Consider the following 72,089-nt stretch of genomic DNA (forward strand, 5'->3'; position numbering starts at 1 on the left):
TAATAATGTATTTGCAATCCACATTTTACTTGTATATGTGATGTTTGACTGCAGTCAGTGAAACACTTGATGCATTAAAAACAGAGAAATACTTTCATCTCTACAGACCAGCTGCTCCTTCCTCCCTCCAGTCTTTGCAGCATGCTTTCAAGATTGAAAGGTTTGGTTGGAAAGATGACATGATATCAGTGCTATTCTTAAAATCTGACTTTCCTCCTAAAATGTCAACACATTTTACATTGTGTCATACTTTGAACCTACGCTTCAGAAAATCCAAAAGAAAGATGTGCAACAAAGTTTTAATTTATTTATTGTTTTGCTCATAAAAGTGTTTCAGTATCATCGTATGGTGCAGGTTTGAATCCTGTCGTCTAAGGGTTATGTTGGATTTTGGTTTCCATCATAGTTACATCATTTTGTTCTCAACACTTTACACAATGTACAACTGTGATTGAACTGTTTGCCTCATTTGGATCAGCACATTATGAAGTAGTACCTCTCTGTGGCACAAAGTACAGACAGGGAAATGAGACTGATGTGAAAAAGCAGCCCTTAACTCAGCGTGGGGGCAGGACGTCCGGGCATTTCTTAGTTATTCTGGAGGAGTCCTTTGGCACGGCCTTGTCTTTGTCGTTCTTCTCTCTGGTAAAATATTGTGGCTGACAGCTCGAGGCCCACATGTATGTTATATGTTATAAGTGTGTGTGTAGGTTCTCAGTCATCCAGGACATGGTAATCTAACGAGCGACTGGACTTCTTTAAGTTTCTTGAAGACGTTTCATTCAAAAAGATTTCTCAGTTCTGAGACCAACTGGTGGACAGTCCCAGGTATGTGAGCCTTAGTGGGAGTAAGAGGGTCATTGACCCACTATGTGCCTCATCACATGAGCCGAGGTGTAAAAAAAGGCATGAATCAGCAGAGGTTTGTCACATAGTGAATATATCACATATCGTGTGACTGGACTTTAGGTGGCAGACAGCTGGTGTCTCACAGTGGTGTTCAAAGAGTGACCTTTGACCTTTAGATGAAGACTCATAGCAGAGTCTTGTCCTGTGGAGGTGGCTCTTCTGTGTTGTGCCGTGTGTTTATAGAGTGGCTGTTTGGGCTCGGAGCACTCCCTGCTGCTCTGCACAGCTTACACTATGTTGTTTAGTTTGTGTTAGGATTTTTGTCCTTGGGACAAAGCAGTTTTTGTCTGAATGTGTAGCATCCAGTTCTACTGCACTTCAAAAAAACAAAAAAAGGAAGATCCGATACTGGGTCACCAACCATCGTAAGGAACACGTCCCACTAGCTGGCTTAAAATCTGGGACTTTCCACCAGCTGGTCTCAGAACTTGGATGAGAGCTGGAACATCTTCAAGAAACAGAAACAGTCCAGTCACTTTTCTTTCCAAGCTCCTTACATTAATATGTTATAAGTGATGGCTAGACTTCAGCTCATGTGTGTCATGTGAAAAGAAGGCAACAGGACGATGTGCCTGGGAGCTTCAGAACACGTGCACAGGAAGTGATTTAACTCAGATTATTTGGACACAAGCTGTTGTTACTTAGTTCAACCTGTAGTTTAGAGCAGTACATGTTTATTTAACTAGTATTACAAAATGGATTTTGTCACTAAATATACACACATCAGCTCGTTTCATGTTTTCATGAATCCAAACCACTTTGTTGTTCAGAAGGAAAGATTCTTTTTCAAACGCTCCACATCAGCAGGTACAAGTACGACACAAGAAGCTCTCAGGCCTGCACTTCCTCTCAGTCATTATATGGTCAGATAAGGAATCAGCACACACTGTGTGTGTCTGCGTGTCGTATTCAGTAAACTATTTATTTGGCTGCTTTTGTAAAGCTGCGCTCCTCAGATGTAGACACAATACTATAGTAGAAATGACTCAAAATAAGGGCAGATGATGGAGTTTGTTGCTGTTGTTTGTCGTGAGGATGCAGCTGTGCATCCCAGCGCTCCTACGTAAACATATATGTGAAGCTGTTGGAAGCTCATCCAAAGCAAAAATACTGACAGAGCACAAACACAGCTGATCAGGAGTCAGAGTCGAGGCAGGAGCACGGTGCACGACACAGTGTGACAGCTGAGCGATTTCAATCACACGTTGTGCATTACTCATTAAAAACTGACTTCAATGATGCGTATAAGAACATGACTAAACTGTCCTTTTTGGTTCATCTCCTAACGTAAACTTTGAGTGAAATTTGAATAAATGCTGAGTTAATCTGCAAATACCTGCAAAGGGCACGGTAATCAGGACTTGGAAGTGAGTGTGGTGATGTATAAAAATAGATTTTCACTTAAGCAGCGAGTCAGACTAATAAGAAAACCATCCGTTTATCATGCCACCATAAAGTGTTTTTAAAAGTCTCTCTCTAAACTAATAAAAGTGGTATGTTAGAACAAGCGTGCTGGATCATGCTCCGATCTTATTTACATCAATCAAATCCAGTATTGTGGTAATAATCTTCCATTCAATCTTCAACAAGCGCACACACACACGCACACACACGCACACACACACACACACACACACACACACGCACACACATACACACACATATATATATATGTGTGTATATATAAATTTTGTTGCCATATTCAGGACAATTACAAATAATTAGAAAATTGCCAATATCTGCTCCCTTATTTTTAAGAAAGGGGAACACAGTCAACAGAAGTGAACAGATGCAAATATGATGCTTCTGTGTATTCTGACAATTCACTGATCTCAGTGGTTCATGGTGATTATAATAATCATCGCAGCAGTGACAGCAATAAATGAAATAAGTCCAGATTAAAAGCAAGTTCTCAAACAAACACAAAATTGATTTAAGAATATCTCTTCAATAAATAAATTACATCAGACACAAACTGATTTAAATAAATAAATAAATACATGAATAAATAAATGTATTCATGTCCAATGAAGAAATGCTGAAGAACATCTAAAAGGAACCGATCTGTAACAAAAAGGCAGACCAACTAAAAACATGCATGCTCTACATTGTTCGTACAGTCGGTCCGTTTCACCGTCGTCACTTAGAAACAAGCAGCCACATTTAAGCAACATTTGTCACAAGCAAACGATGGCTGACGCTCAAACTGTCTCTTCAACCAGCGAGGCAGGATGGAGGCTCTCTGTCGGGGTGGAAAGCGACTTACTTTCAGATTCTTTGGCTTACGGGGAGCTTTTGTCTTTTATTACCTACTGTATGTACCGTAGAATCAAACACTGTGAGTAGTTATCGCTTTAGCAGTCCAAAGCCCTGGTCAGTGTTATGCTGCTCACTTTACAGTTTACAGCTGATGTCAACTGGGTCAGAGGGGTTTGGTTAGGGTCGGCATACCTACACCTGCCTGCTTCTGCTCCTTTCTTTAGGGGGGGACCGGCGGGATTCCCAGTTACTGATGTCATGGTTACCAGTGTCATTTTACAAACACAACCAGTGGCCAGCAGAAGGCAGCTTAGAGCCCAGTTTGGACTGAAAATGTGAAACCTCATTCATGCTGTTTGTTTTTACATCAAATGATTTCTCTGACTGTGGCTTAGTGGCAACATTTCTCACCAATGAGACTCTTGTTTCTACTGGACATTGTTCTAATAGTTGAAAGTAGCTTTGAATAGTTTCTCTGATTTGAACACCAACAGCAACCCACCTGCATTCACTGCTGGAAGTAACCTGGCTTTAGCAAACTGCACACAATAAATAAGTAGCTTGAGTGAGCTCAATTTCAAATTCAGACACTAAACGTTACACTCAAAGTTCAGGGAGTCAAATGTGAACCCCTTTACTGAACTTGAGAGCACATGTCCCGTCACATTTGTAATTCACTTCTATTCACCATTTCAGACACGAGCATCATATCGTTAGCAGACTCTCTCACCGTGTCTCCTCCAGGCCTGTAAACTACATCTGTGTGCAAAAAGTGTAGAAAGGAGCACAAAACCAAATGGAACACACCAGAGTGCAAACCCCCAAATCAAACCAAACGTAAACAGATGTGATTGTTTGTTTGTGGTTTCTTATTACTTTAGGAGTGGTGGTTTTATGATGGGTCGCTCCAAGTCCACAACGAACACTTGACACACACAAAGGAGAAAAAGAGAGATGTTCCCATCCCTGTCGTCACTGATTGAACTGTTCTTGTTTTTTTCCAGCTGGCATGTGGTGTATGGTGGGATGACATATGGCTTTCCCGAAACAAAGAAAACTGAAGCGCCAAATACTTCTGAGAAAAAGAATGAATAAAGCGTTTATATTACACCAACTGATGGGTTCAGTCTGAGATGTCAGTCCTTGTGGTGTTGAGGACTTACACTGACTGCTTTCACCATATACAGGATGTTTACGGTGTGTGACCGCGTATGTAAGTTCCAACAGCTAAAACACATCAATCTTTATTTCCATTTCTCTTATTTCCCGTGTTGCATCTGCCCGTCACTCGCTTCAGTATCCATTAAGTCAACACTATCAGAGTCTTTGAAGATGCCGTCTTCTCTGTAGACAACAGCCAGAAAAAAAACTTGCTCTGAGACGAGATGTTACATCAAACTCTTTACTCCAGCATCTCCTCAGATACCATCCCATTATCGTCCCGGTCTGGCACGTACCATCGTCTGAGTTCCTTCCTCTCTGTCCAGCTGTGGGTCAGTCTACTCAATGGAGTGGTGTGGAGGAAGACGGGCTGGGTGTAGGGTCAGGTAATGAGCAACAGTGTTACAAGAGGAGCAGTTAGCATTTAGTATAAGAGTGAGAAAAACAGGAAGTATGGTGGTCTGTCGGTCATGGGCCTTATTCGATGACCATGCAGTGAGGCAGGTGCTGCGAGTAGTATTTGAAGAGCTCAGCAGTTGCTCCGGGGCAGTTAGTCAACTCCAGCTCTTCCAGCTCATGTAGCTGGATGAGGCCTGACAGACCAGTGGTGGTCAGCAGGGGGCAGCCTAGGAGAACAAAGCAGAAGAACACTTCAGCTCTGGGCTTGCTAAAGAAAAGCACTGATCACTTCTCTCCGGTGATTAATATTTATTCCATAAAAAGTCTGTCAGTAGTGAAAATGATGATATTTTCTAATGGCTTGTTATGTCACAGCGACAGCACACAGCCTACATTTATGATCACATAATCACACAGATGCTCAAAATGTGGAATCAGAACAACACACAGACAAAAGAGCAGAGGAGCACACTGCACGTGTGCACTGACTGCACACTCCTATTCTGTTAAAGGATATTTCCTCATTTAGTCCTTTGGTTATTCTGGTGGAATAATAAATGACAGATGCTTAACACATCAAGGTTGGTTGAGTTGTTATAATATTGAAGCTAGTCCTTTACATCTCAGTTTTTTTTAAGTGGTAACAGGACTCCCACATGCCCTCCCAGGGACTGTAACTCCCAGAGAGGGACAAGGAAACACAACATTTGGATTCTTAGTCTAGAAGAGTGGAACAGCTGTACACCAGTTACTCCTGCAAGCGTGCCGCTAACATACAGATGCTTTCATGATTGTGTGCTGCAGATGACAAACTTCACAAATTCTTTGCAACTACGTTCTTGAAATATGTGACCATGCAGTCCTGTATTGTAAACCTAACATATGTATTAAACATATATTTAATTTCAGAAGACTCTGTAGCAAACAAAACCGAGTAATGCACTTAACTTAACTACCTGTGTGATTCTGCACCTTTTTTAATATTACAGTGTCAGTCAAAACACTTGACACATTCAGACACTTGGACTGGCACAGGCCTCATCCAATCGTATTGGCTGCCCCTGGCCAGCCTGTGTGAGGTCAGCAGGAAATTAGCATAATAATGATACATCATGCAATTTGACCCATTTCAGTGTCTAAATACTCTTTGATAAACTCTCCATCAGAGAATAGCTGTTGTTCTGGGAGAGCAGAAAAGTGCTGTATAAGCACCTGTGCATTTTCCATCCACTGCTCACACATGATTTCAGCTGCTCGATGTTTCTTATCTGATGAAGAGCAGGTGTGTTTGAAATGTCACCAGATGAAACCATAAAGGAATCTGGAGGCCTGCAGCGTGCCATGGTTAATCCTTTTTTATTTGGAAATCAGTGCCTTCTGTTTTTATTTCCATATATTATATTACAAACAGGGTTGTACGCTGAAAGCATGTCACTAACTCGCATACAACAGACCCATATTATAAAGGACTTTATTTGGGGAAAGCTGGATCAAGATGATCATACCTGCAAGAGACAGTAGGCGAAGACTTCTCATGCCAAATAAATGCTGCAGTCCAAAATCTTGCACCTGCAAAAACAAAAAATGACATTTAAAATTGCAGAACTGCTCAGCCTGGATATGTTAGAAGTAAGATCCTATTACTGTTAAAGCAACAGAAGCTGTAAGGTTTATATTAAAAATAAGAGAGAGCCGTATGGTGTCAGCTACAGTCTGTTCCTGTAGCTGCACTGCAGCATATACAGATGCTGTATCTTTAATGCCAACTCTTTTTTTTTTAAATTACAATTCCAATAAATGTCATGTTTTTGTTACCTGACAGCACCAGCGCAGATACAGACTTCTTAATGATGACATGGTAGACAGGTATCCCAGGCCTGTGTCTGTGATCCGTACACACCTAAAATCACACACAATCAGCAACATTACACCTTCATCTAATGACGCCACGTTTGAGTGGAGGACTGTGTGTAGACATGGTTACACAGTACTTTCTTATTAGAGCATGCTCTCAGAAAGAAGACCATGACATTTATTTTTGATGTTCACGAGGCTGTAAAAGAGATCAGAAAGGCCAAAGAAGTGTTTGTATTCATGCTATTTACCAAACAAAGGAAACCTGGCAGAATTTAAAGAAGCAAAACTCTATCTGTCAAATCCATCGAGTTTAGAAACAAAACACTGAATTCTGACTTTGACTCTATTGAAACTCTGAACTGTGGATCAAATTCTTCTGTCACTCGTTCAAATGCTGATGCTCTCACTCTGACTGGAACAGACAAAGTTTAAAGATAAATTGGACAAAGTGGGCGTGTTTGATGAAGTTAGTGTCTCTCATGTAATCTAGTTAATAAAATCATATCTCACAGATGGAAACAGTGTGTTTGAGTGAAGAGTCAAACTTCATACATAGTTTAGAATAATATTGGAACACACACAGTTTCAACTTTCAGTCCTCGCAACCAAACAGCAGCCAACTGCTGTGGGCAACAAAGTCAGGTGTGTGTGTGTGTGTGTGTGTGTGTGTGTGTGTGTGTGTGTGTGTGTGTGTGTGTGTGTGTGGACGGGTATTAACATCTTCATGGGGACCAAAAATTGGTAGTTTACTATACTTGTGGGGACAAACAGCCCTTGTGGGGACCAAAATCCCGGTCTTTGAGCCTCAAAATGTGGTTTTAGTGTCAGGGTTACAATTAGGTTATGGTTAGGTTTAGGGTAAGGGTCAGGGTTAGGCATTCATTTTTGATGGTTAGGGTTAGGGTAAGGGGCTAGGGAAAGCATTGTGTCAATGAAATGTCCCCACAAGGATATAAATACACACGTGTGTGTGTGTGTGTGTGTGTGTGTGTGTGTGTGTGTGTGTGTGTGTGTGTGTGTGTGTGTGTGTGTGTGTGTGTGTGTGTGTGTGTGTGTGTGTGTGTGTCTCTGCAAACACAGATGTTTCCTCCAATGATGATCCAGATGTTCCAGCAGCAGGGAGGATATCAGTGTATAGTCACTTACATTTAAATTACATTTAAAACAGGTCAAAAGTTATTGCAGTTTTTACACATTAAGAACTTTAAAAACTACCTGTTTATTAGAAGGTTTCAAAATTTCTGTACTTTTAGGTGACAGAAGGAGACATGTGGCCTGGTCAAAACACAAAGAGCTGCACTCTAAAAGATCTTTAAATGTAGTAAACATACCTTGTGTGCCACAGACTGCTCCCAAACACGAGGGGGCAAATAATACCTCTAAAACACTTAAGTTGGCTTTATTAAACGTTAGATCTTTAGCTGGGAAAACATTTTTAATTAATGATTTAATCACTGAGCACAGCCTTGATTTTATGTTTTTAACTGAAACTTGGTTGGACCAAAGTAACAGTGGAGCTGTTCTCATCGAGACGACCCCTCCTAACTACAGTTTTATCAGTGAGGCCAGGGTGAGCAGGAGAGGAGGAGGGGTTGCCGTCTTATTTAATGAATCATTTCAATGTAAGCAGCTATCTCCTGGAAGTTTTCAGTCTTTTGAATATGTGGCGTTACAGCTGAAGGCCCCATCCAAAGTTGTGTTTCTTAATGTTTACAGGCCTCCCAAATACTGCACAGACTTTTTTAATGACCTCAGTGAACTGCTGTCTGTGATCTGTGTTGATTTCGACTGTGTAATTATTGTTGGGGATTTTAACATCCATGTGGACAACCCTCAGGACAAAGGGACTAAAGACCTGAGTAACACTCTGGGCAACTTTGGGCTGACTCAGCATGTAACAGAGGCCACACATAATAGAGGACACACTCTTGACCTACTGATCTCCAAGGGCCTGAGCATTTCAAAGGTTACTGTATCTGATGTGGGCCTGTCTGATCATTACTGTGTTTTCTTTGAAAGTAAAATCTCAGCCCACACAACTATATCAACAGCAGTGATCACAAAACGGTGTATAACTGAACACAGTAGTGAGATCTTTAACCAGGTCTTCCCATTAACACCTGACCTGTCCAGAGGTTCAGTCAATGAGCTCGTCACTAGCTTCAATGCTAAAATGTTAAATGTAATGGACACTATTGCTCCCATTAAGGTGAAGGTTATCTCTGGAAGGAAGAAGTCTCCATGGAGAAACTCCACACTGGTGAAATATGAAAAAAGAGAGTGTAGGAAAGCTGAGCGCAGATGGAGAAAAACAAACCTCCAGGTTCATTATGACATCTATAAAGAGAAACTTCACAATTATAATTTACAACTGAGGAGTGCAAGGAGGTCCTACTTCTCTGACATCATCACCAAAAACAGTCATAACGCTCGGGTCCTATTTTCTACAGTTGACAGGCTAACAAACCCTCCTGTGTCAGTGGCAGCTGAACTTCATTCGACCATGGCCTGCAATGACTTTGCCAAATTCTTCACAGAAAAAATCCAAAAGATTAGACAAGCAATTGGTACATCAACAGCAGATTCAGGATATGTACTGTGTCCACCAAAAAACAGTTTAAACACCATCAAACAGTTTCACCCTATTAACAGCAAAGACCTGGAGGACGTCTTAGGTCAACTGAACTCCTCCTCTTGCTGTTTAGATGTCCTGCCAACGAGTTTTTTCAAAAAGGTCTCAAAGACTTTGGAGTCAGACCTGTTACAGATCATAAACTTTTCTTTAACGTCAGGTGTGTTTCCAGAATCACTAAAAACTGCTGTAATTAAACCTATACTGAAAAAGGACAATCTTGACAAGACACAAATGAATAACTACAGGCCGATCTCAAACCTCCCATTTTTAAGTAAGATCATTGAAAAAGCAGTTTCTCAACAGCTCAATTACTTCTTAACACAGAATAACTGCTATGATGCCTTCCAGTCAGGTTTTAGACAGAACCACAGCACTGAAACCGCTCTGACCAAAGTGTTTAATGACATATGTCTGAATACAGACAGTGGAAAAATGTCAGTCTTAGTTTTACTGGATCTCAGTGCAGCATTTGATACAGTTGACCACAACATATTACTCAAACGACTGGAGAACTGGGCAGGTCTTTCAGGAACTGTACTAAACTGGTTCAAAACATACTTAGAAAACAGGAAATACTTTGTATCAATAGGTAACTTCACATCTGAGCAGACAAGTATCACATGTGGAGTTCCCCAAGGTTCCATCTTGGGACCCCTTCTGTTTAACATCTACATGCTCCCACTGGCACAGATTATAAAGAACAACAAAATAAACTATCACAGCGATGCAGATGACACACAAATATATATCACAATGTCACCAGGAGACCAAGGCCCTGTACAGGCTCTTGGTAAATGCATTGAGGAAATTAATGACTGGTTGTGCCACAATTTTCTCCAGCTAAACAAAAACAAAACTGAAGTAATAGTCTTTGGTGCCAAAGAAAAACGATTACAGGTCACCAGAGAACTTCAATCTATACACCTAAAAACCACCAACCAGGCGAGAAATTTGGGTGTAGTGATGGATGCAGACCTAAACTTAGAAAAACACATTAAGACAATAACAAAATCGGCTTACTATCACCTCAAGAATATTTCAAGGATAAAAGATCTGATGTCTCAACACGACCTGGAAAAACTAGTCCATGCATTCATCTTTAGTAGGCTTGATTACTGTAACAGCATCTTTACAGGTCTACCTAAAAAATCAGTCAGACAACTACAGCTCATTCAGAACTCTGCTGCTCGAGTCCTCACTAAGACCAAAAAAGTGGACCACATCAGTCCAGCTCTGAGGTCTTTACACTGGCTGCCTGTCCGTCAGAGGATAGACTTTAAAGTTCTGATGCTGGTTTATAAAGCTCTGAATGGTTTAGGACCAAAATACATCAGTGACCTCCTGACCCAGTATGAACCTTCCAGATCCCTCAGGTCATCTGGATCCGGTTTTTTATCAGTTCCCAGAGTCAGAACCAGACACGGAGAAGCTGCATTCAGCTTTTATGCTCCATATATCTGGAACAAACTCCCAGAAAGCCTCAGATCAGCTGAAACACTCAGTTTATTTAAATCCAGGTTGAAGACTCACCTGTTCTCAGCTGCTTTTGAATAAAACACCAAATCCACACTTTTAAGCTTAAATTTCAAAACTTACATTTTAACTACTGACTTTATCTACTGTTCTGATTTTATCTACTGTTCTGATTTTATCTACTGTTTTGATTTTTGATTTTAAATACTGTTTTGTTTGTTTGTTTGTTTGTTTGTTTGTTTGCTTGTCTTAATCAATTTTAAATCGTGCTTTTTATTTGTTTTTGTTTTTAATGTCTCTGTAAAGCACTTTGAATCACCTTGTTGTTGAATTGTGCTATATAAATAAACTTGCCTTGCCTTGCCTTGCCTTACTGAGGTCTCAAACATGTACATCAGTGCCATGACTCTACTGTCCTATCATGGTGAGGAGGGCCTCAAAACATTAGAGTCAAATTCACATTGTCACCGTAAAATTATAACTGAATGTAGGTTTTAAACTGGGAAAACATGATTACATCTGCAGATATATGACTTCTTACTTTAGTGGAATTCCACCAAGTGTGTTGGGATCTGGAATCACTGCAGGATCTTTCAAAGTATTTTCATTGTAATTACTTTGCTGACAAGGATTTGAGGTATTTTATTTACCATGAGGATCCTTTTTTAAACCAGCGTCATGTCTCTCAGACTGGCTACAGGAATGTATTTAATGGCTCTCATGAGTGTGACAGGAAACTTAGTAAGAAAATAAAGATTTTGGGAAGAGGAGTTGAGCACATTATTGCAGTTACAAGACTGGAAGGATCATCAGACAGTGGTAAGGGAAGGCAGGCAGTGAGAGCTGATGGCTGATTGGATGTTTGCTTGTCTTTTTGTCTTTGAGCCCCTGCCTACCAGTATGGAAGGAGACAGTCTCAGAGGTCAGAGGTGAGACTGAAGTTGGAAGACTGATGTCATGGTTTTCAAAAATCTAGTCAGCTAGGGATCGGGATGGAGATACATCTGCTTTCTCAAAACAGCAGTAAACACACTTCCTAACCCTGGCTGACTGTTTCACTGACGGGATGTAAACAGAAGCACTTATCAGTTACAACCGGAGGCATTCGTTGCTGAGATGAGAAATAATTTTCCAGTTTGAGATGATGTGGCTCAGTAATTCACTATGAGAACTGGGAAAGTCACTAGGGATGGATTTACATCCTTTTTGTTGTCATGCTGTTTCGAGGAGGTTGGAGGTGCAACAGGATGTTATGGAAGAGATGCAATTGTAGGACATCAAACTGAAAATCAATATCTGCAAAAGTCTGCAAAGTATTTTATCTTTGGTACGGTACATGGATATGTTAGAAAACACAGCCAAAGAGTGGAATGATGGACCAGCTGGAGAACACACAGGACAGTCTGAGACTGTGACAAAGAGCTGAGTGTGTGGTCCAGAATGGTTACATTTAAATAAATAAAATACATTTTATTACAGAGATTAGAGCATGCTGTAGGCATTAAAAGTACTTGTGGCAGGGCACGGTCTGCGGTGCCGTTGCAGGGAAGGTGGATGCACCTGCACGGCATCCGCAATCATGACCCCGCCGGCTTCAAAATGGGAACTAGGGTCTGTGTTGTGTTTGTTGTTGTCAGTGTGTGTGGCTAGTGGCGGGAAAGCTGCACCCAACTGTGTGTAAACAGCAACCGAAGTAAAAGGAGAATGTTAAAGAATGCTGAACCATGGTCGTGCCACTCAGTGGTTTGTATCATATCTATCTAATAGACTCCAGTTTGTGCATGTAAATGGAGAGTCCTCTTCACACACTGAGGTTAATTATGGTGTTCCACAGGGTTCAGTGCTAGGACCAATTCTATTTACATTATACATGCTTCCCTTAGGCAGCATCATTAGAAGACAGAGCATACATTTACACTGCTATGCAGATGACACCCAGCTCTATCTGTCCATGAAGCCAGGTAACACACACCAATTAGTTAAACTGCAGGAATGTCTTAAAGACATAAAGACCTGGATGGCCGCTAACTTTCTGCTTCTTAATTCAGATCAAACTGAGGTTATTGTACTCGGCCCTGAAAATCTTAGAAATATGGTATCTAACCAGCTTGCATTCTGGAAACAGACACCCTGTCTTCTTGACAAAGCATATAGTTAGAGCCTGAATCTTCCCTTAGATTGGCTTCTTGTGATTCACTGAGCATTTCTCCTTCTCTTGCTATCTTTTCACTCACTGTCTGTTTGTACACCTCTCTGCATTTAATTATACATTATAGTTCATCTCTGGCTCTCTTCCACAGTGTGTTATTTATCTCATCTTCCTCCAGTCACACCCAACTGGCCCCGCCCCTCCCTGAGCCTGGTTCTGTTGGAGGTTTCTTCCTGGTAAAAGGGAGTTTTTTCTTCCCACTGTCGCCAAAGTGCTTGCTCATAGAGGGTTGTCTGACTGTTGGTGTCTTTTGTATTATTGTAGGGTCTTACCTAACAATAGTGAGGAGAACGTTGGTGTGATTTGATTCTATACAAATAAGATTGAATTGAATTTAAATTAGAAAATAACAAGTGAGCTTACATGAAGTGTCAAGCCCCACAGCACAAACACATTAGTACCCCAATGACATAATCAAGCTCACACTAGTGACCTATCCAGGTTATACAGCTGGGATGGGCTCTAGCCCCCTGCCATCCTGAATCACAAAATTGATGCAATCCAAATGTACTTCCTGTGTTGAAGTTTAGTTTTTCACTGAAATTGTGTTATATTTAATATTATTTATCTAACTACAGCAAGCTATGATACAACAGCAACAACATGTTGTCATTGTTACATGAATAATGAATGAGTAAAGGTGTTTACACACTGAGCATGTTGGGGAAAAGTGAGAAGAAGTTCTGATTTTTCAGAGGCAAACTTGCAGTGCATTGTATACACACACACTGAACGCCTTGTGTTTTTGCAAATCGTCATCCTCAAAAACACACTGTGAAAAAAACAAAATTGACATTAGGCGATGATGAGCTGTGTTTCTGAATAAGAAAAGGAAGAAAGTGAGATTCTCGGTTCATCCATTTCCCAGGAAAGGCAGCAGCAGGGAGGATTTCACGGTTTGATCCAGGAGTGGAAGTTGTTTCACGACTGCGTTTGTACATATTTCAGGATGTGAGTGGGGTAGTTTGAGCTCTTGTTGGGAGAGTTGGGACCACATCTGAGGAGGCAGAGAAATCATTTCAGAGAGCCGACTGAGCCGGAGCAGCATCTACCTGCGTGTCTGAGGTAAAATAGGATTACCATATAGTATCAATGTGTGTTTTAAATTACAAGTGCACTTGTTGCCCAATCAGAGGTCTGATTGTTCAGATATGCTTATAGTTATAGAAAAATGAATGCTGCAGATTCAGTGTGAGTGGCTTTATTATAAATAGATGAGTCTGAAAATATTTTTAAAAGATTTTATGCGTCTAGTGTGTAAAGGCCTTAAATGAAAATGTTTTTTCCTGTCCCAGTACATTACTGCACTCGACAAATGCTCCTCACACTGACAGCAGAGGAGCTCAGTGCTTTGCCATGGACACTAACATGTGGCGCACAGGTGCTGCCTTCAAATGTGAGGACTGAAATAGACACTTAAATATTAGAAAATCACTTGATGCATACTAAATCATCACTGTGTTAAAGATAAATTGGCCAAGTCTACAAGTTCTTGCACCAATAAAACACCAGCTGCATCTCAGGCTGTAGAGCAGGTTGTCCAGCTCTCACAGACAGCAGGCCCTCCATGTATTAAAGTGACCTTAAGCAAAATAAGTTCATTCTGGCTGCAGATTAGCACTGCTAGATGGATGAGAAACACAGCACACACCTCCACATCTGTAACCTTTGCACAGTAAACATTTTATCCCTAACCTTAATACCTGCATGAGCATGAGTTGTATCTTTATTGCCACTGAAGCGGATTAATTATCGTAACTTCCTTTTGTATAAATATGACCTGATTACAGACTCCGTCTACGTGCGCAGGACGGCAAAGAACACTCACCTGTCCAGCACCAGTTCTTCCAGCTTGTGCAGGTCGCAGGCAATGTACTCTAGAGCCATGTCCGTGATCCGAGGGCACCAAGACAAGTCCAGGCTGCGGAGCTTGCGCAGGTTCTCAGCGACCAGCTCAACACCGTCATCTGTGATCTTGGAGCAGCCAGAGAGACTGAGAGAAGTCAGGTTTGGCAGGCTATGGACCATGTTTACCACACCATGGTTGGTGATCTCCCAGCACGAGTGAAGCCGCAGAGTGTGGGTGGTGTAGCCCTGTGGAGGAATTTTACTTTTTTAATTATGTCAGTAACTAGTAAGGAATTACTGCCATTAAGAAAGATGAAGCCAAAAAAGTTGTTTGGATTCTAAGAAGTCCAACATAGAAAAAGCTTGAGGACAGCTAAACTAAGAAGCACTTTATATTATTATTTTATCTTCCTACCTGCTTGGCTGTAAAGTAGGCCATGGCTGTGTCAGTGACATGGTAAGCCTGCAGGGTCAACTCTGACAAGTTGGGCAGGAGCTGTGAGATAGCAGCAATGGCATCATCCGCCACATTGATGCAGTCACTGACGCTGAGGGAAGTGAGGCGAGCGTTGAGGCTCGACCAGAGGCCAGCCTCTGTGAAATCATTGCAGCCTGACAGTTCGAGATGCATCAGGCCCTGCATTTGCTCCAACATAACCTGAAACACAAGAAATAACATGTGAAATGTGATTATACCCACAGACACTGTAAAGTCTCCTGAGCCAGCGCTGGACAGCAAACATTTGACAACAAATTATCTAAAAGAAATGAATGAATGAAATCACTGTATGAGGCTACAGAGCAAGGAGAGAAAGTCCTGAGGTCATCACTATCAGACGTAGTGTCTGACATGCAATAAACCTTTGGCAGCCCCACAGGTTTAATGGTGAGCTCATTGACACCAGCAGTCGTGCAAATCTTTCAGTTCAGTTAATTTCAATTTTATATATTTATCCAGCGCCAAATGGCAATAACAGATGCCTTATGGCTCTTATTATTATAAGGTAAAGACCCTGCAATGATACAATCTACATCTGTGCTCAGATTAATGAGATGGATGAAAAAAACTCAAGCCCACAATCTTTCATTCTCAATATACCATGTGTTAGAAAGCTGTGATTGCTATTACTGGCACACTGCCACTATGGGGACTGGCTAATCAATAAGAGTGATCAGGAGAACCATAAATTCTTATCTAAAAGCCAGTTTTTAAATATCTAGTAATCATCCAATCACTGTGGGATCCTCAGTTCAGAGTTTCAATAGAGTCAAGGTGTGAATGTGAGTGTGTATGGTTGCCCTGTGTTAGCCCTGTGTTAGCTGGTACAGGCTCCAGCATAAACCTAAGCTGACCATGAAGTGATCAGCTGTCTACTTTCTGTGTTCAGGAAACCTCAAACTGGCACTCTGTCAGCAGGACAAAGACCATCAATCAATCAAGCTTCAATGATCAAGGTGAGAAATCAGCTGTCTGAGCTAACACATGTACGCAAACACAACTGAAACATTTTTTATGCAAAATCCATCATTGCTCTCATTACTGACACATCAATCCCATGTTTCATGCAACAGCTGTATTTTCAGCAGAAAGAGTCTAATTCACAGACTTTTATAATATTGTTACTGCATTAGTGTCATCAGCAGTGATGCCTTAAATATCAGGGCTGAAACTGATTTAAAGACAGACACAGTTTGGGTAAAAGTACAACAGCTGCCAGTTATTTAAAATCTCTGTTTTGCTGGTTACATGTCACCAGTTTGTCTCAGCAAAATACACGTTCTACTGTTCACTGTGATAAAAACACACGAGGTTTGTGTCAGGGAAAGTGAGCCAAAGGTGGATTCTCTGTGCTCATTTCACACTGTGCTTCAGTCTGAACTTAGTAACACGAGAAATGAGAATAATGAATGAATGAAAGTAATGTGTGTGCTAACAGGTGAAACCAAGTGTCTGGAAACAAAAACTGTATTCATCTTCAAATAAGGGTTTAGCATGAACGAAAAGAGGAGAAGAAAAAAGCAGTTCATAAAGATCAAACGCAATTTAAGACACGGAGGAGTAAAATCTACATTCTTAATGGCTCGATCCACAAATAGTGATAATAAATTGGTACATCAATGGTGGTGTTTTCATTGCTGAAGAAACTGCGAGGAAGAGCTGGAATGGCTCCACTTTTGCAGGTATGGCTTGGACTACTGAACGTACACTGAACGTTTTATTCCAAACACACTGCGACTTACCTCCAAACCAGCATCTGTGATCGTGGACCTCTTGAGGCTGACTGACCGAACACCCTTCTTGGACAGCGGGTAGTTGTCAATGAACTCACAAATGTCAAGGTCTGAAACACCGACTAAACAGAACGACTGAAATCCACGCAGAGCAAAGGCCTGGAGGCTGACAAACTCCTTCTCCCCATTGGGCAGTAAGGTGTACAGCTCTTTAGCATGCAAGATGGGTGTCACTCCTTCCCAGAACTTAGGCTGGTACAGCACCTTGCGCCACGTCTTGCACACCTGCGCCAGTACACATTTCTCCGCTGTGGTGAAGTACCAAAGCAGCCGGTTGAGCAGCTTCTCATCCAGAACGAGCTGGCGCTCCAGCAGTACAGGTTTGGGCAGGGTGAGAGGAGGAAGCTGGCAAAGAGATGGTTTCAGACCCACCAGAGGTTTCCCAGGCTCAGAGGGCAGGAGAGGAGCTGCAGCGTGGGGCATACCTGGACCATCCAGGTGGTGATGGTGGTAGGATAGAGAAGATGGTGGAGGAGGAAGGATGGAGGGTACAGAGGAGGACTGACACAGGCGGTTCTTGGCGGCAGGCGTCCCCTTGGTGATGCTTGCACTGCCCAGGCCGTTGGGCTGGCTGGGAGGCAGCTTCACCATCCCGTTACGAGTCACACAGGAGGACTTCAGTTCACTCGGTGTGGACATGTTCAACATTGGGAATCTGGTGAAAGAAAGCAAATGCAAAGAGCGCCATTAAACACTGAAAGACAAAACTGGAGACAAATTTACAAAGGAATGAAAAATTACTATTCTAACACATTTCTGTGGAAAAGATTATGAATTTAGATTTAAACAATATACTGATTTACAAGACTAACACAGCTGAGGTCATTTTAAACGATTTAAACTGATATTGCAGATTTATAATGTGGCATTTCTTTTCTTTAATATCTCTGCTTTCATGGGCGCTGGAATGAGCAGACGACCACACGCTGCACAGCTGAGAGCGGCCGGCCCGCGGCCTGCAGGTCTTCCCCTCTTTCTTTCCTGTCAGTCTTCACTATCCCTATCAAAAATATGGCTACTTTCATTAGACCACTGTGAGCAGATCTGATGCTGTGCTGTTTGTCTAAATATATTGTTTCATTTATTGTGCTTCCAGCTGGGCCTTCCAGGAAGAGCACGGGTGCTGAGGCGTGCGAGGGACAGGTGTGTTTCCTTTGGCATCGTGCTCTTGATCTAAGCCAGTAACTACAGCTATACTCCTAAACATTAGTTTCATAGTAGCTACCATAAAAGTTAACCAAACTGCACACACTGTGAAAACTCTGACATCTTATTTGAAAGCCCATTCTACCCACATGATGTCGTAGATTTTCATAAACGGAAGCTTGTCGTGTCCAATATTTTGAATTTGCTGTGTGTTTAAAATGGCACACATTCGTATGAAGTAGGAGTCATGTGTAATTCTTTACAAGTCCTGTTTGCTGGAAACAGAGATGCTTCACCTTCAAAGTAAAGGCTGTGCATTTAAGCAGCAGCTGAATAACAAAGTCCTTCTGTTGGTCCAGGCAGCAGCCCCCTACGTCTCCCCAGCCACCTCCTCTGGCTCCTCTGGCAGGACATCATAACATAATCTCAGCATCTACCCTGGGCTTCCCGTCTGTTGGACGTGTCCATCTAGGGCATTGTAGTTAGACACCTTTACTTCACTGGCTCCTTTCAGTGTGTCTCTGTCTCTGGGAGAGCTCAGAAACCAGAGGCTTATATCTGTCATCTCATTCTTTCAGTCAGTACCCACAACATTTGAGGAGCTGAACATAGATCAGATGCTAAATCCACAGCTTTGCTCTCTGTTCACCACGACAGACTGCTACAGCATCCACAGCGCTCCTCACTCCTTCCCTCACTGCTTAAGAAGACCCAGAGATACTCCCACAAGACCACCAAGGCCTCTGATCGCTGCCCAGTCCATACTGCACTAGAAGCTCATGGCCTTTCTGTGGGTGGAGGGTCCACAGGAGGATTGACACATGTAGCTGTCCCCAAGACCGGGCTCCAGGGTGGGGCCTGGATAACCTGGATCCAAGTGAGTTAACATGTTTCAGTGTGAATCACACTTTGCTGGCCAGGACCAGTCTGCCATCAGAGAACCTACCAGGGCTGGTATTACTGTAACATCTGCTATTGAGGAGGTAAGTCAATTGTAGCTCAGGAGGTTAGGCTGGTCATCTACTAATCAGAAGGTTGCCGTTTCAATCCCCATCTGCTGCCAGTCTGTAGTCTTGTGTGAGATAGTAACCCTCATGTTGCATCGTTTGGAATGTATTAGGTAGCCCTAACCCCGTTATTTGAACACTCGGTCTTCTTACTAACGTTTAAAAGAACCTGACATGATATCGAAGTAAAAGACAGCACAGTGTAAATGAGCGTGGCCTGTTCTGTGTGCCCTCCCTGTATCAGTAGCATGGAAGCTCAAACCACTCAGTTATATAACATGGTGACTATGGTGCTTCAGACGCACAGCACTGTCTCCCTGTCCAACTCTATTAACACAGTTAGATGTGATGCTATATGCTATATGTGCATGTATGCACAACAAAGGCACTTTTCAGTAAGAACACATTGTGCATTTTCTCACTTTCATGTCTTGTCAGCTCCTCAGCAGACTGGCACTGCCTCTGCAGTAGCATAAACAAGGTTCATCCATTACATAATACACCAGTGTTGTCAGCAACTGTGGCTACAGCGAGCACAATGAAATGTTTCAGAAAGCAAACACTTCAGAGTAACGTCAGGAGAAGCCATCAGAGCAAAGACAGCTGAAACAGTCCCTCTGATATCACAGATGCAAAGTTTACCATAAAGACGACACAGATAACACAAAAATGATGCTACACACAGTCTGCTGTGCCACGTAGCAGCAGTGCTAAACAGAGTTTAACTGATTCACATGAAATAGCCAGGTCTGTGTTGAAAATGAGATTTGTGGCCCCGAGGGTTCACAGAGGGTTCTTTAATTATCGGGGTCTTCTCTGTATTATTGGAGTCTTTACAATATTAAATGTTTTTAAGGTGACTGTTGTCGCAGTTTTGTGCTATTTAAATGAAACTGAACTGAATTAAATTATCTTGATTTTTGTCCCATATTACAGGCTTCTCTTTCTTTAAGCACTAAATCTGAATCAGAACAGGAAATGATGCGGGTTACAGTTGCTCCAAGACAGTAACTGTAACAGACTAGACTATTTAAACAACACATTGTTACAGAGTTTACAAGTTTAAGAAAAAGAACTAATATATAGAAATCATTCAATGAAATCCAACATTCCTGAGTAGAGGAAACACATGTACACATACAATATTGTCATTAGCAAGAAATATCAGTAATCTGATCCCTCACGTGTGATTCTTACTCAGCATTATGAACTGTGGGTGCAGCTGTGGAGTGTCAGAGTCTGTTTCCCACAGTGCTAGCTGATTAAAGAAAGACTACAGAAAATAAAAAAATAAAAGTTTATGAAATATTGTACATTTGAAACAACTGCAAAGAGTTTGTGTGAAATAATTCAGGCAATATATAAAGCACTTTTAAGCAACTGTTTGATTTTGTGATATATAAATAAAATTGACCTGAACAGTGGTTAGCCTGTTATCCATCAGTTAGCCGGGGCCTTTCTGTGTGGGTTCTCCTGTTAGCCTTATACACACTGATCTGTCCGGGGTCTACCCGACCCTCCACCCTGTGACCACTGATACAGGCCCATCAGTTAAGAAAGTGATGGATGGCATTCATGCAAAAACACAGAATAAAATAAATGTCTTTAACCCAAATTGTGGAGTAGTATTAAAAGCAGGGGTGATACAAAGGCATCCAATCAGCAAGCCAGACAGAGCACATAAAGACTGGGCAAGAAGGAAACCAGAAAGCCGAACTAAACTGTAAATAAAAATATTAATACATGACAAAATGAAAGGGAATAAGGCACAAATATCAGTTTCAGGCTTTAAAGAGTAAAAAACTTGAGGAAAGGCCGAACGCTCGACACAGACCGGCTGTTGCTGCATTTCTTAGAGGGTCCTGCTGCTATCTCTGTTTTTCCTCTAAAGAATAAATCTTTGTGCCAAGCATACACTCCATGAGGTACGCCCGCTCATCTGCTTACTAACACATATATATAATCAGTCAGTCACCTAGCAACAACTCAGTGCACTTAGACAAGGTCGAGCTGACCTGGTGAAGTTCAAGCTAAGGACCAGAATGGTGATGATTTGAGTGAATGTGGTTGGCTGGTGTTTGAGAAACTGCTGATCTGGTAGGATTTTGCCACACAGACATACATGACGTCACAGAGATGGTCTGAAAAAGAGAAAATATCCAGTGCAGTGGCTCTCTGGGAGAAAAGGTCTTGTTGATGTCAAAGGTCAGAGTACAACTGCTAGCATGCCACTCCTATCAGCTAAGACCAGGATGCTACAGGTCAGTAATCTGAGACTGTCCGTAACACCCACATGACCACAGCAGGAGCTGAGACGTGCTGCTTAACTCTGAACACTATAAGGACTCCTCTGAGAAACACAGTGCCACAGGAGAGGCTAAATGCATGTGCGCTTGTGTGAAATATTTGAGCTTTTTAGGCACAAACATGTATGAATGCACAGTGAATGACACCCGGTGACTTTAACTAGAAAGGCTCTAAGAAATTCAAAGAGCTGAAGGAAAGGAGTGCAAGATTTAGATTCAAATAAGGCTTTGGTTGTATGACAGTGTGTACTGTCTTAGTGTGTTTTTGTTATGTTTGTTTGTTGTTAGACATTAAAATAAATCTAAATATTTCAGTCCCTGGTTGTTGTGTTGACACACCTCTACAACATCGCGTGGCGATGGGGGGCAAGACTCGAATGGACCAGACCCCCGAGTACATGGGGGGTCACACTCCTCAGCCTCTCTGGGAAGGACTATGCCAGACTACTGGAAAGGAGAATTTGTCCATAAGTCGAACCTCAGATACGTCCGTGTTGTGGGACACTGGACCAGCTGTCTGTCCTCTCAAGGAGATTTGAGGGTGCGTGGGATTTTGCCCAACCAGTCTGCATGTGTTTGTTGGACCCGGTCACAGCAGATGGCCCCGCCCCTCCCTGAGCCTGGTTCTGCCGGAGGTTTCTTCCTGTTAAAAGGGAGTTTTTCCTTCCCACTGTCGCCAAAGTGCTTGCTCATAGGGGGTCGTATGATTGTTGGGTTTTTCTCTGTATTTATTATTGTGCTATCTACTGTACAATATAAAGCGCCTTGAGGCGACTTTTGTTGTGATTTGGCGCTATATAAATAAAATTGAATTGAATTGAATTGAATTGGACTTGGAGAAGGCATTTGACCACAGTGCTTCGTGAGTATGGGGTCTGTGGCCCATTGCTACAAGCTGTACGTTCCCTGTACAACAATTTGAGAAGCTTGGTCCACGTTGTTGAAATCAGTCAGACTCATGGTGGCAGCTGGACTCTGCCATGGCTGCTCTTTGTCACTGATCCTATTCATAATTTTTATAGGAATTAGAAGGTGGAGGAAGGCTTTACTTTGGTGGCCAGGATTTCTTTGCAAGTGATGTGGTTCTGTTGGCTACATGGGGTGGTGGCCGAGCTCACTCTGGATTGAGGCCACGGCTGCAGTGATGCGGATGCTGCATGTCCTTTATGGTAAAGAGAGAGCTGAGCATGGCAGCAAAGCTCTGCCCTCACCAATGGTCACAAGCTCTGGGTAGTGACTGAGAGAACGAGATCCCAGATATAAGTGGCAGAAAAAAGGGTGGCCAGCCTCCCCCTTAGAGATAGGAGAAGTTCCTTCATTCGAGACGGGCTCAGAGTAGAGTCGCTACTCTCCAAGGATGCCTCCTGGGTGAGGCGCTCTGGGCATGTCCCCCTGGGAGGAGGCCCGGAAGAAGTAGAAGGAAATGGATGGATAATAATAATAAGCAACAAATATAAAACTTTACAGCAGTTTTACAAATGAGACATTTTTTATCCACCGAGGGACTGATAATAATTTTAATGAGACTTTACAAAAAGTAAAATGACTTCAAATAAATGTTACTGTTATTAATTTAATTGACTACCTCTGCAGCTCCACCAAGCTGTTGTAGAAAGAAGTTCATCTTGCTTGCTTATTTTCAGTTAAAATATCCTGTAGCAGCAAAAAGGAAGTGCTGAAATTAACTAAGTGAATATAATATTGTTAAATATTCTTCTTCAAACAAAGGCCCTGCATTAACATTAGTTATATCTGTTATATCCCAGTAATTTTGGTAACTTCAGTATATTTATTACTGCCATACAACAACTTTTTACATTTTGTTCACAAATGTAAAAAGTCCATCACAATGTTGGACTTTTTTCCTTTATGTTACTTGTTTGAGGTACAGAGCTGTTTGTTTGTTGGAAATATCTGTTATAAATCATTTTGACACCCACTGTAAACTTCACTGTCAGTCAAAATATTGTTTATACCTATCTTTGAGTATCACTATAAGGGATATATAATCATTTCAATGGCAGAATGGCAGCAGTTTAATATTCATGGCAGAGTAACAGAGCACTGGACGTCCATCTTCTTACAAACTGTCAGGTCCAAACACATCCGAGCTTACGAAGTCTCATTTACTTTTCACTAACAGGGTTTGATGATTCCTTCTGAGTCAGCAGCCTGAAACACCCAAATCTGACCAGAAGCCCTTTTTATATTCATCTGCATTACCACAGTGGAAATAATCACAACATCACAAATAAATAAATGGATAATATTGTCCTGAGCGAGGCACAGGGGACAATCATTTTTAATGTTAGTTTTTCATTTTTTAATAAAAACAAACCGACTGTGTGCTTTCAAATGAAGGCACAGGTCCACACCATATCAGCTTTATTTATACAGCACGTTAACATGAAACCAGGCTTCACAAAGTGCTGTACATATACAAACAGGATAAAGAAAAGTAAAATCAAACATGTTGAAACAGATTGAGTCGACTCCTTAAAGACTGCCAAAGGCTTCAGCAAATAAATCTGTTTTAAGAAGAGAAGAGGCCTGCCTAACATGCACGGTCACCTCTAAAGTTATACTTAGTTTCTGGTACCTTAAGGAGCTGCTGATTGGCCGACCTAAGTTAGCGGGCAGGTGTATATATGTTCAAACACTTCCTGACAGAGACCCTAACCCGCTCACAGGGCTAATCTATTTTAAAAGGGATTAATAATAAATATTACCTAATGTCATGAATATCTCTGCTGAAGATGTTATAAAATATAAGATATTATTCAAAAATGGTTGTTATATTTCTGTACATGTCATTTTAGTTGTGAATCTTTTGCATTTTTCATACTTTGATTTTCTGTGCTGTAGTGAAAACAATCCATAGAGGTCAGTGTTCTCTAATTCTGTTATAAGGAACCAACAGGGAGTGAAGGGGAGAGGACAGACGGGTCTGACTTGGAGAGCATGCCTGACTTACAAACTACTTTATGATATATTCAAAAAGTTCAAACCATGTTTCAACATGTCTGTCAGAGCTGTCCATACAACACTGTTAAACTTTGTTATTGAAGTTTTACTTCAATATTAAATATGATCAGTTTCTCTTTATTAGTCGACTATGTAGAAGTCTTTTAAGGGTGTTGTCATTACAATATTCCTTTAAAGCCTTTACTTGTCCCAGCTATCTACCAATTAATCAAAGATGCATTTCGGCTGCTGTCAATCAGCTACAGAAGTCTACACGAGTACAGGTGACGAACGATCGTCTTCTGGCCTCTAACTGTGAACGTGTCTCTGCTGCGGTGAGGTCCTGTTAGACCTTGATGCAGGACTCAATACCGTTAATGACTAAAACAAACTGCTGTTATTAAAGGAAATTCATTGAACTGATAAATTCCAGTTTGTTCATGTAAATGAGTTGCTTGAGTCCATGAGGTTCTGTACTTGGACCGATATGCTTGACATGATATATTCCTCTCTCAGGACGTATTTTTCAAAAACACTGCTGATTATCAGAGGCTCAAAACCAACTAGAGAAAAGGTTGATTCTGTTCATCTGGACGTGACGTTTTCAGTGAGCTTTGATCAATGGTCATGAGAGTTATATTAATGATGAAGGAACTGACCTCCCAGCCCATTGTTCCTTCAGTGGGCTGGTTTCAGTCACTGTGCAAATGTACTGTTTATAAGATTGAAACCTGCAGTCAGCTGAGACTGAAGACGTCACCTGGATGATGATGAAACATTTCTCCCACTGGAAACGTCCAGATGAACTGAATCAACTTTTTTTGCTTACCTGCATGATTGAGCATGCATCAAGAGAAACTATCAAAACTTCTAAATATTTTTGTTTTCATTTCTTATTCTTACACTTTATATTTTTTTTAATTTATACACCTGAATCCTTTGAGATGCTCTGCTAAACCTTTACTGCAGCCACTTGTTTGTGGTCTCTCTCCTTCAGTTTGCCAAAATATCCTTGGGTAAGATACTGAACCTCAAATTTGATCTCTGAGCAAACTGCATCCCTGGAGTATGAATGACTGTGAATGTTAGATAGAAAGCACTTAGGTGTAGAAAAAAGTGCTTGTGCAAATGAGGGAATGGCGCGTGTTGTATAAAGAGTGCTCAAATAGAGTAGAAAAGCACTATATAAGAACCAATACATTTACCATGGATTGGTTCTTATATACAGAGTCATCAGTATGGGTAGAGCCAACAGAGTCATCAATGAACTGAATTATCTGAGATTAACCACATTTTTTGGAAAGCTGAGTTCATATGCCACACCCAGGCCTGACCTTCTGTCAGACCTGCTGAATTAAGAAATCACTTAAATAGAACCTGCCTGAAAAGTAAAGTAGGTCACTGACATCTGTAAGTCTGGAAAGAGTTATAAAACCATTGTAAGGCTTTAGTAAACCACATGGAGAAAACCTGGAACAGTGATGAACCTTTCCACAAGTGGCCAGACTAACAAAATCAGTCCAAGGCCGCATCGACAAATCACACAAGAAGTCCTAAAAAAGCCCCGATCAACATCTAAAGAGCTGCAGGCCTCACTTATCTTAGTTAAGGTCAGAGGATAATATTTTTGCCCAAAGGACAAAGATGACCAAAAAAGGTTACAAAGGTTCATCTTAGATTTGCCAAAGAAAAAAAGACTTTAGGGAAAATATTCTGTGAAACTGAACTTTTTGGAAGGTTTGAGTCTTATTACATCAGGTATAAAATTCACACAGTGTTTCATAAAAAGAACATCATGCCAACAGTGGTAGTGTGATGGTGTGGGGCTGCTTTGCTGTCTCGGGACCTGGAGAGCTAGCTGTAAGTGATGGAGTGGTCTCGTCAAAGACATGAGCATCTCAGGCTGTTCATGCTAGAAAACCCTCCAGTGTGGCTGATCAAAGTCGCATGTTTTATTTAATCATCTTATCTCTGTCTAATATTGAAATTTGTTTGATGACATGAAACATGAATGTGACAAACATGCAAAAAGAAAAATTCAGGAAGGGGGCAAAGACGTTTTCACAGAACTGTAGCCATGTACACCTCAGAATCCATCGTGCTATCTCTATCAGTACTCACATCAATAAACACTGGTGACACAGGTCCACTGGAAGTGTTAGATGCTTTTTTGGCATTTCTATCCTGGCATTCCTGTACTGACAGTGGTTTGCATCGTGTTGTAAGCCTTTCATTCATGTAGACATGTCTTGATTGTAGACTTTGATAGTGATATGGATCAGTGCTACTGACTTAGATTTTGTAAAGACAGTAGCACTGATCCAAGGAAAGAAGTGTGAGATCACTCACTTTAATTATCTTCTGTGCTCTTTGTGTGCATTTCTTTTTCTTAAGAATGGATCAGATTGGTGACCTGGCATGAATTTCTCTCACAGTTTTGGTTGGTATTTCTTGTGATGGCCTTCTTAGCACTGACATCTCTTTTGATCACATATTGAGAGCTTTGGTGAACAGCTATAAAATATGAGTTCGGCATCTTCTCTCTCCACTCTACATTGTGTCCTCATCTCTCTATCTCTCTCTTTCCTCTGAGCTGCCAACTGGTCAGAGTAGATAGCTGTTCACCTTTTAATATGAAGAGAGGGAAACAGATGTGCTAATTCTGCTTTGGATCAAAAAGCCTACAATATAAAAGAATACACATGATCATATTCAGAGGCAGATGGTCTATGAATGGCTTAAGACCTTTCATCACCATGTAAATATGTATGTTTGCATTCCTCTCATGTTCATATATATAGACTAATGCAATACTTTTGTTATAAAGTCAGGATGTTATTATCAAAAACTCTGGTAAAAGCACTACAATCTGAAAATTGTGACAACATGGGCAGTCAGAAGACCAATGCAGGCAAAAGACGTGCAGCACAGAAACAGCGGAGCACCAAAGGGTCGGATGTTTTTTAGGCAGAATGGGGCTCAAGAAGAGCCAGCCATTTGCTGCATGCACTTGGAAAAGAGACGCCAGAAATAGAGATCAAACTGGAAAAAACACCAAAAAATGATGGCAGACAGTAATCAATCACATTCAACAGTTGCATGTAAAAGCCTGGGAGATATAAAGAGAAGTCATGGTGGGAAGTTCCCGATGCAGCATGAGCCAATAGCAGCATTTTTAGATCAACTAAGAGATGGTGTGTTGGAGCAGGACAGCTGAAAACTTTGCTGCCCATTGCACGTTTGTGAACTCTAGAAACTATAAGTACAAGCTTCTAAGAGCTCTGTTTGGGTAATATAGTAATAACATATATATTCTGGTGGGGCGCACCCACTCAGGAGAGTTTATGTGAGGAGAATGATTTGACATTCAATTCTAGAAGCAGGGGTTGACTTTTCCTCAAGCTACATGATGATAAACCTGCCATCAGCATTTGGGAGTTTTTGTCTGCTTGCTTTTAAATGAATACAGGGTAAAAATGATACATGCAGGGTCAAAACTATGCATAAAGTACACAATCTGCACTTTTCTAATTATTCTAAATATTCTTAACTAAACATCTTTCAGTATCCTGCTCTGTCTGCACACTACAACCTGAGTTTGCCACTTATTTGTTCTTTAATTTTAATAACGGTACAATACTCTGTTTTGGTAACTATTGTCCATGATGTAAATATGTAAAGATTGTGTGTGTTTCTGTTCTGTGTCCTGTTCTGTTTGTTTATGTGGTTTTTTTGCTGCTGTTACAACCAAATTTCCCCCTGTGGGACAGTTAGAGGATTCTTCTATTCTAAAGCACAACTTAGATCTGGTGAAATGTCCCTTTGGTAAGTTTGCCTTTAAATACATTTTTAGTAGCCGAGTTTTTGGATATGTTAGTTCAATTTAAATGATTGTAATCCCTGCACAGACTTGATTTTTTTAAGTACTGTTGGGTTTAGTTTTTTTTTAACCTTTATTACGACAGAATAGTTGAGAGTGGACAGGAAAGCGAAACTCAGGTCTCTGCTGTACCTTTGTGGGATATAGCTCGCTTGCTCAACCTTGTGAGCTACACAACCAGTTTCATTTTGGAAAGGTTATTCCACAACTTTAGTATGCCTTGCTCCACAGCAGGTGTTTCTGCCTTGCTGATACACTTATTTAACTGAAGTTTTGATGCTGAAGAATTCTGTCTGCCTGCTTCAATGTATCAGTTCCAAGAACATGTATCAGCCCCATGCCTAGCAGCCATACAGTTTTCTTCAGGTTGAACGACTCACCGCGACTCCTTCAAACATTCTCACCATAAAGCTTCCCTTCAAAAATGACGTTTCTTTGTTCACATGATCAACTATAAACTTTATAAAGTGTCAGTTTTAGATGGTAGCCTCTCATTCCACAGTGATGTAAAACTTGATGGACAGTGGAAAGTGACACATGTTTCCAGTTCATGCCTGGCATGTACAGATTGGTTTCTGGGCTGGATCTGAACCAGCATCTTCTTCACTGAGGCTGACAGTATCACTAAATTCTTATTACATGTTGATTTTTGTATATCTTTGGCCCTGTGTTCCTTTATGGGAAAAGAAAACCAAATAATTACCATTTAATTTTAAGCGCTGTCTAAAGTGTGTGTTGAGCATTCACTGTAGAAAAAGAACAACTCAAAGACCAATATAGCCAAAACATTTCTATCAATGATGAGTGTAACTTAACAAAACTACTGTTTTGTGTTGCTACGTGTGAATGAAGTCATGTGACACATCAGGAGTGACCCATGCCTGAACAGCAGAATCCCTCCCAGTGAAGCCTGCAATGGTTTAGTTGTTGTCAGATTAAAGGAAATGAGCGCCAGCCTGAAACGGGCTGTATATCACTACGTGTAATATATCACTATTTGCCATCTTGAAACAACCAGTTTTCTGGTGAACCCTCATGATACCACGGAGATGGTTTTATTCGATAACATACACAAGTGAAAAACTTGCATGGGTGTGGATTTGAAAGGATGTGGCCCTTTACCAAGAATGACCTAACAACCATCCTGAACTGCATTATTAAAAGATGTCCCACACATTTAAATTCGAAGCGAGCTCTTGGTAGCAGGCTTTCCTAACATACTGCTTTTTCTAAATTTGACCTACTTAAGGAGCCTTTAAAATATGAAGCGCAGAAACGCGTAGCCGGCCCACAGAGAATGAAGAAGAGCTGACAGAGCATCATGGGTGGAACCGGGGAACAACAGCAACACAAAGGAAACATTGCAGTCCAAATGGATTCCTAAAGCCTGTTCCATTGTTAAACAAACAAGAACGAAAGAGCGTGCGTCATTGACAGACGTTGACGTCATTGTGTTTGTTAACAATACGCAGCTCGATGCGGTTGATCAGCTCCGGCTCCTGAAGGCCTCACCGTGCACACAAAGAACTAAAACATCCACCGCCATTCACCCACATCACCCTCTTCCTGCAGTCTCCTCTTTCTCGCTGTGCGCGGAGGAGCTGCGGCGTGGATGCTGCTGCCATAAAGTAACGCCATCCATCCATCCCCGCCACACACACCTACACCCTGCGATCACGGACACATTTCCCTCGGCCGGCCCTTTCCGCAGTTTACCTTGTAGATGAAAAATCACTCGGGCATTAATCCATGATCAGCACGTCGCTGTCGCTGCCTCGATCACGGTTCTTCCACCGGTGCGGCGCAGAATGGGCGAAATAAATAATTATTACGAGCTGGTCCTGCGTCCAATCGCCGAGCTAAAGATGCGCCATAGACAGAAAACCACATTCGGCTCCTCTGCAAAGTCGTTCGCATCCAAGCACAAGAGCTTGTCTATTGTGTTTTCGATCGCCGAGTCCTACAGTGGCCCTTTCTGTCTCGTAATTTCTCCTCCACACACACATGCACACACGCAGAGCGGAGAGGCTCAGTCTCATTTAAAGAGATAGGCGAGGGCAGCTGGAACAGCAGCGTGCACAGAGCCACCGTGTCTGCTTCTTATGTAACCCGAGGAGCAGCAGCTTCTGCATGCTGCACACTCCGAAAACTAAACACCAACAGCTGCTTTACCTGTGCCCGTGTGTGTATGTGACTGCTACCTGAAGCAACAGCGCACGTCATTCTCCACTCGTGACAGACAGCAAACTTCACTGAACCCCCATTACTGTGGAGGACACACAAAACTGTGTGTAGGCCGCTCATATGATACAGAAGTTGGAGCAACATTAAACAATTTGCTCATGAATAAAGAAGCGAGTTATTTAACTCTCCACCAACCTGGTGACTCCACACGCTCCGACTATTACAGCATTTGTAGGAACATGCTCTGTGAAAAACTGGTGTTTGACCTTAAGAAACAGTTCAGGCTGCCACAGTTATCCAGGTGTAAGGTCAGCAGCATGCGCAGATTCTCGTTTTGCAGTCTTCTGGTCACCGATTTTGGGAAATGCACTGATCCTTGGAAGTTTTTACTTTATGTACTGAGGGATGTACTAAAATGATTATCTTCAAAGATAGCATGGACAGGGGGTGAAGACGCTAAGAAGTGGCAGACATATGCAGTCCTACTTTTAAACTTGATTCTTTTAAAACTCTTTGTTACCACAGCAACACAGTCTTAGTTCAAAGGAAAACTACTTGAATCGTATGCAAGCCAGCAGAGCAGCGACAATACACCTTCATTAGAAGTTATAATAAAATGTAGCAAGAAAAGTGCACAGCTTATCTGACCAATGGGCAAACTTGGAATCCTGCCCATTGCATCGATAGTTTTGTCATTTCTATGATATTATGATTTATTCCTTAATATTCCAGCCCAGCACACTTGCTGCACAAATTAGCAGGCGGCAAAACTGACTTCTTTCCAGTTCACAGAACCCTTACATTTGATATCTTAATTTCAGTGATATTTATCTAGCTGTGCTAGAAAGTATCATCACGTCTGACTCTTAATATATGGTGCAAATACATTTGCTGATTATAAAACCTGAGGTTTGTCACAAACAGCGGGTAAAAATTCAAGAGCACTTCAATACTGACTCCAGTTTTGGACCAAGAAGCCAGGTCCTATAGAGTTTATTGGAATAACTACTTCCTACTGGGAATGTATCTCTTTATAAGCCACGCTTTGATAAGGAAGTGACGCCACGGTAGACTCTCCTCCTATGTTTGATCTGTCCAGCCACTCTCCATTTTCTCCCTTTTTCTTTATTGCTGTGCCACTCTCTCAGTCCAAAGAGGCAGGGAGCTGGAGAGCATTCTATTTTTAGTCCTACAAGCCTGTTCAGCCTCCCACCCACTTTGGCACAAAGAGATACACCCACATAGATGCACACAAAGCGTCAGTAGACAGTGCGCATTCAGGCACAAAACACAAAAGGTTCCATTTTACTGTACAAAACATGTACCGACACAAATACACACACACACACACAAAAAGTCAATTAAGGCATTTGTACAGGATTAAATGCAAAGTCTTATAAAAACCTAGAATCAGACATGCACCATAGCATTAATAATGCAGGGATTGTTAGCGGAAAAAGACAAACACTCATTGTATTCTATAGAGGGGGAAGGGCTCCCAGTGCCAGCAGCCTCTGTAAGGAATCCATCCATTTTTGTGCATGTGTATATAGTAGCAGCAGTAGTGCACAAGGTGCTTTATATTGTAAGGTAAAAACCCTAAAATAATACAAAGAAGACAGAGAAAAACCCAACAATCATATGACCCCCTATGAGCAAGCACTTTGGTGACAGTGGGAAGGAAAAACTCCCTTTAACAGGAAGAAACCTCCAACAGAACCAGGCTCAGGGAGGGGCGGGGCCATCTGCTGTGATTGGTTGGGGTGAGAGAAGGAAGACAAAGTTTCACAACATGTTGTTGTTATAAACTGTCTTATTAATTATATTCCACACTCCTACTACACGAGTGCTGAACAGGATGGGCAAAATTCATGAAATGTTCCAGAGTCTACAGAGCTTTTCGATTCTTATTGTGAGTGGGAAAACACTAGTGTCATTTTTAACATGAATTTGTGTAATTGTGCTTAGTTTTTAAAGACATCTGCCTCTGTATAGCTAATCACAGCCCCATTTCAAGGAAAGGCATCACCTTACACACACACACACACACACACACACACACACACACACACACACACACACACACACACACACACACTGTCTGTCTCTCTCTGAAGGTTGTGACTCCATCACTGTCATGTTCATGTTGTCATGTTTTAATACAGCGGCTTTACAACAAAGCACAGACCACTGATTACACTCAGGAACAGAAAGACCAGGTTAGAGTGGCAAAAAACATTTAAAGAGCCTCCGTGGTGCTGGTAAAATAAAAGGTGCCAGGATATCAATCCAGTCAAGACTGCTTTTTCTGTTACAGAAGACAAACTAGAAGAACACCTGAAAGCTGTAGTAAGGGCAAAGCCTCTGAAGGAGAAAACAGCATCTGGTGACATCCAGGGGCTCTGGACTTCCAGCAGTGATTGATTACAAAGCACATTATTAAAACCAATCTTATGTAAAAGTATTTTAGTTTGCCCTCTTACTTGAACCTCTGAATAGGAGTACTTTTGCACCTCAATCATCAACATCTTGATTGTTTCATTTCAAATCCACTGTGTTGGAGCACACAGGCAAATTATGTTCCAAGCTCTCGTGTATTCATGAATTACCTGAAGAATCAGCATAAAATTAAATCTAAAACACGATTAAATTAAATAACATTGCTTTGTACTGCCTAACTCTGCTCCATCTGAAAGGACGGGCTACAACTCTATCAGAAACACTTGGAAGGTCACCTTTAGTGTCCATTCACAGGTTTACTCAAGCTGTTCTTCTGCTTTACAAATAGGCAGTAGAAACTGAAAGTCACTATTCAAATGCACATGCCTAATACGAAATGCTTACTCACCCAATAAAAAGGAAAGTTGCCTCTTTTTTCACCAGCAATGTATTAATATAATAACAAAAAATATGTATTTAAAAAGTGTGTGTGTGTGGGGGGGGGGGGGGGGGGGGGATGGTGGCAATTAGTTTGGTGTTTTAATCCCTGGGTCATCCTACACTTTATTTCAAATTCATTTTAAAAAGCCTGCTGTGGGTCCAGTACAGCCCACAGCCCTGTGCTGTGGGACATTATGAAAACAAGTCAAAATCTGGGTTTGAAAATTCTGCATATTGTATTCAGAACTGTATGAGTGTCCACTGAATCACAGTCAAATATATGTGAACTCATATACAAGCATGTACTGCAGTGGAGATGACTCAGCCACAAGCATTGCCATGGAAACACTGCCTCTTTGCATTCAGTCTCTTAGTAACTGTGCAGTTGCTGAGGAACAGACCACTGTGTAGTTGTGTGTTTGTGTGTGTGAGTGTGTGCACTGAGAAATGATGTAAGTCTCTGGCTCAGTATTTGGGTGGATTCTAAAATGAGTGAAAGTGCAAAAAGAGTATATAATATATATACTTTATTTCTTTATATATTTATTTCCCATGATATCAGGTTGTCTTGTTTCTCTTGGTTGTGGAGTCTGCTTTGCCATTCTCAAAGTTGAACCATGACAAGGAAGGGCCAGAAAGATTTCAGGTCTGTATCAGACAGCTGCTAAATGTCCGTGCTCATATTTTCACTGTCCACAATATCCATGTCCTCTTGTTTCACAGCTATCCACAATTATGTGTTTTGTAAGAATGGCAGCAGCAGAGCAAAGCACTCACATTAAAAGCACACACGCTAACAGAACTGATCGGCTGGTTACTTCAAAAAATGATAGCAACAAGGTAAATAATAGAAGTAACCAATAGTTACATTAGATTCAGTAGATTCAAAGAGATTTAAGTTTAATTAAAACGGGCTGAATACATTAAAATAAAGAAACCAAATGTCTTGTCTCGCCAATGTGCTGATCACTCTGGCATGAACAGCACACCCAAGCTGATCCCACAAGTGTTGATGGAATTGAGGTCAGGACTGCAGGCAGCCCATTCCACCCTCTCCACTCACTCATTCTGGAGGTAGTCCCTGATAAACCCTGCTTTGTGGAGCCGAGCATTGTCATCTTCAATGACAGAATTCGGTCAGACTGTGGAGATATTTGATTTGATATACCTTTATTAGTCCCACAAGGGGAAATTTCATGGGATTGCCACTGGCTGCAGAATCTCATCTCGATAGCCTCATGACAAGGCTTGTTTTTCCAGTGATGGAGTCAAAATCTGTTACCACTGAAGCCATCAAAACTATGAATGAACACGTGGAATTATGTAGTAAACAAAAAAGTGTGAAATGACTCCAAACATGTTTTATATTTCAGATTCTTCCAAACAGCCCCCTTTGCTTTGATTCCTGCTTTGCACAGTCTTGGCATTGTCTCCATGAGCTTCATGAGGTTGTCTCCTGAAATGGTTTCCAACAGTCTTGAAGGAGTTCCCAGAGATGCTGAGTGTTTGAGTATTTCACTTTGCAGTCCATCTCATCCCAAACCATCTCGACGGATTTAAGTCAGGTGACTGTGGAGGCCAGGCCATCTGGTCAGCACTCCATCACTCTCCTTGTTGGTCAGATAGCCCTGACACAGCCTGGAGGTGTTTGGGGTCATTGTCCTGTTGGAAAAATAGCAAACCGGATGCGATGGCATATCACTGCACGATGCTGTAGTCGCCATGCTGGTTCAGTGTACCTTCAGTTTTGAATAAATCCCAAACAGTGTCACCAGGAAAGAAATTCCACACCATCACGCCTCCTCCTCCATGCTTCACAGTGGGAACCATGCATGTAGAGACCATTGTTCACCTTTTCTGCATCACATAAAGACACATCAGGTGGAACCAAAGATCTCAGATTTGCACTCATCAGACCAAAGCACAGGTTTCCACTGGTCTAATGTCCACTCCTTGTGTTTCTTGGCCCAAACAAATCTCTTCTTCTTGTTGCTTTTCCTTAGTCGTGGTTTCTCAGCAGCTGTTTGGCAATAAAGGCCTGATTCACACAGTCTCCTCTGAACATGTAGAGATGTGTCTGCGACTGGAGCTCTGTGTGACATTTATCTGGGCTCTAATCTGAGCTGCTGTTAACTGGTGATTTCTGAGGCTGGTGACTCGGATGAATGTATCCTCAGCAGCAGAGGGGACTCTTGGTCTTGCTTTCTTGGGGTGTCCTCATGTCAGACAGTTTCATCGTAGTCTTGATGGTTTTTGTGACTGCACTTGGGGACACGTTTGAAGTTTTAGCAATTTTCTGACTGACTGACCTTTAGTTCTTAAAGTCATGATGGACTGCCTCACATGGCAGAGGTCTCACAATGGTTTTACCCAAGACCTCTGCTGATAATGACCCAAGCCTTAATTCCACACCTTGGTTCATGTGGTGAAACACACATGATTTGTTTTGTTTTGTCTTTTTAAAGGAGGTGGATTTAACCGTTCTTAAAATAAGCAGGGACTTGACCAGCTACCAGTGAAGTGCTGATTATAGTGAGCACACAGGGACTGATAGACTGCAAGATATTTTTGAACAATGGTAAAATGTCAAGAGAGCAGAAGGATGCTTTCACTTAGTCAATTATTTTGACCATCTCTTTCTAAAATACCAGACTAGTTAGAGTAAGAATACACTGCAAAGACGCCACAGAAGAGAAACATTCCTCATATTACAGATTTTTACTAAAAGCACAAAGAAAGTAAGAATGTTCCCACAGCCTTCATTTGAAAAAACTGGAACAGGTGGAACAGGATGATGAGACATGGGCAGTAACGCTTTACTGTAATCCGATTACTTTTTTCAAGTAACGACTAAAGTAAGGGATTACTATAGCAAGAAAGTAATTAGACTACTGTTACTTTCCTGTAAGCACGCTACGTTACTGCATTACTAAACTGTGATTTAGTTTGTGACAGTGTCTCATTACAGTGACGTACGAGCGTGCTGCGCCCGTGGTTACAGACGTGTGCAGGTCAACAACATGTGGAGTGATGGAGAGAGTACGAACATGCAGCGCTTAAAGCTTGGACGTACTCACATTACTTTGAGTTTGATTCTGTAAAAAGTGACAACACATTAGCGTCTCCTGTTCACTCTGTGTGGGAAGAAAACTTCTTTCTGAGCGAGCAGCGAGCACGCTGCCACGGGAATGTGACATTCACAGAGAACCCCCGGATCCCCCCAATGACATGACTGCTGTGGGCAAACCTCCACCCGCCCCACTCCTGCTAAACAGCTGACAGTAGATTTAAGAGATGCTGAGTCTTTGATTTTATTTATTTATTTGCTGTGTTTTACTTGCATCTATTTGAAAGAGTGTAAACACAAAACATTATTTTATTTTATATGCTGGAATATGCAGAACATAGGTTTAAATGGTAAAGAATTTCTTCAAGTCAAAGACTGTTGCATATAATTACATTTTTGTTTGATGCAATGTGCATAAAGTTAAAAGATTAAAACTCATAAAACAATTTTTAAAAAGAGACTTTTTCATTTGATTCAATTTGATATGATGGATTATGCAGAAGAAACAGAATTGGGCTGAAAGGTCTGTTGCTTTATTACGTATTCAGGTTGTGTATCATGTTTTTGTAATAAGTAATAATAAGTAATAAGTATCTAACTACTTTTGAAAATAAGTAATCAGTAGAGCAATGGGATTACTTTATTGGAGAAGTAATCAGTAATTAGTAACTAATTACTATTTGATGAGCTTATCTCCATAAGTACTCAACTATTCAACAAATACCCAGTGAATACTGTGATTTATCCAAACAGAAGAGTTTGAAACAGGCGGCTGACGACAGTGTCGGAGGCCCTCGGGTGGCTTGGACGGAGGCTGACTTTGCTGGCAGAGACCCTTTGGAGTCAAGTCCAGATGTTCACAGTGGCGAAAAAGGTGATGTAATAAGTTGCTGGAGCACCAAGTTGCCGGACAGGGTGCCAGAAGTGGCAGAGACCCTCTGCTGAAGGTAGAGGTGACGGACCACCTCTGGAGGCTTGGTGGGGGGCCGCCTTTGGCAAAGGTGATATCAAACCACCAAAGGTGTGCTGATAGGTGGCTGGCAATGGCAAAGGAGAATAACCACCCAGCTAACACTGGAGGCTGGGGCTGTATTGGCTTAAAATTCTCCAGAGGTCCAGAGTAAACCGAGGCCTCTGGCTTGGTCCCTGGGCAGATGCTGGGCAAAGAAACAGACTCTGGGAGAACCAGTTTTGTAGCACAAACAAGTCTCTGTAGACCTCAGGAATACGAACTGTCTTAGAGAATGTGACCTCAGGAATACAATAAACAGTCTTTGCAGGGGCCCCATGCTAGGCAACAGTACAGCTTACAGCTCAGGTGCACTGTCAACATTTGCAGAGGAGGCCAAAACAGGAGCAGAGCAACCAGGGCAATCAGGAATCTCACTAATAGTTTCTACACTGAGGAACAAAAGAGAAATATTTTTTGTGAGCCTGCTTAACAATTGAAACACATAAAACACTGAATAACACTGTCCCTGAATAAGCTGCCTGGGCTCCTCCACAGAAAACGAAATCCCTTTAACTGTCGGCTCTGAAGCTGAAAATATTGTTTCTTTTCTAGCTGCCTCAGAAACAGCACATACACCACCGCATACGTCACTAATTGAGGCTTCGGAGACACCAGGTATCACTGCTTGCCTAAGAACCACCTGAATAAGCATTAATGTCTGTCCATGAAATACCAAACTCCTTTTAATTATCGGACAGCTTGGAAATACAAAACTTATTACACAATTTAGAGATATGAACTTCAGCATGGGAAAGACTCACAAAAAACAGGTAGTAGGCTCAGCAACATTTAACTCAGTTTTCTGCTGTTTGCAGGGTCAGAAACAAAACACATATCTGCTCAGAAAACCCTTCCTCATAATAGTCAGGCTTAATTTCTTCAGACTCGTAAAGAGCACAGGAGAAACGTTCACCCTTGAAGTTTGCACCAGAGACCTGGTGTCAGCATAAACCAGTGGAGCTGTGGATTCCACCACCTGAATCCACAGCTCCACCTGAATCCACTGTGGATTAGGGGTAGGGTGGGAGCTCCGCTTCCTTCTTCTTTCAGAGCTTGTAGCAATAACAGGCAAAGAGGGACCAGTCCGACCATGAGGTGATGACTTCCAGGAGGGAGGAGGAGAAACTCTTTAACCAGGCTGCCCATCCCAAACAGCTCATAAGGCGGATTTGCTCTTACCTGGGTTACAGTTTAAGCTAACAAACCAGTGTCGGGAAACACCAGGGAGTAGGTCGTAGACATCAGAAAGTTGTTAAAGAAAATACCCTGGGTTTAAATTGATTCGTGTGGATAACACTGATGCTGGGAAGACATATCCTGCAAACTCAAGTCTGCTGGGTCCATATGTAACTGACATCCATCCTTGACGTCAGAGTTCCTTTTTGCCAAATTGCAGGCACAGGATCAGAATCAGTGGTATATCATTACTCATAGGGAAATGTAGCCACATTTATAAAAGTATGAAAATATCTTTCTCATACACATTTTCTCTCTGTGCAGAAATGCATCAATGAACTCACGAGACACTAGGACAGCTGACTGTGACCACACAATATGCTTCACACATTTCCATTTATTTAGCAATTTTATAGCTTTAAGATTTTTAGCTGTTTTTAGTTTCAGAGACACAAGGGGGTATTTCCCAAAGTCTGACCCAGTGTCATCCTCAGTCCTGCTGCAGAAGCACTAAAACACTGTGAACTAAATAATCAAGCTGCAATAACTTTTCAGCAATATGAATGTTTGAGTTTTTAGTTACCAAAGTATATAAATTAGTTCAACTTAAGTGTATCAGTAGAATTCAGCTGTGAGGGCACACAGACTTGGGGCAGACCTGCAGACACACACTGTGTTTAACATCATATCCCTGTCAATCATCCAGAACAGTATAGGCTGGATATAAAGTAAAGGTTCAGAGGTTGCTTCAGACATGTTTGCTCAGATTTAAAAAGTGTGAAAATGTGCTGTGATTGGTCAGAATGAGCCCATGAAAACTTAAAACATATTTAGTCTTTTTTTAAATGTATTTATAACATTTATTTTGAATTAATTAAAAATAAAACCTAACGCTTCATCAGCTGCATGCTATGTTTAACAGTGTGTACAACAAACCTGATGACACTAACTCCCAGAAACCTCAAGCCAACCAAACTTCATGCTGGGACAACGATGGCAAAGACTGAATTTTACTCAGCCCTGAGCTAAACCTGTGTGGTTATAATAATAAACACAGAAGTCTTTCCTCTGTATATTCTGTTTTATAAATTGGTTTGAATAACTAAACTTAAAGAGCCTCACATGTTGACTGAGGGAGAAAGTCGTATTTGAAGCACACTGTTTATTACTTCTTTACAAAAACAGATCATCTTCAAATCTTTGTTGCAATTGACCAGTTATGACTGACTCAGCTAAGAGCCTTATGAAAACAAGTGAGTGGCAAAGTTGAAACGCTTTTGTTTTATTTGTGGTTTTCTTCTTCCCTCTGGTGGTTAATCTAGTTATGATAAGGTGAATGATCCAGATTGGTTCAGCAAGTATATTTAATGAACTGAAAATTGAAAGCCTACCTGTGATATAAGTGTTACTGAAGTCAATAATTTCATGGTGAGAAATGTGTGACAAATTAAATGATAATACTTTCACTTGCTAGCATCAATCTGCTGCTCCCGTCTCCTCTCGCTCATGAACAAAAGCACAAGATAGACTCGTGCACTTGGGGCAGTAACTCGAGCCTGACCCGGGGCATGCGTTCCACGCTTTTCTGGCTGAGGACCAAGGTCTTAGACTTGGAGGTGCTGACTGTCATTCCCGCCACTTCACATTTGGCTGAAACTGCTCCAGCATGAGCTGCAGGCCACCACCTGATGAAGCCAACAGAACCATATCCTCTGCAACAAACAGAGATGAGACTCTGAGGCTACACCTAGAAATTCTGTCCATAAAAACTATAATGTGGAGGTAAGCATGGACGACACGGAGCTATTAGTTCTCACTCCTTCATTATTCCTCTCCACACTTCAACTGAACACATTGCGCCACAAAACACAGCAACACACTTCCTCAACACTGGGTGTGAGTGGAGCCCTCTGGTGGTCCACCACACATGCCCCCCCCCAAACACCCAGCAGAACTAGTCCAGGACCCAGGATTTAAGCAAATGGCCGGAACAGCTGAACCAGCGGGGTGGGGAACTGACTGAAGGAAACCCAGCCCGGGAGCAAGGCTGGCACTGGCGGTCAGAAAAAGCTGCAGACAACTTGGGCTCCGTTGGTTGTGGGGCGCTCCTAGGGGAAAAAGCAGAATCCATCAGCCCGGTGGTAGGTGGGCGGCAACGGCAAGGGGCCTGAGCCGGGACCACCTGATCATCTTGCAGAACATGTGCAGGCTAAAGTCCGCCAAAGTCCAAAATGAAATGTTTTTTGCCCGGTTTAAGAACCCTGTATGGCCCGTCATATGGTGGACGCAACGGAGTCCTATGGACATTGTGCCTGACGAAAACGAAACGAGCAGAGTCCAACGACCTCGGAACAAAAGTGTCAGGCAGGCAGTGGAGCACAGGGCCAGGTACAGAAAATGAGTCCCTTGGGGGGCGAAAAGGCAGCACAGAGGTATCGAAACACGGGGGGGGGGGGGCTCTCAGGTAAGAATTCCCCGGGGACCCGGAGGGACTGGCCGAGGACCAGTTCAGCCGGGGAAACCCCGAGGTCTTCTTTAACCGCGCTACGCAATCCCAGCAAAACCCACGGAAGACGGTCGACCCAGTCGTCACCTGTTAAGGAAGCCCGGAGCGCGGCCTTGAGTGACCGGTAAAACCGCTCGCACATCCCGTTATCTTGCGGGTGGTATGCTGTGGTGCGGTGGACCTTGACCCCCAGGCCGTCAGCCATGGCAGACCAAAGCTCAGAAACAAAGTGGGGGCCCCTGTTCGAGGTAATGTCAGCAGGGGGACCGAAACGCGAAACCCACATTGACAAAAATGCTCTGGCCACCGTCACCACTGTCGTGGATGCCAGGGGTACCACCTCCGGCCACCTGGTCGTGCGGTCCACCACAGTCAAAAGGTGCGTGAAACCCTGTGACTGTGACAAGGGACCAACCAGGCCCACATGAACGTGATCGAAACGCCTACCGGGGACGCAGAAAGGTTTGAGGGGTGCCTGCGTGTGCCGGTGGATTTTCGAGCGTTGGCATGGGATACAAGCTGCTGCCCAGTCTTTCACCATTTTGCGAAGGCCCGGCCAAACGAACCTGGCACTGACCAGCTTGACCGAGGCCCGGACACCTGGATGAGAGAGGGCATGCACCGAGTCAAAAATAAGACGATGCCATAAAAGGGGAACCACCAGGTGGGGGCAGCCGGTGGAAACGTCGCAAAGCAGGCGTGGACCGCCATCCCACACGGGGGTGTCCTCCAGCATGAGGCCCATTTTCGTTGACTGAAGGGCAAGGACGTCCGGGTCAGTATGTTGCTCAGCAGCCATGGCAGCGTAGTCGACGCTGACATACACTGGAGAAACCAACACACGTGAGAGACAGTCAGCGACGTGTTTAGACTTACCAGCCACATGCTGAATGTCTGTGGTAAACTCCAAAATGGCCGCCAACTGGCGCTGCTGGCGTGCGCTCCATGGGTCAGAGACCTTGGACATGGCAAATGTCAAAGGTTTGTGGTCAACGTACGCAGTAAAGTTGCGACCCTCGAGGAAAAAACGAAAATGTTGTGTCGCAAGGTGCAGGGCCAGCAACTCCCTGTCGAAGACACTGTACTTGAGTTCGGCATCCCAGAGCGTACGACTAAAAAAGGCGAGCGGTTGCCAGACACCTGAAACCCGCTGTTCCAACACGGCACCCACTACCACGTCGGATGCGTCGGTGGTCAACGCGATCTCCGCCGACGGAAACGGGTGGGCCAGCAGGGCAGCGTCAGCCAGCACAGACTTGGCTGTGGAAAACGCCTGGATGCATTCCGGAAGCCAGTCAACAGGATCTTTGGCTGTTTTACCTTTTAAGGCAGCATTGAGCGGCTGTAGCAGGTGGGCATCTCTCGGAATAAAGCGGTTGTAAAAATTAATCATCCCCAAGAACTCCTGCAACGCTTTAACCGACGTGGGACGCAGAAAAACTGAAACGGCCTGGACTCTGTCGGGCAACGGAACCACACCCTCAGCGAAAATGCGGTGCCCGAGGAAATCCAGAACAGGCAACCCAAACTGGCACTTAGAAGGGTTGATGATCAGGTCGTGCGCTGCCAAACGCTGGAAAACCTGGCGCAGATGGGACTTGTGGTGGCTCGCTGAGCAGCTGGCCACCAATATATCGTCCAGGTAAACAAAATGAACGGCAGCCCGCGCAAAACAGAGCCCATCAGCCGCTGAAAGGTCTGGGCGGCACCTTTTCAGGTGCAAAAACTCGAACAAGCCGAAGGGGGTAATGACAGCGGTTTTAGGAACGTCTTCGGCGCACATGGGAACCTAGTGATACCCCCGCACCAAGTCAATTTTAGAAAAAAATCGAGGTCCTGGAGAGATTGGCGGAAAAATCCTGAATATAGGGGATGGGGTAACGGTCATTCTCCGTGGCATTATTTAAACGGCGGAAATCTCCACATGGCCGCCACCGACTGTCCGATTTGGGCACCATGTGAAGCGGAGAGGCCCACGCACTGTTCGAGCGCCGTGCAATGCCAAGGAGCTCCATGGCTGCAAACTCGTCACCCGAGTGACGGACAGTTTTGTGGGGTCAAGGTGGCGCGCACACGCGAACACCGGGGGCCCAACCGTGGGAATATAATCCTCAACCCTGTGCTTCGTTACCGTGCTAGAGAAATTAGCGACAGACAGCGATGGAAACTCTAAAAGCAAACGCTGAAAAGCATCCCCGGAGGTCACTACATTAGCCCGAATCAGGGGCTCCGCGGCCCGAGTAAAACAGGGTAGCGAAGAAAACGAGAGAGCATCAATTAACATCGACAAGCAGTCCGTGGGCACACAGAAAATCAGCACCTAAGATAGGTACAGAGCTAGCGGCAACAACAAAGTTCCACTGGAAATCCCGGCCATGAAAAGAAACCGTCACCAACCTTTCCCCAAATGTTGTGATGGGAGAGCCATTAGCTGCAATGAGCTGCAGCCCGCAGTTCGCTGCTAGCCTGTCGGCAGCGGTTGGGGGAAGGAGGCTCTTCTGGAAGCCGGAGTCCACGAGAAAACGTCTCCCGGAGCGTGAGTCCTCTATGAAGAGCAGCCTTTCTGTATTGCCAGTGGTGGGCGAAGAGGAATCCCCCGTCATCCGGCCCGAGCAGCGACAACATGTTCTCCATGAGCTCGAGAGCCATACCGCCACCCAGCCCTGACAGGGTGAGGAGCTTTTCGGCTCGTTCTGCGTCGGAGAGGGCATAGCCCCGAAGAAGCAGCTCTTTAGGGGCGGCATATTTCCCTTGGGCGGGTGGGTCCCGGAGGAGGGTCATCACACAACGGGTGGCCAGCGGGTTGAGCGAGGCCACCACATGGTGATACTTCGTGTCGTCAGCCGAGATACCGCGAAGGGCAAACTGAGCCTCCACGTGCACGTACCACGACGGGGGATCGTGAAGCCAAAAGTCCGGCAGTTTTAGCGCCACAGCAAACGTAGCTGCAGCAGGGGGCGGAGGACCGGCGGCTGCTGATGCATCCATAGCGGAGTCTGCGTTATCCTCGGCCCGTAGCATGCTCGAGTCAGGGGTCACCAATGTGGAGGTAAGCATGGACAACATGGAGCTCTTAGTTCTCACTCCTTCTTTATTCCTCTCCACACTTTAACTGAACACATCGCGCCACAAAACATAGCAACACACTCAACACTGGGTGTGAGTGGGGCCCTCTAGTGGTCCACCACAATATTGCCTGAGCAAACATACATAAATAAATGTATGTTTGGGGGCGTTGCACCCCGGAACCTTCAGAGGTTTTTCAGGGTTCTCCCTGCCGGAATGTTATGTGTGGAACAGTTTCCTGTATGTGTTGCGACTAGCTGTGGTTGTTTAAAAAAGTGGTCAGTAAACGTCCTGAAATTGGCACTTGAGTTTCCGAGCCTTTTTATCCTGAGGTTATAACACCTTTTTGGCGACGAGGATAAAAGCCGAACGCGGACAGTTTTGAGTTTTTGCTACGGATTTTGCAGTCGGACTACCACTTCGCATCTATGGCTACGATCGGATCACTCACGGAGTTCGCCGAGGGAGACGGCGAACTCGAGAGGCTGTCGAGAGGCTGGAACACTTTTTCTTGGCAAACGACATTTCGGATGAAGGGAAAAAAAAGGTCAGTTCTTCTCAGTGCGTGTGGAGCGAGGACCTACAAGTTGATACGTAACCTGACGACGCCTCGGAAACCCAGGGACTTCAGTTTCAAAGAACTGGTGACGTTGGTGCAAAATCATCACTGCCCGAAACCCTCCGTGATTGTTCAGCGGTTCAAATTCCACACTCATTCACACAAGCCGGGAGTTTCGGTGGCTGTGTATGTGACGGAGCTGAGACAGCTGTCGGAGCACTGTGAGTTTGGAGGCGTGCTGGATGACATGCTCCGCGACAGGTTGGTGTGTGGTATAAATGATGATGGCATGCAGCGTCGGTTGTTAGGGGAGCCCACACTGGACTTTAAGAAAGCTTTGGAAATTGCTCAGGCAATAGAAACGGCAGCTAATAACACTAAAGACATTCAGAAAGCTAACAACAATATGCACTCAACCGAGGTGCATCATGTATCTCAGAGTGCGAGGGGCAAACCGAGGGAGCTTTTGGAGTGTTACCGGTGCGGGAGAGCACACTTTGCAAAGGACTGGGTTTTCAAAGACAGTACCTGCCATAACTGCAAGAAAAAGGGGCACTTAGCCAAGAAATGCAGGGGCACTAAGGAGAAATCAAAGAAGGAATGGAAAACAAAACACAAACTAAACACACATCACCTGCAGAGCATGGCGCCTGAGGAGGATGAGTGTGTTTTCAACATGTTTAATCTGGTTGGCTTTGATAAGTGCCGTGCGGAGCCCATCTATGCCACTATCCAGGTAAATGGGAAGGAGCTACAAATGGAGGTGGATACAGGGGCCTCAGCTTCCGTGATCAGCCAAGCCACCTACCACAGCTTGTGGCACTCGGGCGGGGCACCAGCTCTCCAAGCAACTGAGATAAGCCTGAGACAGTACACGGGTGAATGCATTCCCCTGCTTGGTGCCATAGAGGTGCATGCAGCATATCAGGGTCAAGAAGCTGCAGCAACACTATTGGTGGTGAAAGGGGAGGGGCCTAGTCTGCTGGGTCGTGACCTTCTGCAGAAAATCCGCCTGAACTGGAGGGAAATCAGGTATGTAACTGTAATAGCAGAATTACTGGGAAAGTATGCAGATGTGTTCAAGAATGAATTGGGCACTCTCCGGGGCACCACTGTGAAGCTGTGTGTGGACCCTTTTGCCCAGCCACGCTTTTTCAAACCACGCACTGTACCATACGCCATGAAGCCCAAGGTGGAAGCAGAGTTGGAGAGACTACAACAGATAGGGGTCATTGAGCCAATAGAGTTCTCGGACTGGGCAGCCCCGATTGTACCAGTGTTGAAGGAGGACGGAGGGGTGCGTATATGCGGTGATTACAAACTGACAGTAAACCAAGCCTCTCAGCTCGATGCCTACCCTCTGCCTCGAGTGGATGACCTGTTTGCCACACTGGCAGGTGGTCAGACATTCACAAAGTTGGATATGAGTCATGCTTACCAGCAGTTGCTGCTGGATGAGGAATCAAAAAAATATGTGACAATAAACACACACAAGGGGCTGTTCAAGTACAACCGCCTGGTGTTTGGCGTTGCATCCAGTCCGGCTATCTTTCAGCGCACCATGGACAATCTTCTGCAAAACATTCCTGGTGTTGCTGTTTACTTGGATGACATTTTAGTTACAGGTAAAACAGAAGAGGAGCATCTGCGTAACCTTGAGCAGGTGTTGAAGAAGCTCTCAGAAGCAGGGTTGCGTTTGAAGCGCAGTAAGTGTGTTTCCCAAGCCCCTAGCGTGACATACCTGGGTCATCGCATCTCTGCTCAGGGCCTGTCCCCGCTGGAAGAGAAAGTGAGGGCAGTAAAGGAAGCCCCGAGTCCAAAGAATGTAACTGAACTAAGATCATTCTTGGGCTTAGTGAACTATTATGGGAAGTTTTTGCCTGACCTCTCCAGCATGCTTGCTCCCCTGTATGGGCTACTGCACAAAGACAGTCAGTGGAGGTGGTCCCAAGCACAGGAGAAGGCCTTCAGACAGTTAAAAGAACTGTTACAATCGGCACCGCTCCTGGTGCATTTTGATCCGGAGAAGGAGGTGGTCCTGTCCTGTGATGCCTCGCCGTATGGCATAGGAGCTGTTCTTTCACATCGCATGGAAGAGGGGGAAGAGAAACCGGTCGGATATGCGTCACGCACGCTCACAGCAGCAGAAAAGGGCTATTCACAGCTTGAGAAGGAAGACTTAGCAATAGTTTTTGCTGTGAAACGATTTCATCAGTACCTGTATGGCCGCCCATTTACTGTTGTTACAGACCATAAGCCCCTCCTGAGTCTCTTTAGTGAAACAAAAGGCATCCCACCCATGGCTTCAGCCCGGGTTCAGCGCTGGGCATTAACACTGTCGGCATACCAGTATCACATTGTTTATAAGACCTGAGAATGCGAATGCAGATGCTTTCAGCCGCCTCCCCCTCCCGGAGGTCCCCGACCAGTCGAACATGCCCCCAGAAACTGTGTTTTTGCTGAACAGGCTGGCGAACACTCCGGTCTGTGCTAAAAACATCAAAGCATGGACTGAACGGGATCCAGAGTTATCTCAGGTTAAACAGTGGCTGTTGCAGGGCTGGCCAGCAACAGTGGAGTAGGATCAGCTCAAACCGTATGCCAAGCGTCAACAGGAGCTCAGTGTTCAAGATGGCTGCATCCTGTGGGGTTCCCGAGTCATTGTTCCACCTCCAGGTCGGTCACAGATCATTGAAGTGCTGCATGAGGCTCATCCAGGGATTTCTCGAATGAAAAGTCGGGCAAGGTCATTCATGTGGTGGCCGGGAATGGACAGTGCCTTGGAAGACAAGGTAAAAGCCTGTTCTCAATGTCAGTCAAACCAAAAAATGCCACCACCTGCCCCACTCCACCCATGGGAGTGGCCTGGCCGTCCATGGTCCAGGCTTCATCTAGATTTTGCCGGCCCCTTTTTGGGCCACATGTTCCTGGTGTTGGTGGATGCGCATTCGAAATGGCTGGATGCCCACATAACGCCAACCATCACAGCCCCAGTCATCGCAGACACACTCCGGAGAATCTTTGCAACACATGGATTACCTGAGGCAGTGGTCACGGACAATGGGCCCACGTTCACAAGTGGGGTTTTCCAAGAATTTATGGAGAGAAATGGGATCCGACATATCCGCACCGCCCCCTACCACCCTGCCTCCAATGGCTTAGCGGAGCGCGCCGTGGAGACACTGAAAGACGGTCTGAAAAAAATGCCAGGTCTTTCAATAGAAAAGAGGCTCTGCCGTTTCCTGTTTCAGTATCGCATCACGCCTCATACCACCACAGGCTTGTCCCCAGCAGAGTTGCTGATGGGGAGGAAGCCCAGATCTCATCTGGATCTTCTTCGCCCAGATGTGGGAGCCAGAGTCACCCAGTCACAAAGTGGGCAGAAGGTGAGACATGATCTACATGCCAGAGGCTGTGTTTTCAAGCAGGGAGACTGTGTGTATATCAAAAACTTTTCGGGTGGCTCACAGTGGCTGCCTGGCGTCATTCACCACAGTTCGGGACCAGTATCTTTTGTGGTGGAGTTGTTGGATGGCAGACGAGTTCGCAGGCACAAGGATCATGTGAGAGCCCGCACGGACGGAGCTGGGATGGGGTCTCAGAGTGGTTCACCTGAAGGGGAAGTCGTGTCAGCAGCCCCTGAGAAAGGGATTGGTTCTTCAGTATCACCAGAAGGGCTGGTGGAGCAATCTAAGTCACCTGAGCCGAACCCGGCCACAGGAGCTCAGCAGGCTCCTAGCCTGGAGAACCCAGCAGCAGGACTGAGAAGGTCAAAGAGGCAGCACAAGCCCCCTGATAGACTGAATTGTTAAAATAATGTGGTGTTGAATTCTCCCTCTCTTTTCGTACTTATGCATAATTGCTGTGTTGTGGGTTTTTGCTTAAGGGGAGGGAAGTGTTATAGACAGTGTTGTTGTTAATGTATGTTTGGGGGCGTTGCACCCCAGAACCTTCAGAGGTTTTTCAGGGTTCTCCCTGCCGGAATGTTATGTGTGGAAAAGTTTCCTGTATGTGTTGCGACTAGCTGTGGTTGTTTAAAAAAGTGGTCAGTAAACGTCCTGAAATTGGCACTTGAGTTTCCGAGCCTTTTTATCCTGAGGTTATAACAGGATCGAATGGCTTGTAACAACGGGCAGACACCCCATATTCCCAAAGCACCCCCCACTGGATACTCAGAGGGTCACGGTCAAATCCATCTCCAGGTTCACAAAACACACGTGGACTGGTTGGGAAAACTCCTATGCATCTTTAAATATCCTTGAGAGGATAAAGAGCTGGTCCAGTGTTCCACAACCAGGACCAAAGCCACATGATTTCTACTTAATCTGAGGTTCGACTTACAGACGAACTCTCCACTCCAGTACCCTGGCATAGACTTTCCCAGGGAGCTCTAGGATTCTGATCCCCCTGTAGCTGGAGCACACCCCAGTCTGCCAGTGGAGAGGCGCTACCATAGATCTCCATGTGATGCTGTAGAGGCGTGTCAACCAGGACAGCCTACAACATCCAGATCCTTTATGAACTCAGGATGAACCTCATCCACCCCAAGGAGTTGTTTAACTGCTGCAGTGACCTCACCCCTATTGATAGGCAAGTCATTCCCCTCGTTCCCAGACTCAGATCAAATATACTCTACATCAGTCAGAAGGCATGTCACTGGGATTGTTGAAGTTGAAGCTTCTTCAACCTATAAAGCTTCTCAGCTGAGAGGTGAAACATCTTCAAGAAATCAAAAGCAGTCCAGTCACTTTTCTTTTCAAGCTTCTTGAAAATCCCTTGCTCTGAAAAAAAAAAAAAAGCAGAAAAATTTTATTGGGTGGCAAAAACTTTGTCTTCCACAAAAACATAAATAACAAAATAAAAGAATGTCAACAAAAGGTCTGATCGAAGTTTGTAACGGTTTTTTTGTAACTGTTTATTAAAAGAATCCACAAAGTCAGCTAAACGGAGCTGACATGGTAAACTGTTCCAGAGCCTTGGACCCACAGACTAAAAGGTTCTGCACCCCCTAATCATCAGCCTTGTACGAAGGACAACTAACAGACTTTGAGCTTGTGAGCAAAGACAGCAATAAGCAGTGTATTTAACAAGAAGTTGAGATATATAGTGTGGAGCTTGTCCATTTAGTACTGTGTGTGCAAGTAAGCACATTCTAAAATCAAGTAGGAGCCGATTTAAAGAGAATAAAATATAGGTACTGTGAACTCTCCTGCTAGTTGGGAGTCTGGTTGAAGCATTTTGTAGTGCTTGGATGTCATCATTCCTGGGTCATTCCTGGGTCAACTAATTTTTGAGTTTTGCCTTTATTCCATTTTTTTTTCATTATGCTTCTATAATGTCTAGTTTCTTTTTTTGTTTTTTTAAACCTGTCCTGTCCAGCAGTTGTAGCAAGCATTCATGCTCTGAATGTGCAAAACGCATTTGCTTGCCTAAAAGGACCACTACGGACTCTCTATTAGCTCCTCCTGTCAATCTTTTCATTTATTTATGAATTTTATTTTATTATTTGGATTATCATCTGTGTGGATATTATGCTGGAGCTGACAGGGAGTGAAGGCCAAGTTGGTAAAAGATGAGGAAAAAAGAGAAGAAAGTGGAAGAATGTAAAAAGAAAAGGGACATAAAGAAAGAAGGGGGTAGGAGAAAACATGGATGCACAGCACCTTAAAGACAAAACAAAGGGATGTACGCAAACAAACATACAGTTTTGCTGTGTGTGCATCCACCCCAAAGGGGAAAGAGGAAGGCCCCGAACAGAGCTTAAGTCCCTTTAGTCCCTGTATTCTTGCCTCCCTTATCTTCCTGTGTCTGGTCCTGTCTAATCTGTGTTTTCTCCTTTAGTCTCATACATGAACTCAGTCTTGTGTTTTTTTACCTTTCTGTCTCAGAGTGTCACAGTTGGCTTTATTAAATCTTATTCCGAAGGGCTTGCCAACAGTGGCTAAACTGTTGTGGGGTTTAAAAGACATATACGGCTGAATAGTATAGGCATAGAAATGATAAATACCAGAATAAGACTCAACGATGCTGGCTAAGGGAATGATAATGGAAAATAACGGAACCAGGATTAGACTTTGTGGAACACTACAAGTTAGTGTAAGAGTGTAGGAGAACTTTCTCACCCTAATAGAGAAAGACCTTCAGGAGAAATAGAAGGAAAACCAGTTTAATCCAATAAAACTACAAACCTCTTGGTACCTGAAAAAAGTGGGTGTGCGGCTCCTGTATTTAGCTATAAGTTGTTCAAAGGAAGAGAAACCGCCCTTGGTATATAGGTCATTAAATGATTAGGGCAAAGTCTTGAAACATGGTTCCTAAAATGGTACCTAAATTGATTCCAGATTTTAACTATTTTATGCAATATTTAGCCAGAGATGACGCTACACAGGAGGAGCTCTCCATTCTCAGCCACTCAAGGATGTCAGAGGCAATATTTTTTATTCCAAACACTTACTTAGCACTTAGTTCATCCTACACCGTGTGGTGCATTGGGCAGCTAATGCTTTCCTTCATCGACGATCAGCGGCAATTGCTTCTGCTTCATCCCAGTTAACACCAACATGCTCCAGATCATCTATTAGGGTTCAGCGCCAGGTGGTCTCAGGTCGTCCTCTTTTGCATTACGCTCTGCGTAGAAACCATGTCATGGCGACTTTGGCCAGCCAGTGAAGGGGCAGGCCAAAGATCTGTCCCACGAACCGAAATCGACGCTGAGCAACGATATGGCTCTATGCTTTAATCGAGACCTCAGCTGTAGCGAGAGCATCTGGCTAGGCAATCTCAGTGCTCTTTGGGAATTATATATGTTGAGGAGTTTGCCTAAATAACTGGGCGCCATACCATTTAAAACTTTGAAAGTAAGTAAAAGAATCTTAAAATTAATGCGATAATGGACAGGGAGTCAGTGTAAATTTGCTAAAACTGGAGTGACGTGTTCATACCTTCTAACATCTGTTAAAAAACATGCAGCAGCATTTTGGGCTAACTGCAAGCAATGGAGAGATTGAGTGCTCAGGACCCAAATAGAGGGAATGTCAATAGTCCAACGTAGAGGTGATGAAAGCATGAATACGTATTTCTAGGGCTTTAGGAGGAAGATAATGCTGAAAACCAGCAGAGCATTTAGAAGATGTCTCTAGATCTAACACTGTCTGTGAATGTGGAGACCTGAAAGCTGAGATTTTTTCAATAAAGTATTTCAAAAAGGGAGAGGAAGCCTCCGCAGTGTAACGTTGGGTTGTGTTCAGTGGTTGAGAGGAGGCGGTAGAAACCTTAGCAGGATAGTAGGAAGAATACACAATCACACTGGTACTGGGAATTCCACGGCGTATCCTTTAATGCAGCTGTCCCCAACCCCCGGGCCTCCGACCGGTACCGGTCCGTGAGTCGTTTGGTACCGGGCCGCGAGAGTTGAGGCTCAGGTGTGAAATGTATGTTTTTCAGGGTTTTTATCGGTTTTCAGCGTTATTTTGTTATCGTTTTTATCGTCAACTCGGTTTTCCTGGGTCTTTTCACGTGTGTTATGAATAAATCTTCTTTTTTTCGGTACCGGTACTAGTTTTATTTTGTTGTATTTATCCGCGACACCTTAAAGGCCGGTCCGTGAAAATATTGTCGGGCATAAACCGGTTCGTGGCGCAAAAAAGGTTGGGGACCGCTGCTTTAATGCACATTATCATCATACATACAACCATACAAGGCCAGGTTGAACAGCTGCTGCTTATCAAACATGACACATAACCTAGGTCACACATGTTCATACAACCCGTAAGGTTGCAAAGGGTTTCTGGAGGGGTAAAACATATAAAGCACGTTGCTCCCATAAATCACAGAGAGGGCAGTGGCGCACACTAACTGACCAGTGATGGGAGCAACGGCGTTACAAGTAACGGCGTTACAAGTAACGGCGTTACTTTTTTCAGTAACGAGTAATCTAACTAATTACTATTCCTATCGTTACAACACCGTTACAGTTACTAACAAGAAAATGCGGTGCGGCCGCGTTACTATTTTTCAACAAACAGACGGTTGAAGCTGTGTTCAGCTTACCGCATCTTATATCAGTTGCACGGAAGTAGCTGTAAGTAATCTGGGCGCTACAGCTTTAAGCAGCTGCGCGCTCCCGTGGACGGTAATCACTTTCTGGTAGACGATCACTTTTTGGCACAACACCTGGAGCTCAGGGGCAAAACAATCGCATGAGTGCTGCTGTTTGACTGAGGAAGAATAAAGTTGTCGTGGTAACCCAATCACATGACCACTTTAAGATGACAAAGCAACAAGGTGATATATACCAGTTTTTAAATTGTGTTGATAGACCACGTAAAACCAGAGTCATGATAAACAATATATACGCGTGTTTTTCCTCAATAGTTTCGTCACGTTTACTGTCTAAGGACAGCGCAGCAAGCACTCTCTGCTTATGAGCAAAACAAAACAAAACAAACAAACAAACAAACAAAAAACAGCTTTCGTGTTGGTGGAAAAATGCAGCACGCCAACCAATCAAAAATGATATGGCAACATGACATTTGGTTGTTTAGGAAGAGGGGGAAGTTTTAGGAGTGACAGCGAGAGAGAGAGATAGAGAGAGAGAGAGAGAGAGAGAGAGAGAGAGAGAGAGAGAGAGAGAGAGAGAGAGAGCACACAAAGAGAGACAGCAAGTTTTGAGATGTGAGAGATTTGTGACGTTTAGCGTGTCTGGAGTGTGTAGTTAATGTGTTGTGTTGTGTAGTTAGTGTGTTGTGTTGTGGATAGTTTTGTGTTGTGTGTAAGAACAATGAGGCGACTGCTGGAAAACAGGAGTGATGCTGTCAGACCTGCAGGTATCAGGCTGTGATGTTCTCCTTTATAGTGGACAGAAATTTCTGTTTTTTTGGAGTGGAACAAATAATTTGTGTGGCATCTTATTGAATGCAGAACACCTGAAGGTTATGTAAATAGTTTAAAAGGTAAATGTCTGCAAATAACTTTGTTTGCATAACTTGTGCATATGATTTTAAAATTGACAATTTATATTTGCATTTAAAGTTATGAAATATGATTCATTAAACATGTTTGTGGTTGTTACAGTAAAAAATGTAAAATTAATGTTTTCTGTCTGATTTTAGATCAATTGTGTTAACACAGTATGTCAAAATGAAAACATAACTGTAAATTCAGACACGTGAGGTTGTGCTGAAAAGGATGACACCAAACAAGGCAAAGTAAATAGTTTTTAAAGGTGAAATGTAAAAGTAGTTAAAAATGGCCACACATAAAAATTAGTCATTGGATGAACTCAATTTGATTGATGGCAGGTTTTCCACGTAATACATTTATTTTGGTTCAACCAAATCTGCATACATCATGACAATTTAATTAAATTGAGTCAGTAGAACACAATTTTTAAAATACATTTAAAAGGAAATAAATTACATTAAAAAAAATTACATTAATAAGATGTGAAAGATTTTGGTTGGTTCAACTCAATACAATGTCATTCATTTGAGCTAGATTTTCTTCGCATTGAAATGATTATTTTAAGTTCAACTAACTCAGAATTTTAATTACCAGAAAACTAATTTAATATTTGAAATAATGACAAAATGAATTTGTTTTTTCAACTCAGTTTTCTTCACTTGAATTAAAAGCAGAAACAGAATATTTTGTGAATAAATATACATATCACATGGTCAGATTAACCTTAACAAAATCAAAGTGCTCACAAAAAAGTGCTGTCTTACATTTGAAATGAATATCAAATCTGAAGAGCACACACCTTTGTATTACTAGGCAAGACTGAAAACAAACTGGAATTTGTAAAATCAGATTTCACTTAAGAATCATTGTAGATACAGTGGCTTGCAAAAGTATTCGGCCCCCTTGAACTTTCCCACATTTTGTCACATTACAGCCACAAACATGAATCAATTTTATTGGAATTCCACGTGAAAGACCAACACAAAGTGGTGTACACGTGAGAAGTGGAACGAAAATCAGACATGATTCCAAACATTTTTTACAAATAAATAACTGCAAAGTGGGGTGTGCGTAATTATTCAGCCCCCTGAGTCAATACTTTGTAGAACCACCTTTTGCTGCAATTCCAGCTGCCAGTCTTTTAGGGTATGTCTCTACCAGCTTTGCACATCTACAGACTGAAATCTTTGCCCATTCTTCTTTGCAAAACAGCTCCAGCTCAGTCAGATTAGATGGACAGCCTTTGTGAACAGCAGTTTTCAGATCTTGCCACAGATTCTCGATTGGATTTAGATCTGGACTTTGACTGGGCCATTCTAACACATGGATATGTTTTGTTGTAAACCATTCCATTGTTGCCCTGGCTTTATGTTTAGGGTCGTTGTCCTGCTGGAAGGTGAAGCTCCGCCCCAGTCTCAAGTCTTTTGCAGACTCCAAGAGGTTTTCTTCCAAGATTGCCCTGTATTTGGCTCCATCCATCTTCCCATCAACTCTGACCAGCTTCCCTGTCCCTGCTGAAGAGAAGCACCCCCAGAGCATGATGCTGCCACCACCATATTTGACAGTGGGGATGGTGTGTTCAGAGTGATGTGCAGTGTTAGTTTTCCGCCACACATAGCGTTTTGCATTTTGGTCTCATCTGACCAGAGCACCTTCTTCCACATGTTTGCTGTGTCCCCCACATGGCTTGTGGCAAACTGCAAACGGGACTTCTTATGGTTTCCTGTTAACAATGGCTTTCTTCTTGCCACTCTTCCATAAAGGCCAACTTTGTGCAGTGCACGACTAATAGTTGTCCTATGGACAGATTCCCCCACCTGAGCTGTAGATCTCTGCAGCTCGTCCAGAGTCACCATGGGCCTCTTGGCTGCATTTCTGATCAGCGCTCTCCTTGTTCGGCCTGTGAGTTTAGGTGGACGGCCTTGTCTTGGTAGGTTTACAGTTGTGCCATACTCCTTCCATTTCTGAATGATGGCTTGAACAGTGCTCCGTGGGATGTTCAAGGCTTGGGAAATCTTTTTGTAGCCTAAGCCTGCTTTAAATTTCTCAATAACTTTATCCCTGACCTGTCTGGTGTGTTCTTTGGACTTCATGGTGTTGTTGCTCCCAATATTCTCTTAGACAACCTCTGAGGCCGTCACAGAGCAGCTGTATTTGTACTGACATTAGATTACACACAGGTGCACTCTGTTTAGTCATTAGCACTCATCAGGCAATGTCTATGGGCAACTGACTGCACTCAGACCAAAGGGGGCTGAATAATTACGCACACCCCACTTTGCAGTTATTTATTTGTAAAAAATGTTTGGAATCATGTATGATTTTCGTTCCACTTCTCACGTGTACACCACTTTGTATTGGTCTTTCACGTGGAATTCCAATAACATTGATTCATGTTTGTGGCTGTAATGTGACAAAATGTGGGAAAGTTCAAGGGGGCCGAATACTTTTGCAAGCCACTGTATTATAGTGACACTTGCAGGTAGGTTTTCAGCAAATTCTCAATGATAACCTACTAAACATTGCAATTCACACCATAGTATGCCAGTCACTGAACATTTTAAACAACCCAACAATACTTAAATACAAATATATAATTTATATATATATAAAAGGTTTTCATTAAGAACATTTTTGTGTTTCCAAAGGGGAGGTATTTTAATAAAAAAAACAACTTTCAACTTTACTTCTCTAAAACCAATGACATTCAAACTTTTACAAGCTTATAAGAGCGGGAACACCAACTTTAAAATACTGGAAGACACCAAAGATGTCAACATTTGTTTTGTCTCTTTGAAAATCCCAAAAGCATTTAAAAAGAAAATGCTGGTTACAACCATTAAAAAATTTTTGAGCTAAATTCCCACAGTCCTTTTATCCATCTATAGTAGTATAGATTAAAGGTTACATCACTCACAACAGAACAGCAGACAAAAGTAGAAAACTTCAATTTTTCAAAAAAAAGAAGAAAAAAAAAGGTCACAGTTTGAACAAAAGAGATAAAAAGGCCAAAATCAACTTTTGTGCTGGGGTCTTGTTTGCCTAAGCAAACATCTTCATTTTCATTTGCTGCATCTTTGCACTGAGCCTTTGTCCATCCAGATTCATTAAAATCTTCTGACAAAACTCGAAAGTATACTTGTGGTCATTTGGATAGCTCAGATCAAGTGCATAAATCAGTCCAAAGAGGACGATGAATGCCATGATGACACTACCGATAGGGATGGGTACCGGTTCTGACATAAACGGTAGTAACCAGACCGAAAAGCAGCGCACATTTCGGTGCTTTATTTCGGTGCTTTATTTCGGTGCTTTTTTTTTCCTGAGATGTCATACACTTTGGATTCTAGCCAATCATTTTACCTTTGCAAGCGTAGTAGGCGGGCCCAGGTACGTACGTTCTTTTAGAGCAGAGCTACAGATTAAAAATGCCCAAGGCGAAGCGCTCAAAAGTCTGGCTGTACTTCACAGCAAAAGATGCAAACTCAGCAGCCTGCAACAAGTGCTTTAAGCCCCACGCCCCCGGTACCGCGAGCAAAAAGGAGGAGATCACGTTTAATCGGTTATAACACGGGGTGAGAAATATAAGTCCAGACATGTGTGGTATCCACAGAAACCTCTGAATCTCAACTAAAATGTCATATAAACCATTTCTACAACCACCAAACTCAACGAAAACAAGCCATGATTAAACGAGCAGTTATGTAAATGCGCACAAGTCCGCTAAACAAACAAGGCGAACCAGAAATTCTCCAGACTTCATGTAACCGGCTAAAGAAAAGCTGGTTATCTTCCAGAGCTATCACCAATTCCAAACACCAAGTTTCACCACACTCTGACCAAAATTCACTAAATGAGCCGCAAAAGAAGACCACAAAAACACACAGCGGCGCAAATGCGCTAAGACAGAAATTGGCTTACCGTCCAGATTTCCTCCGTTATTTTCGCCGGTAGCCGGTAGTCATGTGATTATCAGCAGTTACCACGCCTACCTAGCCGCATCAGAGCCGTTTTCCGTCAACAACCTCCATTTTAGACCCACCTATAGACACGTGACTGGACAGACGTCACATGCAGTAAATTTGGGCCCACGTGGGTTTTGGCCTTGGAACGTCTGATTGGTTGAAGTAACGTGAACGTGGCATCGTTACTGTGACTCTATTGGCTCAAACAATTAAAAAGAGGTGTCGATCATGCAAATTGACCAAAAGAAACCAAAGTTACAGCCCCTCAGAGTTTAAAGGGCCAGAGGCCAATTAAGCGCTCCATGGCAGAAAAGGCCCATTACCATGTAAATGTGGTAATTTTTCACTGTTTTACTTTAAAAACATAAATCTTTGCACAGATGATGTTTATATGTTGTTACGGTCATTATCATTTTGCAGAAAAAAAGAGACTGCTAAAAATAAAAACATGAGAGGTTTTTGGACGAAGTTTGTGTTCTCCATTCTTTAAGCACCGCTTCGAGCACCGTTTAAGCACCGGCACCGTTTCAAAAGTACCGATTTGGCACCGATATCGGATAAAACCTAAACGATACCCATCCCTAACTACCGAGGTTGTTCATAACTGTAGTACCTTCAATGACAACTCCCACATCCTCTGGCTCCTGAACGCCTTCTCTTCTGATGGTGTAAATACCCATGACAGTTGCTGCAGTGGATCTTGTTACGAAATCAGTTTTGCCCCGGTTCTTTTTATTCGTCGAGGGATCCAGAAATGGCACCGGAACTCAGTAGTCATTTTTACAAAATCTTTATTCATCTTTATTTAAGCATGCACTTCTAGAAGGGAAGACGAGGCCGGTGTCCCTCTGCAACAATCTTCACCCCTTTGTTAGTCACAGCCAGCTTTATAGAAGCAGCCCTATCATAAATCCCCCCATGGTATGCTACAAACTCTGTGTCTGTGTCTATGTGCATGAGCACGTGAGTGCCTGTGTGTGCGCGTACCCGTATGCCTATGTGAGTGTACGTGAATGACTGTGCATGTAGGTGTGGGTGTATCAGTTAAAACACTGTGGGTGTGTGTCTCTTCCTAGGGGCCATAAAAGTAATCTCCTCACCCAAGTTAAACCAAATTCATCTACACAACATAGAAAACAGAGTTAACATATTACAAACACTGAGACTCCCACTCTGCATCCACTGGGCCATTGTCTTACATTTACAGATAAGGTGGAGAGTCTCCTGCAAGCCTGCTTCTAAGTTATGGCAATTATGAGTTTTTATTAAAGGTACAAGCATCAGCATCAGCAACCCCCAACTGTAGCTTCCTGTCTCCTTTTATGACAGCAGACCCCCAGTGTCAATAAATTCCTTTCTCCCTAAACAATTACACACTCTCTGGCCTACAGCTAAGCCAAACTGAAACACAGAGACAAATCCTTTCCTATTCATCTAATCTAAACAAATTACATTCTAATAATTTTCTTGTACTCACAAATCCCTCTTTTGATCTGCCCCATGGCAGATCAACAATACTCTAAATCTGTTACTAAAATGTGTTCATCTAAGCTCTCCCCATGTCCCAAAAGTGTCATCATGTCGTCTGCGTTTGATTTGCTCCACCGTGACCTGTGATGTCAGAGTTGCTGGAGTGATTTGATGTCTGTCCTTCTATCTTCTGAGTCGGGTGATTATCTGCTTCTCTTCTTTCTTCAACTTCCGGGGTGGACTACCCGTCAGTCGTTGCATGGATCAGGGATTTATTCTGTCCCTGTACTGGGATCCATGTAGGGGGTCTCAATCGAGTCCCCCTTTCTTGCCAAGAGCCTTTCTGACCTCCTAGGCTCTTCCGCCACCACACACTGGTTCCCGTGGTGCCAGGTCTCGCCGTTCCTTTCAGCTGGACTGGGTGTGAGATCCTCTCCACCACCTCGAATTCTCTGGTCCAGCTTGGGCCCAACCTCTTCTTCTTGAGCCCCTTCCAATAGACCCAATTCGTCTCTGGCACCGCATGCTCCTGGTGTCTGTCCTGCTTACAGAACCATAACTCCATCGCTCCACCTGCAGCTGAAAAATGAATCTCCCCAGAAAACCCTCTTTTGGCACATGGACCTTGTCATGCATCAACCCCACACAATTAGAGATGCACAAGAAAGTTGCACAATCTCTCAAAAATTCCTAGGGCTTCTCCCTTGGACTAACTCTACTTCCAGCCTGTAACCAATTCATAGGAAAACATTAGACAGTGGTTAAATGTTAAGCTTGTCCAACTCCCAGCTCCACCTGGAGCCTGTATCCTGGAAGACAAATCTGTTAAACACACTTCACATTTGCAACCAACTATAGATCATAAGAATAATAAAGTATTCAGCGTAAAAGACAAGTATCATGTGCAGATTTTCTCAAATCATCAAATCACTATTATTGCCATAATTTGTCCCAAATCATGAATCATCCCAATTTATTCCACAATTTAATCGGTGACTTTCCTTAAACAATGTCACTCCACTTACTATGAGCTCAGTAGTGGCCAGCTAATGAGCCCATATTCAACTATTCCATTAACACTGCATCTCTTATTTGTTTTCTCATGTCACTTGTCTGTTTTCTGCTGAATCCTCTACATGCACTCTTAGAAAAACAAACATTAACAACACACATGGATAATCCTGATGGTCAGACGCAGGTCAACAGGTTCCAGAGGTGCTATAAAAAGGTCATAAAGTTAATCCTGCTGTAAAAGGAATGACACTGGTTTCAACACAGGATGTGTCTCACACTATATTCACTTCTCCCCTGTAATAGTCAACATTTTCCCAAGAACACAGTGTAACAGCATAATCGACATATAGCCTGTAAACACAGTTCCCTTCACTCATAAACCCAGTAATCCTGTAATAGAAAGAACATTAACCATTAGTGTGTCCTGCTGTAACTCACATAATCAAACACATGATTAACTCTCTGCTGTAGAAAAGAAATGTAAATGTTAACGCTGCGCACAAGCCCATGAATAACACACCCCTGACAAATTCACAAACACAAAAAGTGGCATTTAAAGGGTTAAATCATCACACAACCTAGGATGCTGCTGTCATCTTTTTGCTCCTGTAAAAAGAAACACACATAAATTTATCTGCACCTCAGGTGGGGGTTAACTTCGCACAGTGATGTCAGTCAGTCTGTGAGCCTCTGTCCGCTTTTACCAGTCAGTCAGTGTTCTTTCTTTTCTCTCTTCCACTCATTCATTCATGCATTCATTCATTCTTTCTTTCTTTGCTAATAGTGGGACATATCGTCGCATTTAATGTCCACACTCAGCAAAATGACGTCATTTCAAAAAAGAAAAAAGAACTTTAGATGGATTATCTCGGTTAATCCTTTTGAGCAGGGACTCTCATTTTCTAATTGTCCCAAATAAGCAGCTTTCTCCAGAGCCCATTGTAATTTTGGAGAAACTCACTTGCAACGGTTTTCTCGACATGTTGTATAGCGCTTTTAATTCCCGTCATGCAGATCTGCTTAAAGAAAAGAAATTCACAAACACAAGTCAGTGCACTTGTTCAAAACAAAAAATAAAATAAAAATAACAAACAAAACTGTCAAACAAAACTATCAAACAAAACTCCCAGTGCACTGTCCAAAAAACAAAATAAAAATAAAAATAAAAATAACAGATCAAAATGAAAAACAAAATTAAATAAAAATACAGAAGCCTGGTCTTAGGACTTGTCCCAGAATATTATTTTTCTAATAGGTGAAAACACACCAAAATCTAAGAGTGGGTGCCATGGTAAAACCTTCCCCATACATCAGAAACAAAAACAAAACAAAACAAAAAACAAAAAATCTGCTAGTTTTATTCATTTAAACTCTGGTTGCAGGATTCTGTTCACCCCTGTTATCATGTTCCCCAAAATAATACTAATTTAGTTGTCAATGAATCACTTCTCAATCCCTTAAATAAACCAGACAGGATGATGGTAACAGTATTGCCTACTTAAAATTGTGTTTGATTCTAATGAGCTTCATTGCGTGTGTGTGTGTGTGTGTGTTAGTCGGGTTAATACATTTTCTATTTCTGTGCGTTCTTTTATGTACCTTCCCCCTTTTTCTGAAACAAAACTCCATTGACTCCAAATTTTGTTTCAGAAACATCTAAATGAAAATCTCTGTCATAGTCAGGCACAGCTAAACCCCAAATTCTTGCAGGTTACCATCGGCAACCACGCTGCTTGTTGTTAACCCCTTCTACAAATACCCTCTTTTGATGTGTGACACTTTATGTATGATTTTGTATCCTCTGTAGTACATATCATGTGCATGTGTGGTGTTATCTTTCCATTTTCTCTAACAGTAAACTTGCATACCTCCGTGCTTGTCTTCCTCCCCCTTTTGTGGTGGTCTGGACACTTTGTCAATCCTCCACTTCCAGGCAGTCGTCTGTCTCCCCAGATTCCTTAACCCAATTTAATTCCCCACACTAAAACAGCATTCCTCTGTCCTCACCTGCTCCTTTCTCCTCTCCCACTTTGCCGTCCAATGGCAGTCAATTCTCTTCAGCTTTGTCCCGTGTATGCTCCCACTGTCTCTTTTATTGCCATCTTGCTCCAAACACGGCAAGTGTCAAACTCCAACAATCTCCTCAAAGGTCCTTCACACGCAGTGAAGTTGCAGCTTGCTGGAAACGCATCTCCATTCATCCAATCAAGATGATGGATCTTCTCTTTCTGATGCCGTTTGCCCATAGTGCCGCTGGACCTCTCTGCTCCGGTCTGTGGTATTGTCTCTTGGACTGCTGTCCACTGGTAATGTTCATGGCTGTGCTTCTGGAACTGCACTCTGTGTCTTCAGGGAGAGATTAGCTTCCTTGGAGCTTGCTTATTCAGAATGAGGACTGGAAGCTGCAAAACAATTCAGCCAAAAAATTCTGGCTGGGTGTTTCTATTTTTTTTTTTTTTCTAATGAGTTTAACCTATAATTTTCTTGCGACTGCTGCCCGTGGAGAATTGATCCAGGTCCGTTTCCCACCTGTAATCGACAGACTGAGAGACTTTCATTATTCACTGTGACTGCATCTGTTTTCATCACTCCTAAAGCAACACATCTCCACTTATTTTGTTCTGAACTCTACTGCCTTTAAACCCTGAAAATAAAATTCCTATTCGTTCTTAACCGCAAACACAAAAAATCTTCTTGATGTTGTTATTGATTATTTTCACCCACAACACTCCAAATTATGTTTTCTTTTGTGTCCAGCAGGGGAAGAAGATGACCTGTAGTGTCACTGCTTCCCCCAGTTGGAGACAATTTCCCACTCACACTTCCACACTTTTTATTTTCTTTGTTTTCATCATTTTCTTTCTCTTTTTTTCACAAAAATTAAAATGTTGTCTTGCAACCTAAAGAGTTAACTGTCAGCACTGGATAAATTCAGCATTTGATAACAAGTGTCTGTTAAATTGACACTATTTTAACACTGATGAGAGATAACAAGCTGATTTTCATTGCATGTGTTTGTGTTATTAGGCAGGTTTAATGGATGTCTGTGGAGCTGCATCTCCAGCAGGGCATGTTCTTAAAGCTGCCTTTCCTACACACTTTTCTGCTATTAATTGATCATCTTTAACTAATGTGCTATGAGTCCACTGATCTTTTCATCACACGAGGTGAGACAAGATGATAAACAGACTCACATGCTCAAGACGCTGTCTAATCTTCTTGAGCTCTCTTGTGTTTGTGTTAGTAGGGTTAATGCATGTTCTGCTTGTGTGTGTGATTTTGTATATGTTTCTTTTTGCAGTGTTTCAGATCCCTTCACAATTTTCCAACTTAAGCAGTCAGTTTTTGTTTCCCCCGGTTTGTGCTTTTTACTCACTTGGGCCACAGATTTTATTTAGTTTTCCTCTTTCCCCGTCATCATAAAACATGTCACGTTGTCATGCATTTCACAAAAGAAGTTTGTTCTTTTGTATTCAGAGTTGTGTATCTGGGTGCAGGATTCACTCACACATCACAACAGGAAACTCAGTATTTTAGAGTCTCCACTCCAACAAACTCCAACACATCTCATTCACTTGTGCTAGAATTCAGTCACCTGTCGTTAATCTAAGAACGATCAACTAATTTGCATATCAGCTATTAACCTACTAAGATGACAGGACAACAGACATGAAAGTTCAAAATGTTATCACCAAAATAAAATTTCCCTCATACAGTAAATTACTTGTGCTGCACCAATCAAGCAGAAAGCATCTCCCAGTTTACTATATTAACAACTAAATTTATTGTCTGATCACTGGTTGGTCAAACCAGAATCTTTATTTTTTTTTTTTTTAACCCCATTGTTTTACACCCACACATTAACCTGTTAACTCACTCCTCCAACCTCATTCTCCTTTAACCCCAACAGCTCTCATGCAGTCAGCCATCAAATTCTCCATTCATCCTTGAGTACTTGATCACCTTTAAATGTCACTATTAATTTTATCAATTTATTTATCATTACCTTAACACTAATCCACTGTTTAGTTTTCTTTATTTATTTTAGTTCACTTTCTCCTATTTGATCGCTTTGATTTCTTAACTATTATTATTTCACAGAAAATCAACTAATCTACTTTTTCTCCCTCTTTTGTCATCAAGTAATTCACACACACTCACAGGCTGGTAACTCGCCCCCACCTTTCTTTCTCTCTCACTCACACACACCTCATGCTTCTCACAGTCCCATTCAAACTTTCTGCAAGACACCTCTGCTGATTCAGGACAACGCCCTGATCAGCACAAAGAGCGGGTGCCGTCCGCTCTTGTACACCTCAACCTAACTAGGACAATTAGGCTCACGATCTTCCGATCGCGCCACATTTGCCTCACGAATTATTCAAACTGCGCCACGGACTGGATACCGCAGTTTCTCTTCCCCAGAAAAAATAAAACCAAATTAAACCCCCCAATTGACTTCACAGTTTGCAACAATTCGCGACACGGCCTCCTGCCGCAATTTCTGCACACCACAAACACACATTTTAGACCCAAATTCTTTTGTTACTTTAATTGACTCCCGTAATTCAAACGAGACGCCGACTCTAACGGCGCTTTGACACACACACAACGCAGTCTACAAACACTGCAGTCAATGAAGCAACTTGCCCCCACTTTCATGCAGGTTAGTAACCGCGACTAGGATCCAACACCTAGTTTTAGTTATTTAAGGCGCCCTCACTACCTAGGTCACCACCCCGGCTATAATCCCAACGACGCGTCCGAAGGAGGGTGTAGTTGCCAAACTCTGAGCACACAGCCGTCAGCTGCGACGAGGCCTCTCAGCCCCGCTTTCTAACTAATAGTAACACGTTTCCTGCTTTAACGCACGGAGGACGGATCACACACCGCCACTTTTTCCTAATAACTAAGACGGATCACACACCGCCACGGATGAAACACCGATTCTATTAATTACTAACTAAGACGGATCACACACCGCACTAAAACGGATCAAACACCGTTTCTTTAACATACTGAGTGAATTTACACTGAGACACGCTCAACGTAGCGAACAGATAATTTAGGCTTTAAACAATATGCACACTTCGAAAATAAACAGGTGGTGCTTACCTTTTAATCATGTGAGCTAGCTCTCTGTTCGCCTCGTTTCACGATCTCAGCTCTGCCAATTCATCCTCTCTGGGCCTCGAGCGAATCCCGGGTTTCGGCACCAAAACTGTTACGAAATCAGTTTTGCCCCGGTTCTTTTTATTCGTCGAGGGATCCAGAAATGGCACCGGAACTCAGTAGTCATTTTTACAAAATCTTTATTCATCTTTATTTAAGCATGCACTTCTAGAAGGGAAGACGAGGCCGGTGTCCCTCTGCAACAATCTTCACCCCTTTGTTAGTCACAGCCAGCTTTATAGAAGCAGCCCTATCATAAATCCCCCCATGGTATGCTACAAACTCTGTGTCTGTGTCTATGTGCATGAGCACGTGAGTGCCTGTGTGTGCGCGTACCCGTATGCCTATGTGAGTGTACGTGAATGACTGTGCATGTAGGTGTGGGTGTATCAGTTAAAACACTGTGGGTGTGTGTCTCTTCCTAGGGGCCATAAAAGTAATCTCCTCACCCAAGTTAAACCAAATTCATCTACACAACATAGAAAACAGAGTTAACATATTACAAACACTGAGACTCCCACTCTGCATCCACTGGGCCATTGTCTTACATTTACAGATAAGGTGGAGAGTCTCCTGCAAGCCTGCTTCTAAGTTATGGCAATTATGAGTTTTTATTAAAGGTACAAGCATCAGCATCAGCAACCCCCAACTGTAGCTTCCTGTCTCCTTTTATGACAGCAGACCCCCAGTGTCAATAAATTCCTTTCTCCCTAAACAGTTACACACTCTCTGGCCTACAGCTAAGCCAAACTGAAACACAGAGACAAATCCTTTCCTATTCATCTAATCTAAACAAATTACATTCTAATAATTTTCTTGTACTCACAATCTCAACCATTCATCCTCAGTGGAGGAGGTCTGAAAAACAGGTTGTTTCAGGTTTAAGGGCTCTGTCACTTGTAGGGGACGTATTATGCAAAACTCAGCTTTTGTATCCTTTTGTGCTGACACATGGGTCTCTACTGCCTCTATAAACACTCCAAACATGAGTAAAACCCGTCAATCTGTTTTCTATCACTAGTTTGGGTTCAGGTATTTTGTACCTCCCTTTGGGAGGGGCTTGAAATAGAGCAGCAGCTTCTCTAGTGTCTATAGGTGTAGGTGTGTGGGGTGGGTCAATTTCCCTTATTTCATCACAATTGGGAACCTTTTGAAACAGCTTGTTTTAGGCACATTATTCCTGTAACCAGGAGATTGCTGTAACGCCAGTGACACTAGTCAGTGTCTCGATGCAATCTGCTGGGTTCCTTATATAGAAGACTTTTTACTAATTGGTATAATTGACTGAACTTCATTGGAGTGTTTACTTTATGTACCACCTTGAGATGACTGTTGTTGTGATATACCGCTATATAAATAAACTGAATTGAAACACTGACAGAAAATGGATGAATGTTTTCTTCACATTTACCGTGTTTATAGAGGCAGTAGATACCTACATGGCAGAACCAAAAGAATGAACAATTGAATTTTTGCTGAATCTGTCCCCTTAAAAAGTGCTCTTCAGTACACGTTTCAACAATGACTATTCAGAATAATACATATTTCACAATAATATTGTCTTATTTGAATATATAAGGATTTTGTGTGCGATGAACCTAACTCAAATTGAAGCTAGAAAATAAAGCGTACCAGTCGATGTCATCACACTAATGCAAGGGTGAAAAAATGTAATTGGTTGACTGCATTTAATTGATGGGTTTATCATTAGTACTGACCAAACTACTGATCGCCATGATATCCTTGATCTTTTGGCCCTTTGCTGCCCTCAAAACTTTGCATCAGCTTGTCTGTTAAGTTGTCCAGCTGAGCCAAGAACTTCACCTGCAGGAGTTTTGTAGTGATCTGCAGGAACTCTGCATTCACCTGGAAATAAAACATACATAAATATAGTAAACTAGAAGTTTCAATACAGACTGCTGAATCAACACACTTAAAGTTGCTGAAAATTTGAACCATCAGTGAAGTTTGTCAAGACCTAAACTGTTTGTAGCTGAATTTTAAGTTTGACATGTGTACTTTTCCATGACAACAGCATTCACAGTTAATTTAGCCTTTTCTTATAATACCGTTATAGGGGTTTTCCCTATACAGCACTACTCAGCATGACTCGGATGGTTGTGGTTCAGTTAGACAGCCTTTTCCAACAGCACGATTCGCTATTTTCCCCCAATGAAGTACCTGCTTCATTGTGGTTCATGTTGAACATCACCCCCATTATTGTGCTGTAGTGTTCCTGAATTATACTTCACACTGGTTACTGTTTACCTTGTGCTATTTCTGTCTCCAATAAAGATAATGACTGCAACTAATACCCCTTAACTAGAGCTGGGGGGTTTTTGGGGGTTTTTTTCTTTACGGATTTGGCAGGGAAAACCAACTACACTGATGTGAGCTGTGCTAACCCACACTGTACTGAGTTGTTTTGGGTGAGTAGTGCTGCTGGAAAAAGGGCTTCAAGTCACCACCCTTACCACTAGGGCCACTACTTTCTTCACCAAAGTTTAGTTTCAAATTTATTATAAGTTGGCTAAAATACAGACAAAAGGGTTTTTTGCTCAAATCTTCAGTCCATCTACAGAAAAATATCCAGTAATATAGTTAAAAGCACTGACAAAACAAACAATACTTAAATTTGTTGTTACACAAGCATTTTACTTACTTCGCTTTCCTTGAAAAGGTCAGGCCATCTGTTCATGAAGTCTTTGATCATCGGCCTCTGTTCCACAATCTCTAGTCGTCTATGGGAGAGGGTTCTTTCCATTTTTGCTTTTATCACTGCTTCATTGTCCCGCTTTTTGATTTCTGAGAGTAGAGCCACTCTTTCAGTTTCTAAGCTTTCAGTGCTTTCACCTTTTGGGGGTAAAGGGACATAATAGACCTCGGCCTTTCTTGGTTTTTTGATGTTGGCAGCAGAAAGTGTGCTGCTGGGTCTCCCAGAGCTGAAAGAAGCTTCCAGGACGACAATGGAGAGTCTGGCTGTTCCATGCCGGACACAACTATAAGCGAAACCTTCAAAGAGTTTGCTTTCCAGAGCCAGAGGTTATGGTCAGGCATCCTCCAGCAGAGGGGTTGCTCTTTTAAAGAATCTTTATAATCTAAATTTAAGAAATGTTAAAGGCTATGTTATTGAAGAAAATTTACCCTTAACATCACCAAGCGTAGTCCCTCCACAATGTAGTCCGCAAGGGGATATGGGTCCTCCAAGTCACCAAGCTCAGCTATGGCCAGCTCTCTAGTGGATGGGGTAGACAGCTCAAATCCACCATAATGCTCCCTGTACCAAGAACATAGTTCCCTAACTATGAAACACAGTTTCTTCTCAACTATGCACTGCTGAATGATCTCATTAAATTTTGGCAGCCCGTTTACAGTTCCATGAACAATAAGCATGCCTTGACTGTAATGCATACCATTGCAGGATACCTTCTTCAACACAGCAACTTCAGAAATAGATGGGTATCTTTCCATCAAAGCAGACACTACTCTGTCATTAAGAACCTCAACAGGCATAACAGAGGCATTTCTAACTTCCAAGGATGACTTCTTGTAATTAGAGGAATGTGTCTGATGTGCAATCATGAACTGATGTTTAACAGCTAATGAGATAGGTATGTTTTTGAAGCAGTTTGTATGTCGTGCAACCTGCTTGAAACAACTATGCTTTGCCTCGAATCCCATGGTCCATAGAGAAATGAGAGGTCCAAAGCATTTAATCATTTGTGGATAGTGCTCCAAATAATGATGCTTTGGCAACAGATTTACATGTGGAAAGAGATCAAGATAGAGCTGCCTGTGATTATAGATCTTGGCCTCAAGGTAAGCTATGGTTTCATCTGTGTGGACATGGGCAACAACCAACTCAACTTTATCTTTAACCCTCTGGGGTCCAGGGTGTAATTGGCCGTTTCTGACTACTTTTGATTTTACCTCTATATTTCACCTTTAAAATATGTTTATCTTGCCTTGTTTGGTATCATTATTTTCAGCACAACCTCAAATATCTGAAATTTGAGTTATTTTTTCATTTTGGCATACTATATTAGCACAATTGATCTAAATCCAGAAAAAAAATTCAAAATCCGAGTAGAAAAAAGTTATATTTTTTACTGTAAAACCCACAAACATGTTTAACGAATCATTTTCATAACTTGAAATGCAAATAGAAATTGTACATTTCTAAAAATTATGCTTATATTTTCCAAACAACAAAGTTATGTGGTACTATTTACCTAAAAATGCAGCCAAGACCTCAGGCGTTTTTTATATATCCATTTAAATCTATTTACAGGACAATCAGGTGTTCTGCATCAAATAAGAAGGCACACAAATTATTTGTGCCACTCCAAAAAAATAGTTTGTGTTCAGTATAAGACAGAGGAGAATACCACAGGCCTAAACCCTGCAGGTCTGACAGCAGGAGGTGGATCAATCCTGTTTTCCATGTGGAGTCAGTGTTTACACTGGAATCTGCATTTGATGGCTTTTTTGGAGCAAATGTGACATTCAGCAGTATAACTGACACACAATACAAAACAATAACTACACAACACACCAACTACAGCCTCCAAACACGCTAAACGTCACTAATGTCTCACATATGAAAACTCGCTCTCTCTCTTTGTTTCGCTCGCCCGCTTTCCGTCGCGGGTGTCACTCCTAAAACTCCCCCTTCTCCCTAAACAACCAAGTGCCACATGTTGCCATATCATTTTTTTGATTGGCTGACAAGGTAAACTTTAACACCAATAGGGAAGGGGTGTTTTTTCTTTTTTCACTCGCAAGCGGAGAGTGTTTGCTAGCGCTGTCCGTAGAAAACGCCGTTTTACCGTTCTTCCCGCTGTAAACACCACTGTTTTGTTCAGAAAAAAACATCGCATGTATTTTTTTTATCATAACTCTGGTTTTACGTGGCCCATCGACATAGTTCACAAAACTGGTATGTAGTTTGAAGTCCGCACTTTCGACCCAAGTTGAAATGGAGACTCTGAGTCGCTGCATCTTGTAGCTGTGTCGTCTTAAATTGGTCATGTTATTTTGACGCGGCGCGTCCGTCGACCCCAGAGGGTTAAGATGTAGAATTACCTGCCATGCTGGCTCATCAACTGGCAAAAGTGGCCCTGTGATTAAAGGAAGCAATCTCAGCAAGGACCAATTTTCATGAGCATTGCCCCCTATTGTGTTTTTTGAAGAATAAGTATATGGTATGGCATGAGGTCGATTTGTTTTGTCACCAAATTTGTATGGAAATTTCTGGATCAAGGTGTTAAGTTTGTCAAGTGTGAAGTATTTTTTGGAGATTAATAAGCTAATACAACGTGCCAGTTCTGTGGGAACAATACCTTCAAAGATATCTTGGACAATATCTGGGGGATATCCAGTGCTGACATGAAAATGTGAGAGATTCTCTGTCAACACACACTGTTTTATTACACCACGGACAGCAGTTGCCTTTTCTTGAGCACAGCGGACATAAACTTCATGGACCTCTCTGGTTCGAAGTTGGAAAATCCCTGACATTACATCCTGATTCTGAAATTCTGATTTGTCTCCAGTACAAAACCTACAAATGGATCCACCAGCAAAACTCTCAACAAATCCACCAATACCATGAGCTGAAAGATTGTCCGCTTTTACAAATTTACCAAGCTGAGACACAAAGACACCATGCTTTTCTAAAATGGTCAAGTCTTAAATTAGAGGCTCCAATACTTTCACGAAACCAAAAGCTTTTGTGTCATCTGACTTGCAAAGGACAGCTAAATAAATTGAGGTTAGTGCTGAATGGGAACCTGGTGGTAAATTACCCAAAACCCAATAGACACCACAGAGTTTGTGCTTTTTATGAGATGTCCCAAGCGGGTTACATATTTCAAAATCATCAGTATAAAGATTTACAGCAATTCTTAACTCTTCACCACAGAAAAAACTGTTTTGCTTGTAGTACTCAACATCTCTAACTGTTCTGTATTCTTTAGAAGTCAATTGTGTGTTTTGACCCTTCTGAGCTACAAGAAGTTCAAGAACATCTTTCTGAGAAAGCAACTGCTGCAGAGATCGTAATAAAGGATTGTTGATAGGTCCGATTCCTTTGAGCATCTAGTATGTACTCTATTGGCTCTATAATACCAGAATGTGAACAGTAATACTGTATTCTTTTATATGCAGTAGCAAGAGGGCCGTCACTTGCAATGGCTACGCAAACAGGACTAGAGCTGCAAACAACAGAGGAAATCTCATCAATTAAAGACTCTTCAATTTGTAGCTGATTATTTTGAAATACACCAGAAATAACTGTTTTTGTGGCATGTAAAGATGCTGTAATCGAGTTCAGACAGCAGTTCATCAACAACTGTTGTTGGGACATGAATGACATTTTCTAACTTCAGTAAAAGGTGAGCAATTCTCCTACTACCGGTTCATGACAATCTAGCTTTTCTTGAAGAGTATCTGTTGTCCCAGCCTTAAACAGGTCATCATCATCAGAACTCCCTGCCTGAATCAACTGATTACGTACACAAATATTATCTCTAAAATCATGAAGGGAGTATTTGTTGTGTTTTCTGTATTTGTGTGTCTGAAATGTACTGTATATATTAGCTTCAAATTCACAATTTTTAAACAAACATTGTTTGGTGACGCCTGAGATCTGTATTTATTTGTGGAAAAAATTTCTCTCTGAAATATATTCTCTGCGTGAGCAAATAGGACA

At 42.6% G+C, this 72,089-nt stretch overlaps 1 protein-coding gene across 1 annotated transcript; it reads right to left on the reverse strand.

The window, feature by feature from the left end:
• Positions 1 to 295: 295 nt before the first annotated feature.
• Positions 296 to 30,423, reverse strand: fbxl16 (F-box and leucine-rich repeat protein 16). Its single transcript, XM_063471084.1, has 7 exons — positions 30,062 to 30,423; positions 16,992 to 17,697; positions 15,166 to 15,408; positions 14,731 to 14,996; positions 6,544 to 6,628; positions 6,234 to 6,297; positions 296 to 4,955 (listed from the first exon to the last, which is right to left on the reverse strand). The coding sequence occupies exons 2-7, from the start codon at positions 17,688 to 17,690 to the stop codon at positions 4,807 to 4,809; spliced, it is 1,506 nt and encodes a 501-aa protein (XP_063327154.1). The 5' UTR covers positions 17,691 to 17,697; positions 30,062 to 30,423; the 3' UTR covers positions 296 to 4,806.
• Between the last annotated feature and the right edge of the window lie 41,666 nt (positions 30,424 to 72,089).

This window comes from Pelmatolapia mariae, linkage group LG4 (assembly GCF_036321145.2).
Source record: "Pelmatolapia mariae isolate MD_Pm_ZW linkage group LG4, Pm_UMD_F_2, whole genome shotgun sequence".
In the NCBI taxonomy this organism is placed as follows: Eukaryota; Metazoa; Chordata; class Actinopteri; order Cichliformes; family Cichlidae; genus Pelmatolapia; species Pelmatolapia mariae.

Bases quoted from the DNA above. Each gene is read 5' to 3' on its own strand.
- fbxl16 (XM_063471084.1), bottom strand. From the start codon at position 17,690: ATGTTGAACATGTCCACACCGAGTGAACTGAAGTCCTCCTGTGTGACT. The intron at 14,997-15,165 runs GTAGGAAGATAA...ATTCCTCCACAG, and splicing joins CCTACTTTACAGCCAAGCAG to GGCTACACCACCCACACTCT. The intron at 4,956-6,233 runs GTATGATCATCT...TTGTTCTCCTAG, and splicing joins TCGCCTACTGTCTCTTGCAG to GCTGCCCCCTGCTGACCACC.